Here is a 72089-nt window from a genome sequence, read left to right as displayed (position 1 = left end):
TGTGCTGCATAATGATGTTTTGGTCAATGATTGACCTCACATATGATGGTGGTCCCACAATTTATAAGAGAGCTGAAGAATTCCTATCATCTAGCAGCATTGTAAGTAAAAGGTTGTACAGCAATGCATTACCGTTTTGTGCTAGTCTCGGTCTAGGGATTCTATCAGCTAGAAATGTCTATAGGCACTCAGTTGGGACCAGGTGAGCTTCCCACACACACACATCTATCTTTTCTAAACCAATGTTACAACTAGATCAACCTTCATAAGTCTTATTCTTATTAAGATTGCAAGATGGCCTTTAGCATAATAAATGAATGAATGAATGAATGAATGAATGAATAAATAAATAAAATTTGAAGAAAATAACCTAGCTTTTTATCTCTTATGGCTGGTAATGTGTTTATTTGAGATAGCCTTCCTTCAAAAAGATACCTTTTAGAAGTTGATGCTTCCACAATGAAAGCTTAAGTCAAGCACTTAGATTACAAAAAGAGAAGTCAAAGGGCAGAGCTTCCACTAAGGTTACCTTTTTGTGGTGATGCTGGTGTAAGCAGACCTGCTGTGCTGTCAGTGCCATAAAAGTATAGCACATACATTTACAGTAGCAGACTGTACCTTCTGTGTTTGTGTAAGTGCACTCTGTGATTTCCCAAGACAAAACTGCCTAACGACGTATTTCACAGGACACATCACTATTGTTAAGCGGCACATGACTGTATAATTTCAGTCTTCAAAGCTGTTCTACAGAACGCAAATTATCATTTCTATATTTTTAAATAAAACAGGTTGTGATAATTGACTCATTGAATAGTATGTGAGTAAAAGATCTGTGAGGAACGTGGGTGTCCATTGATAGAGGAATGGATAAAGAAACTGTGATATAAGAATAAAATCTTGCCATTTGTAACAACATGGTTGGAACTAGAGGGCATTCCGCTAAGTGAAATAAGTCAGGCAGAGAAAGACAAACACCGTATGATTTCACTTAATATGGGAAATCTTAAAAAAAAATAAAATAAAACAAATGAACAAATAAAACAAAACAAAAACAGACTCATAGATACAGAAAACAAACTGATGGTTGCCAGAGGGGAGATGGTGGGGACACAGGTGAAAAAGATGATGGAAAGTAAGAGATACGAGCTTCCAGTTATAAAATAAATGCCACGGAGATGTAATGTACAGCATAATGAATAGAATAAAAATATAATAACATGTGTATGGCGACAGCTGAGTACTAGGCTTATCATGGTGCTCACATTGTAAGGTATATAAATGTCTAATCATTATGTTGTACACCTAAAACTAATTAATATAATATTGCATGTCAACTATAATTTATAAAAAAGATTCCAGTTACAAACCTGAGGCGATCCACCTCTTCCTGTTCTAGAATGACAATGTTAAAAGAGCAGTTCTATAGGATAGGCCCCAGCAGGGATCAAGGCCAGAGCCAGCCAGGGGAGGCTGGTCCCCTAAAAAGAGAAAGTGGGAGAGGAGCTGGTCAGCTATGCCAGCTTCTGTCTCTGGATCAGTAACTCTTACAATTAAACTTGATTTGTATAGTCAAGTTTTAGCAGTCAAGGTCTAGTAGGAGGTGAAACATAAAAATAATAAAATATGAACATGAACTCTGTAGAGTTTGTAAAAGGCAATGTTTAGGAGTGGGGGTGGGGAGGACAGTATGACCAAAGAAGTGCAATTTTAATTTTTAGCACTTTCTAATTAGATTCAGGGTTTATGACATACATGCAAAACATAACTCAGAACCAGAGAGGATTACTAAGTAAATAATCGTAAAGTTTCTTTTTTTTTTTTTTATCTCAAAATGAAAGAAACACATATAAAATATAAATGTAATGACACCGCAGTGGTCAAAATAGATGAGTTATTAAGGAAATGGATTATCACAAAAATAAAATCCCTGAGGAGAGTAATTCTAAGTACTATAAGTATGTATTTCATTTTCATCCATTTTATTGAAGCAAAAGGGGAAAGATGTACGGAGAGGAAAAATAAAGACTTATAGCTTTCACCCATATAAAAGGAAATATAAATCTGCAGAAAACATTTCATTATGTCACAGCTTCATGATACACAATGTGTTCTGCTTCTTATTAGAGATAGAAAATCAATGCCATATTTTTTTAATTAGATGTGTTCTAGTTTTAAAGGTTGCTTCATTTTTACAAACTGTATATAATAATTATGGTATACCCCCACAACAAGTGTCATATATTCATACCAATCTGTTTTTAACTCATGCATTTTAAAAATATGATTAAAAATTAAAGTTACTCATATTTTCCAAAGCATAAATCAGGAAAATCACATTTTACTATTTAGCTCCTTTTTTTCATTTTTTGTTTCCTTTCCTAGAATTTGCTTGAGAATATAATAAAATATAAAAATGAATTACGGGTTTTAAGTTTATTTTTGTAAATAAGCATTTGCTCAGCATTTTTTTTATCATATTATGTAAGAGTTGGACTGGTTAAAAGTTTAAATTTCTAGTTGCAAGCATATTTTGCTTAAATTAAAATATATCCAAATATTTAAGCAATATATTTTAAATATCTTCAAAAAGGAAGTTAGGAAAACAAATGACCTACAAGAACCAGCTACAAGGTTGGTAATCAAATCCGTAATATCATGTCTTAAAAAGAAATCATGGGGCTGCATACTAACTACCTGACATTATTTTTCCTATTCCCAAAGAGAATATGACTTTCCCCTGTAAAACATTCAAATTGTAGTTTGTATCCAATGCTCTCAGACTCTCAAATTGTTTAAGACTTTAAAATTTAATCAAGGGATTTCTTAATGGAAGCTAGGAAGAGAAACATCAGAAATACATTTGACAAAAGGGTAACAAATTTCTACTTAATTATTTACAATGGCCATATACAGCTACAGAGAGACAGAAAAGTAGTCAAACTCTTGTGCGTCAGACTCAGTTGTCTGAAAGAACAAGGGCATCATTTCGTCCTCACACTGTGCAAACAGTTCTTAAGATTGCATCTTGTTGATTTTGACGAAATTACAAGACTAGGATCCAAAGCTTCAAGCTGGTAATTTATGGCCACAGGTCACTCTGAATTGAATGTTTTCTGGGTGGAAAGAGACTATTTGGCCATTTCGTATGCATCTCATTTTGCCACTTAAAACATCTTTTTCATCATTGCTAAAAGCCACTACTTTTAACTTTGTTTTTCCTTTTCTCTCTCTGTCTCTCTTTTCTGTCTTTCCTTCTCTTTTTCTAGCTGCCTCTATCACTATCTCTAGGTTTCTTGCTAGAATAAAACAGGTATATTTTCCACTGAGCCCAATATTATAACAAACATCTACAAGAAAAGAGAGATTAAAGCAATTTACTTAACTTACTCAGTTTAGGTTAGAGGATTTTTTTTTGTTTTTGTTGTTGTTGCTGTTGTTTGTTTGTTTGTTTTTGCCATTTTTGTATAATTCAAATATTTCAGTTGTTTTATTCAAAAGGAAACCCCATAGAGTCCATACTTTAAATTATGAATTTATTAATTTTTCTCCCACAAATGATCACCTAGGTTTTCTGTTACTAAAACATAGAGATACATTTTCAGACTAATATTTGTTATCCTTTAGTATAAAATACATTTATTAGCCTTGACATTTTTAGGTTTGAAGTTGTAACATACATTAGATTATTTAAAAGTTTATCTTAAAAAATGAAATTAGATGTTCTTCAAGAAATGTCATAAAGAGATCCATATGGCTCTGAAAAACACTCTCTTGAAGAAGAGATGTCAGCTTACTTTTTGCAATAAAGAAAACAAAGATTGAGTAAATATATACATTTATGAGTTATAGACTCTATTTAGATGAGTTAAGTTTTCTGAAAACCAAAGTTCCTAAGAATCTATATAAAAATAAACATTAACTTCTGAAATGTCCGAGTATATCTTAAAACTTGCTTGATTTTCAGCACATGTAAAGAATGAAATGAAACTGGAAAATCTAATGTCACATTAAATGCAAAATGATTCCATTAATAGAATTAATCTAGTAATGTGTAAAATACAATTTCGCAATTAAATTGTTAAAAAAATAATTAGAAGGACTCGTGTGAATTTAAAAAAAAATTCTGAAAGTTGTAAAATCATCGAGTCTTAGAGTTAGTTGGAAGGAATCTTATGAATCATAATATGCCATCTAATAGGCAATTACTTTTATGACATCTTGAACAAGCATCCAGGCATTGAAAGGCCACATATGAAAATATAACTCATCTGGAAAGTCAAACCCTTTTTATTGCATATTAGATATCTTGGATTACTTACAATAGTTAAAAACTTTCAATGTTTCTTTTACTAAAGCAAAAGTAAGAGAGGTTTCCTTGGAATTTCCTTATCTCTTATTTAGGGTATATACATATATGAACTAGAAATCTCACATTTCCCATAATTAAATTTGGTATATTTTAGTATTTATCTTGGTGTGTTATTAACTTTCACATTAGATTCAGTATCCTATGAACAAAGAATATGTAAATAATAAATAATTACTTTTTAAAAATTTTATCTTAACATTAGTTTCAAGTATACAGTACATTGGTTAGAAATTTATGTAGTTTATGAAATGATCCCCTGAATAATTAACTATTTTTTCAACTTAAGTGAATTCTAAGTGGTCAGAATTATTTGTAATGTTGCACTTCTTTTTACACTAGTTATATCAGAAAATTCTACCCTTTGGTTTTAAAGATGTATTACAATAGCAAATTCAAAAGAGAATTGGTATAGGATAATAGAAATATTCACATTTAGGAAAAAATTTTCTCTAGTTTTACAAGAATTCCTAAGCCATTCTATTATTGGAGGAACCATCAAGAAGTTCCATATGAATGAGTGGTAGTAATAGACAAAAGTATAGATTTACCAAAAAATTACAGCGAAAGAAGCATCATTTTATATTTCAAGGGCTGTGCAGCATCCTAGATATTACCCTTTTTACAAACTAACATGTTACTAACCTACCACACCTTCACAGATGCTGACAGAGGGCATGAGACTCCCGGGTCAGAGACAAAGGACATCATTACTTTATCCCGTGCCATATAACAGACAGTGAATCAGTTCCCCTTGTCCGCCTTGTTCCACGCAGTTGAAGCAGAGCTTGGCTCAGGTGGATGTTACATCTTCTGGGCTACTGTCACAGCTGAAGAACCCTGAGCTTAGGAAACCCCTATCTTTTAAAAATGGCTATTAGCAAACCTATTCACACTTTTCCAAGGGTGACATTCTATCTTTTAAACTGCTCTGCAAACAAACCTGTATGCAATCCTGAAACAGGACACTGTTTCTATCTTTTAAGGTTTCTTGCTAGAAAAACATCCTTGAAATTTAGTCCAGGACAAAAGCTGATTAATACATGTGCAGAAATGTCATAAGGAATTGTTTCTCAACATTGATAATGTGAGTTAATTTTTAAAACTCTGTATATTACTTTATTAGGATTATAAGATTTGAAAACTAGTATAAGCAGCTAGAATTGACAAAACTGTTATGTGATCCAAAGAAACCTAAATACATACATGTATTTGTCACCAAAGATTGTAAAAAGCTTCCGTCGAATTTATCTACAAATTTGTAATTATAATATATAATCATTTTTCTGGTCTAATACTCTTGGGACAGTAACAGGATCAACATAACTGTTAGACAAATACTCTATTTGAAACATTGATTCATTTTGCATGAAATTCACCCTTGTTATAATTAAATTTGTCCTACCAGTTTTAGAAATTGATATTTTTAGTATTCAAATGTCTCCTGTCTTTTCTCTTTCTCCTGCTCTCTTCAACTGAAATAATTTGCCTGTCATCATCAAACCCATCTAAAGGTTCTCGCCCCTTCTGCTGCATCTCAGAAATAGATGTTATAAGTTCAGATCTTTGTGTCTGCCCCATTTTCGATGGTGCTCAAGTGATAGCTACAAAGTGGGGACAATGTGTTTCATATCCACATAATTCAAACTGTTTGTAATCTGCAGACTTGTGCTGCTTTGAACTGTCAAAGTCTTTCAGGAATTTTAAGGAAAACACACTTTCATTTAGTTAATTGCAGTCTATATGATCAGGGCTTATTTTAGAAGTGTGGCCACCATAAAGGAGAAAACATAATCTACAAAAATATTTGCTTTACATATAATCAACAAAGGATTAGTTGACATAAAAATTAAAGGATACTGAAATTTAATAATAAAAATTAAATCTAATAGAAAAATGGGCAAAGTTTATAAATAAGCATATCATAAGATAACGCAAACATTCAATACATATATGAAAATATGCTTAGCCTTAATATTTGGTACCACTAATTTGGCAAGAATAAAAATTTGTAAAACTATGAAATGCTGGCACACTTGTGTTCGAGAATGTTCTTCTACAGCCTGTGGGTGAAAACTGATATAATGATTCTAGAAAATAATTTAGTTACATCCTGCAAATGAGTAAAACCTTGTAGGTTTGTCTTAAGAAACATGGAAAAGAACACCATTGTAGCATTTTCTTTAATGTCATATAGTGAGAAACAACCTACTGTCCATTGAAAGAATGGTTAAATAACTTTTTATTGAATGAAGAGTATACAAAGATAAAAATAATTTTATTATAACAATGAGCATCAAAATTGTAAAAATGGAAAGTATATACATTATGAAAACATTTTTGTAAGAAAAAGCAAAAAACGAATTTAAAAAATGTAGTACATTTACAAGTAATACATACATTATAAAAATAAAGAGAATAATAAAACAAACCGATTTGGAAATTGTGTGTGTGTGTGTGTGTGTGTGTGTGTGTGTGTGTTCTTTCTGAGAGGAAGACAGACAAACTGGTTAAAAAAAAAAGATTTAGTAACGTTTCCTTTCATTAAATAGAGAGCGAGTTCACAGATCTTTAATTATTTACTGTTATAATTCATAATTTACACATGTATCTAACATGTGTACTATTTCAAAATAAAAAATGGGGATATAGAATGGCCTGAATATATAAACCTGGTAAAGGAATGAGTAGATATCTGACTACACACACACACACACACACACACACACACACACACGGGCGTGGGTTTAAGTTAAAAGGGTCGGGCGAGGCATTCCCTCTGCTGATGTCATAGAGTTTTTAGGCAAATCTTCCATATTTAACTTAGTCTTAATTATAAAAATCTATGGGGTTTTTAAGACTAACCAATCATCCTTGACTTTTGAGCTTAATTCTCTCTTAAATTTCTTAAGATGCATTCCCTCCCATCTCTATGAAATTGAAAATTTAGACTTTTAACCCTCTAAGTATTTTCTGAATTCTAAAGGGAATTAAATGTAAAATTAGAGTTGGCTTGTTGATTTCAATGATAACATCTTAGATATTGACTCTAGTGAAACAACTGGTAATCTGGAAAACGTGCTATGATTCCTTCTCCCAGGTGTTTTACTTGCATCATTGTATATTTACTTACTGAAAATGACTTATTGTTTTAAGTTCATTAAATATTTTCTTTAAAATTACAATATGTTTTTGTAATATTTATTTTTCTATAAGATGTTTTTAATAAGACAATGAGTAGAGACTTTAGGTTTCAGAATGTCATCGAAAAAGAAGAGTATTTTACCTGTTCTTCCCTTTTTGTAAAAAAAAAAAAAAAGGTAAGATTAGAACAAATTTAATTTTCAAGTAAATTTGGTACAGTGTTAATGCTGTTGTGCAATACATCTGTTTTATAGACTAATCAATTATTAATCACTGAATTTTAAAATGACTTAAAAAGTACATTAATATTTCATGAAACTTTGCTGAGTTGTGTGGTATCTCAATACATGCTTTAGACCTTTTATGGGTTCCATTGATGATTGCTTAAAAAAAAACCTCCATATGTTAATGTTTGTATGTATATTAATATTGGTTATCAGTACATTAGCAAATTTGGGGCTCAAACGTTCATGTTACTGGCGATTTTCTAAATTGTGGAATTCAATGCACCATCATTACAGGCTTCCTTAAAATCACTGAGAATATGTAAATTTTAATGTCTGCAAAAATGACATGCTTAGCATCATCATAAATAATACAAAATACATAGATTTTTATTCTAATTTACTCTTTTATCTTCAGATCTTAAAATAGAATGAAAAACTAGGTTTTTGATGAGAATGGATTCGACATTTAAAACTGTTTTATATCTGTAATTTGTGACTATACCATAAATTTTAAGTGAAATTATACTTTAGATTCCGTTGTACAGGATAGATATACATGTTTGCCAAAATATATTTAAAGAACCTTATAATAAAAATATAATTTTTGCTGATAATAACATTTGTAATATTTGTAGCTTCCAGGTAAAACATGTGTGTTTATTAACTATTCATTAAGTAGTAAAATTGTATTTATTTTCTTACATTTTTTTCCAGTAATTATACACACAAGGAGTACAAGTTAATGTAGGAAAAAAATATTGACTTTTTTTTTTTTTAACCCAGAGCATGAGGCAGTACTTGTGGTAAAAAGAAAATATAAATTATGTTTTTGTGCTCAAAAATGTGCATGTGTGTGTAATTATCTGCATGTTTTATATGTGCAGGAATATCTAAATGTATGCATGCACATGTATATATGTGTGAATATATGTTTATGTATGTGAATTGATAGATGATACCTATCTAGCTAGCTCAATAGAAACAATTATAAGCTTTGCTTATAATTAATGTAATTTAAAACAGAGATTTCTTAAAATAAATTACTGTTGCATAAAAACAAAAATTTTTATAATTAGTTAAACTCAACCACATAATTTTTAATTTTTGTAAGAATTCTGTAAAGATTAATATAAGTGTGAAATAAATAGGCTATTTTCTTATAACCCAATGATGAGAAAAATATAGAAAATAAAATGTGAAGATGTTGGCTTTATTATTATCATTCCTATTATTCAAACTTCTCATTCTCTCTCAATCATAACAAATCCTTTTTAAAAATCGCTCCTTGTATCTCTGTAATGGGATGGAATCCCTCAGTATTATGCTTTTTTTTTTTTTAATTATTAAACACATAGCTCCCTAGTTACTCACCCTGCAGTCCGCAACTTCAACTAAATCTACTTTGGTTTGGACAAGATGATTCTGAATTTTATCATAACTTTAAATTTCTATAAGTCTTTGTGACGACAGTCAGTTTAATCATTGTGTTTTCTATCAAGTTTCCCTTCAAATATGTAACTGTTCTTATATTGCATATATCTTTCATGTAGTATCACTTAATTTAATTCTGAAGGTCTATGTGGATTTTTTTTTCAAATTGAATTGGGGCTGCTTTTATATTTAACTAAGTTTATAGAATTGTAAATTTGTGAAGAGTTCTTCTTGTTCACCCCCATGATTATTGCAATCGTTCAAGCACCCACTTTTTGTGTCCTGAAGTATTATTAAATAGCTTTGACTTCCATTTTCATCATACTGTCACTTAATTGATTTTTTTCCTAAAATACAGATTTGATCATATTAGTCTTTTTAAAATCCTGTAATGGTTCCATTGCCTACAAGCTAATATCTATTTAAAGACACTTCATTGATCAGGTACATACCTCCCTGCACCTTCCTTTTCAATTATTTCCCAATTACACTCTTCACTTCTGAAACACATTAGACCTCTCCACATTTGTTCATGCCATTCCCTCTGAATAGAACACCTAACCCATTTCATTCCTCTTACTTCTCTTCCAAGCTTTAGCTCACGCCTTACTTCTACAAAACATCTCTCTGATCTACCTGAGAAGAGGCAGAGGCATCCTCCTTTTTGTTTTTCTTCAAAACCTCAAATTTACAACATTCACTAAGCTATCGCCATGCTGTGTTTACTTTTCCATTTGCTAACTTTAATATCAGTATTTGCTAAATGATATGTCTCTTTATTACATTCAAAGTTTCTGTAGGGAAAGGTCTTCATCTTTGTATTATGAGACTTAGCACAGGGCTGCAACATAGCAGTCTCTTGATTAATATCTATTGAAAAACAATAAAATGAAGCATTCACAGCAGAATATTAGCAATATAAGATGACTCCAAAACAAGATTATGCAAATGACTTTATAAATGTATGTTAATTTTTGTATTTATACATTTACATGAAAACTAGAGACAGTACAGTAAAGAACATCAAAATTTTCTGAAGTATTTATTATAAATACAGATTTCTGGGTCCCAAGACCAGAAATTTTGATTTCCTAGTTTTGTAGGACAAGAAATCTGTATTTTGGCTAACTCTTAAGTTGATTCTTTTATGTAATAAAGAATGAGAATAAATCTTTATAAAATATTGTAAGGAAAAAAGGGGTAATTTTTAATAGACTGATTGACATGTGAGGCAAAGTCTCATCTTTGTTTTCATAATGAGTAGAATTGAATTATGGAATTCTAAATCTCTGAATCTTGACCATGGTCAAGTTTCCTTATATGTCAATTCAGCTGTCTCCAAACATCTCAAGATGGAGTGTATACATTTTTTTCTTCTAAGAAAAAAGTTGTTTAACAGTTTTAGCAGTCAGAGTTGCTTGATGGTTTAAGCATTAAACATGTTCAGATGAAATGCCCCTTTTCTAAATTAAATCTTTGTTAGCAGAATTTATTGGGAGACAATCAAAGATTTACATAATATTTACAAATCTTTATCATTTATATATATATATAGTTTCATATATATATAGTTTCAGTAATCAGAAATTATGTGATGAAGCTAATATTTCTCTGAAATTTGGAATATAGTATATGAAATCTATAGTATACTTCTCCAGGCATATTTACGAAAATCTTTATATCCGATCCATGTTCTAAATATAATTATTATATAATTAATGGATGAAGAACATATGCACATCTAATTTTCTTCATTTATTTAGCCTTCTCTTCTCAGGGACATATATGACTTGCAAAGGAGTTTGAATTTTTGTATAGACACACACATGCACACACACACACTAACTCACATATTATTTCTTGTCTTAAGCGCCATATGGTCTCTTTTAAAATCTTTTGTCTTCCAGATTATACAGACTTTTACTATTGATTTGGCTTATCTAACTCATTTTCAGAAATGAAATGAGTTTTCTGATTAACTTGACTCATTCTTAAATGTATAGATTAAATGTCCCTTAATGTGTCTGCTCACATCTGGTATTCCAGATGTTTGCTATCATAATCACATAAAAATCGACACAGCATTTCCAGGGCCATGAAAAACACTGAAGAATGAATATAGGCAGAATTGTATCCCTTTCTGCACATGATTCCCTAGAAATTGGGTATTCTGTGCTGCACCACTCAAATCAATTCATCAAAACCCGAAAACCTAAACAGTTCTAATCCAGACTTAAATAGAGTTCTAAATAGCATGAAATTAATTTCCCATTCAAAGATTCTCCCGAGTACAGAAATATTCCCATAAGAAATCCCTAAAAGGAAGCATTTTTGAATTTTTTTTATCATCATGATCTTTTTTTTTTTTTTAATCAGAACCGGGATTTGATGGGGTCTGGTGCAGTCTGGGCCAGACAGCCTTGACCAAGAGGTAGACAGCCACCAAAAAGCATATTGTAAGGGAAGTTCCAAGTTGCAGGTATTAGAAGAGAGGGCAATGACACATAGGCGCCACTTCAGAGGCGGTTGTCATCAGACAATACATAGGGACACTGATGTATTAGGGCAATGCGAATATTAGGTTGAGTAGAGGAAGGTTAGATGTTTTAGAAAGTGAATGTGGTAGAAGGATTTATAATGCTTCCTTGTATTAAAAAAAATAAAAATAAAATAAAAAAGAGGAAGAAGAGAAAGCCGGGGCACAGAAATTTATTTTTTTAAACTTAACCTGAATTAATAATTGAGATTCTCAATATGAATGCTAGCAGGAATTTCTGAGTTCATGATTCTATATTGGGAGATTTTAATGAAAACTAGTAGGTAATTTTATATTTAGTCTTTATTCAATAATGGTCCTTTGCACAAAGTCAAACTAGAGAGTGTATATGCAAGTTAAAACTTTTAAATTTAAGTATGCTCTAATATATTGAAATGACGGGTATAAATAATCAAAATTAGGTGAATGAGTGATGCAGACTTTATTTATGGTTAAACATATTCAAGAAGATAAGTACAGAATGAAGGAGACACAATCTAATGAAAATATCTATGAAAATAATCTGATCTCCATATGAGCACATCATTTGAGTTCTCAAATTCTAATATAAAGAATAATCGATTAAAAGAATTCTGATTTTTAAACCAAGGGGAGCAATATTCCCCCATGTTCTACATACCTAGTCTGAGGTTCTGTCATCTATGTCACAGGAAAAACGTTAGCAAACAATTACATATTGAAGAAAGCAACAAGTTCAATTAGCAGCATATGGATAATTTGCCAAACATTTTGCTAGATAATATAAAAAGTTTAGAAAGTATTATAGAAAATACAATTTGTAGAACTGAGACTCTATTTACCTGGAAAAGAGAAGTCTTTGTATGAAGTGCAGTGAGTTTGGAAGGAACGTATCACATTGCACCTCTTTTGTATCAAAAAGACTGAGTGCCCAAGGGAATGACGGTCATAACAATAATGCCATAGAAAAGAAATGGAATGGACTATTTTATGAGGTGATAATTTTCCTATTAATTTACATGTTCAAGCAGATTGGTAACAATGTTTTGGCACCCCGAAAAAAATATGGGACTGCATCTTATGTGTGTTGAAAATCTCCTTGCAATTCTAAATTTTGTTTCTTCCCAGCTGTTTTATGGCATGTGCAGAAATAGAACCTAGGGATCCTGTCTAATTCTTTCCAATACACTCGAACTTATCTGGGTGATATGCACCAGCCTGCTTCATCTTCTTCAGCAGTGGATAACGCATGATAGTCGCCTCCTACCAGGGGAAGAAAATGATTAGTGCAATGTTGCCCCAACTATATGTAATGTGTACTAAAGAATAGCAATACAACAGCTTTTCTTTTCCAGAAGAATGGAAAATTACATATCGAATGTGAAGGACCATGAGGAATTTGGAAAAAGGGGTATTATCTGAAACTTAACTGAAAGAAACAACATTTCATTTACTATTTTGAAAAAAAATTCATGGTTATACCATTTCTTATGTCCTTAGACATAATAATTAGATTATACCTCTATTTTTTTTAACTTTTCTTATATTGTATTATAAACACTATTTTTTTTATCCATACTGTGATGGGATGATAATATGTGATGAGCATTTAATAAAATGTGTCCAATTTGCTTCTCAATTAGCTTTGAGAACAATGTAGTATATAAAAACATTATCAACCTATAATATACTCATTTCATTTTAATAATATGGGGGCTTAATATATGCCATACAAGATTGTTAATACATCATATAATTTTCTCATTTACTCAGGTTTCAATTACATAATGTAATAGTACTTTTTTCAATATTGAAAGAAAAGCTCATGTTCTCTTAATAAACATACCAAACTAATTGGCCATTGTTTACAGTCCCAGCAATGTGCAAGGTAATATAGCATTCAAAAATAATTTTAAGATTGTTCTTGACACAAGTACTTTAATATTTTCCCAAGAGATGTAAGTTATATCTACAAAATCACGTTAGCCTTAAGGTATCCTTGAAAGTGACCAAGATAAAGCAATCTTTCGCTAACTTTCATATGATTACAAAAGACAGTGTTTTACAAAAATAGGGATCATAAAAATCATTTTAAATGTGAAAAATTTCAACTTGTGCTTGAACAATGCAAATTCTTTACACGTCAGTTTTCTCTACTTCAACAGATGTTTTATATTAGAGTTTTTCCAACCTGTAATGTCTTTTGTCAGGAAAGATATCCTAGCTAGCATTGGTAACTATTTTGTTACAGTACACAGATGTGAAAATATATGGCTGCAAAAGAATTCCAAGTGATTCAAACCTGAGGGTACTAGTAACGAAACTCTGAAGAAATGCTCGTGTAGCAGAAGCAGTCTGAAAGTTTTGTGTCTCTGCCCACTATTCAGCATTTAGAATATAATCAGTTTTGTAGAAGGAAATGGTGTATTATTATAAGTGGCACACTGTTACTTGAGAGAGAAGTTCTCAAGCAAATTTTTTCTTTATTAAAGTCTACACAAATCGTGACTTGGATCTTTGATTATAAAGTGGAGAACTATCAAAATCCAACCTTAAAAAATAAAGATGATCAATTTGCAATCAGTTTAAGTCTTTGTAATATTTAAAATCATCCTCGAATATATTTTAGAAAACAAAGACTAAAATTGACTAATTAATTTCACTCTAGAATACATTCATTTTAAAATGGGTGAAAAATGTGGAAAAATATAAACTGTTGGGAATCAGCCAAACTGAGCTTCAAAGAATACATGGTTTTCGTTAGCCATTTATATATGATGACCACAATATGTAGTTTGGGAAATAATTCACACTGAGTGAATGTATATCTTCAAGTTATAGTGTGTGTTTTTCATTCTTTACATGAATATCATTAATTAGTTAAGATAATTATAACATTTTGTCCATCACTTAAATGAAGCAAGACAGAAAGGCAAATACAAAAATATGTCCGTGATATAAATGTAGAAGAATGACCACTTGACTTTAGTCAAAGATCTGAGTTTCAATCATTCAAGTTAAGTTTTTTAGATGTTATTATCTTCATCTATACAAAGTAGAAAATATCTAACTTCATAACTCACAGTGTTATTGCAGGTTAAAAAGTGATTATAAAATGAAAGTGTTAGAAACTAAGAAAGCATATAACTAAGCGATTAATAAATGAATAGAGAAAGGTTGAAAAAGTTAGTTTGCTTGAAGTCTATAAATTCACAGGCATCTTAATCCTATTTGAATGGTATGTGTTTCTTAAAGAAGGCAGATTCCAAAGAAAAAAGGTACAACCCTTAACAGACTCAGATGGTTAGGAGTGAGCAAGTGATCTAGGTTGCTTAATCTAGAGATGCTTAATCTCTTTCCTGAGACTTTGACTCTAGACCAAGTGACCCCTAGAGAAGGAAGAGATTGCAATTTGTGTTCCTACCCTCCACGTCTGGAGGCAGTAGTGGGAGCATTGACTGGTGCCAGTGTAGAGGCAAGGATGGCAGATGCATCAGTGAGGCAGGCTCACTGTGCCAGTCCCTCAGCCAAGGGTCCCTTGAGTTAGGCCCATTTTCTGAGTCAGATTCTCTTCTTGTGCTTTCTGGGACCAAACATTCTTCCAAATGTATTATTTTCTGCCTAAGAAAGACAGAGTTAGTTTTTGTTGCTTAGAATAAAAAATCTGACTGTGTCATGTAATGAATTCACAAAGAGTTTGTTTCGTTACAAAGATGGCGAAAGTAATATAGTTGATACTCTCCTTTAAGGATTCAAAATATGGTTATTGATTTCATGAGTTTCTCTTTGTTCTTAGAAAATACTTTTATGTTTCCGATCTTTTAGATATTTTAGTATGTTAATATTATCTTGCAGTGGTCTGAGACTTCTTCTATGATGCCTTACCTGAAATGGCCATACTTGAAGACAAACCATAATTCCTTTTATAGCACAACCCCCTATCAGAACTTAACTTATATTATGGTAATCACTGTCCTAAAAATAATAGAAGTGGCATGTACCAAAATAAGAGGGTTGCTATATTGGTAATGCATACGTTAGTGTCTACAGTTGTTCTACTTTTTACTGTAATACAGTGTTTCTTACCCTTCACTTGTGTAATGGAATTGATGGCCTATTTCTTAGGACTGATTTATTTGGCCCAGTTTGCATGAATTGACTTATTTTGGAACATTTGACAGAATAGTTGGTATCGAAATAATGCTATGTACAGAACACATAAATACATTATTGAATGAAGAATGAACTGAAAGATCATAAGTTCTCAAAGATGATACTCACAGCAAGAGCATTAAATTGCATAAAAATCAAGTCACCACTCTGAAATACACGGTATAATAAAGGCTTGAGAGAAAAATGTAAGACAAACTCAATTTCTCAGCTATTGCCATGAGTTTAGATGTGCATCCTGCTGTTATGTGAACAATTACCATGCCTGGAGGGAACTGAATGAATGCTGGCACCTATTGGTAGATGGAATAAAAACCTAAGCTTATTCTCCTATCATGAGGCTCACATGCCATATGCTACAAACTAATACATTAAATTGGCTTAACGAGGAAAATAACACATTTTACCATTGCTTGCTTACATTGCAAAACTGTAACACCATTGTATAAATTGCCTGTAATTCACTGAATTTATTTTTTCTTGCAATTCTTAGAAATTTAGGAGAACACAAACATGTAGAAAATATGCCAGTTGATTTGCTTAGGAGTGTAAGATACATTGAACTTTGACCTAAATATTATTCTCTCCACTTTCTCTTGAATCTCCCAAGCTCTATGCTATACATTTGCTATTGAATACTACGTTCTTTATGTATTTTTCATGAAATAGAAGACTGAATAGAAAATATGCAGATATGATACTGAATTCATTAGGTGGATTATTTTTATAATTATATTTTAATTGGGTAATTTTGACTTCCCTGTTAACTCTGTTGCTGTATTCCCTGTATAACAGATATGCAAAATGTCTAGCATAGTTTAGGTTTTGAGGCAAGGGGTCAGTATATGTTCAACTTTTGACTGACAATATATGGAATGCTTATAAACTTAGAAGACTGCATAACCAAATATCATTGTTTCTGACAAAGTAAAGAGAGGATGTATGAGTGGGAGCAGAGGGGATGAATAATTGCATCAGATAAAGAGGAAGTAAATTTAGTCCTCCTTTCTAATTACTCCTGGCAGAAATTCCACAGGTATATCTAACAGAAAAATGGTCAGGGTAGGATGAGGCCACTAGGAGTGAAAAAGAGTAAAGTGATTTTATATCCCTAGATCTCTCATCAAATTAGCTAGCCAACAATGTGTTCTGCATTTGGCCATGCATGGTGGAACATTCAAAGGAATATAGGACATACTCTTTCTTCTCAAGGAGCTTAAAATTCAAAGGGGTGTCAACACATATAAAGTTAAAGTATGAAAAATAACTCAGTAGAGAAGCATGAGATAGCATAAATGGGATGGAGCAAACTAGTGTGGGACTTCTGAAAAGCTGGACAGCTTTGTGCAGAACATTGGTGTTATTGGTTCATGAAAGATGTGAAGGATATAGACAGATAAGAAAAAGGTGTTAGAGAATGCCATGGAAAGAAAAGCCAGAATAAGCAAAAACATCATAGTAGCAACAAGCATGTTTGTCTTCAGGAGAAAGGAGCAGTGTTGCCTGATGAAATGTTACAGAATAATTTAATATATGTTTTGGTAGGAAGGGATAGATAGCTCAAGGAAAACACTAAAAACAAAACAAAACAAAACAAAAAAAAAACAGGGCAGATATTTGAATTTGCTCTGCTAGATCATAAAGAAATACTGAAGAAAACACAATTTCATTCAAAGCTAATACATATTAATGTAATTCTTAGCTACTGCCTGGCCGTTGTTCAGGATGTTATCTAGCTAAAATAATTTCCCTTGCTTTATAATTTCAAAGGAAGGAGAAGACTCCAGAAGCTGTATCATCTAGGATTGCCTAGCTATTATTAATGTTATATATTGGTAAGATATTTTAGGTATATCAGCTAGTAACAGTATGTGGTTTCTTCATTTTGAAAATTGTTTCTGCCTTGCTTAGGTGTTTATTTTTAGATTTAAAAAAAAGAGAAAAATAAAACATAGAATTTCTGGTGAAATTGGCACTTTTAAACTTTTATTTCTCTGACATCTTGCCTCCTACATTAAACTGTGTAGCAATGATAAATAAATACATAAAGAGGTATTTTAAAAGCCAAATAAAATAAGCATTCCCAAGTATTAGAAACAGAATATAAATGTAGAGCAATGAGTAGAGACTAAAACCACATGCACCCTGGGTTTCAGGCATCAGTGTAGGCTGCGGAAGCCTAACGTTTACTTTGTCTAAGTAATAAAGATAGAAACTGTACCGTATAAAGATGGGAAAACTGATACATGCTCACTTCTTCAAACCAGGGCTAAAGAGGAGTTTGTCTTCCTTGCCCACCGCAGTGCTTCTGTGATCATTGCCATCTTAGGGCTGAGAGAAACCCTGCACTGCATTGCCTCATACCAACGAACCAATTTTATGGCAGAAGAGGTATGACAATCAGCTCCTGATGCTAGAACCCACTGCTGCAATAATATATTGCATCACAAAGATATAACTTGCCTAATAGAATGATGGAATGTATAGAAAAGACATCATTAAGAAATAGCTCAGATTAATCTTTCTTGTGAGTGTGAGATTCTGTTTTCCAGTATTTGCATTGAATCACCTGCTTAGATATGGTGATAGGTCCTCAGACAGTAGGACTGATTTCTCTAAACTTTACTCCCAAAGACCTATTTGGGAAACAACCTTTGTAGATTTTGAAGAACAACTTTGGGAGGACTCACTAAACTAGATATTAAGACAGTGTGTATCATTAGTATAGATTTGCAAAATAGAGCAGCAACTGCACATTGTTAAATGACAGATTTGACTTTACAAAACAGTAAAGAATAAACTTTATATGTAGTAGAACTAGAATAATTGGTTGTTCATATGGAAAATATAAATTTATATTCTTTCCTCACATTGTATAACAGAAATGCATTCAGTTGACCAGCTAAGAAAGCAGCCACAGCCCCCAGCTTTCCTCCTTTTCCCCAAGTATTCCCCCACTAACATAAGATCCCATTGCCTCAGCCTTGATTTATAGGCTTTATCCTGAATACGAGACAGAACCAGGTTCACTGGGTGTGTGTCTGTGTGTGTGTATGTGTGAGAAAGAGAGGGGAGGCTTTCAAAAACATCTATATGAGGTAGATTAAAATTTGAAAGAGAAAAGCAAAATGTTCAAACTATATAAAAAAATATAAGATATGACCTTTTTTAGATTCCAAAATTAAGTGATATCATATAGTATTTGTCTTTTTCTGTCTGACTTATGTCCCCTAGAACAAATAAATAAAGACAATTTTTCAAAAAGAATGTAAGACCTCAGGGTGAGAGACATATCTTAAACAGGAAACAAGGAGCACAAAATGTATAGGAAAATATTTATAAATTTGATCATAATTAATTTAAATTTTGCCTAGAGATGCCATAAACAAAGTGGAACTCCCTCCCCGCCCCCCGCAATCTGAAAAAAATATATTGATTGGGCATATATAAAACGTAAAAATTGAATAATAAATCAGTAACAAAGTGACAAATAATGGGAAATTTTTCCAATTTTCAATGGGAAAATTGACAACCACAAGAACAATTTACAGAGGAGAAAATGAGCAATGAACACACCTTTAACACTAGTAACCACAGAAATGGAAATTAAAACACAATTAGATGTCATTCTCATTATTAATATTATTTGGGAAAGAACTTTAAATTACTCAGTGATGCCAAGAACTATCAAAGACGTGGAAAAATAAAATTAAGAATGGTCTCATGCTCCTGATAGAAGTATAAAATAACAGGAGTGTTTTGGGAAGTAACTTGGCAAAAGTTTCAGAGACACTGTATCATTGAGAATGATGTTCAGGTATAAGTAACGGTAAACCAGATTACAGTGGTTTAATCAAGCAAGGGGTTTGTCTCAGACATTAAAATAAAAATTATCTGGACAGGCATCCCAGGGCTGGAGCAGTGGCTAGCAATGCCCTCAAGGAACCAGACCTATTTTGTCACTCTGCTTTCCTTAATGTGTGGCTGCTGCACCTCCAGAATCACCGCAGTTCCAGGCAAGAGAAAGATTAGAGGTGATTGAGTTGGCATTAGCTATTTATACTTATATTGCATTGGCCAGAACTATTTGATAACTTAGCCATCTCTTGCAGCAAAGAAGTTTGGGATTCAGACTAGATTGCTTTTCAAACTCTAAAGTTGAGAAAGCCAAATGTAAAAGGAGTTGGGACAGTGTTGAATTAGATGGCTTTCAATACTCACATGATAGGCATACTTGAACTCTTGTGCGAATATATATCATCTATCTATACATTATATATATATCTGTGTGTATAGATAGATAGATAGATAGATAGATAGATAGATAGATAGATAGATAGATAGATAGAAATAGATATATTTAGAGATATATAAAATATATCCTGGTACCTTCCTACTCAATGTGATCTGTGCTCTGTGAACAAACAACAAACATATCACTTAGCAATTTTCTGGAAATGTATAATCTCAGGCTCCTCCCAGATCTAGTGAATCAGTATCTGCATTTTAGCAGGAGTCCCAGGTGGATCCACATGCAAATTAACTTTTGAGAAATATTATTCTAGAGAAACCCTTGCACATATAGCATTGTATCTTATAAGGGAAAATAGAAATAACATAAATGCCCATCAATAACAGGATATTGAATATATTCAAGTTTCAGAAAATTGAAATAAATATTGAATAAATATTTATTTATTCAATAGATAATTTATAGAGCAGTTGAAATGAATAACTAGATTGATTCATATGAATCGGGGCAAATACTGAAAGTATAATATTGATAAAAAAAAGAATGCAGAATTAAATCAACAGTATGGTATAAGTTGTTATATTTTTTAAAAGTAAATATCAATATTTCATATGGATACACATATGCTTATTTAAAATACTTTTTTAAATGGATAAAGGATGCTCATCAAATTCATGGTACTGATTAACTTGGGGTAAAGATGAAAGAAAATGTTATTAAAAAAAGTAGAAAGTGGTTTTAATTGCATCTCTTGTGTTTTATTTCTTAAAAAAATGAAGCAAACATTGCAAAATATTAAGAAATGTGTGTGTTTGCACTTGTATCTGCAAAATTATTCTCTAAAGTTTTTGATATGTTTAAAGTATTTCATAAAATATTTTTAAAGATAAAATGAATGCAGATAATTTTTTGAAAGGATAGTAATGGTGTAATTCTTTTCACGCTGGCAATTTGTTCTTAAATGATTTAACAATAGCTGGGTAAAATGAATACATTATTTATGAAGATTAAGTAAGTCAGCATTAGAGCAACATTTGTAACTGATTTTTATGATATGAGTGCAGAATATTTCAATGAATTTGCAGCTCTCTCCTGGTAATAATACAGTTAGGAAGCTCAAGACTATATCTAAATACATGCACACATATTTATAACAAGTATGCTTCAAAACTGCTAAAGATGAATGGAAAAAATATGGTGAATCTGAATATTATGCCTGTTTCTGAAAGGAATTTAAATACTCTTGGAACCTACACTCCATTCTCCCAGCCTTTCCTAGTCTACCTCTCCAACTGCTTTGACTACGACAGTGATGTTTATTATATGTTTGCACCTTTTCAAAATATTATATCTGCTTGAAAAGTTTGCATCCCTGTTCTTGTCATTATGTTTACTTCAGTTTTAGTACATAACTTTCTCTGTGTTTTTAGTGCTTAACATTAACACTAGAAATAGCATATATTTTTTTACACTGTGAAAACAATTTCTTAGCATGTAGCACTCCTAGATATAAAAAACCCTCATTAATAAATGGACTGTTCACTCACTCTCTCTGCAATGTGTACCACTTTCACATTTATAAGAGAGTAAACTAACGGGAAGAAAATGTAAATGACATGTGAGGACTCACAATAAAGAGGAGAAGGAACAGAGTTTGTGACAATTTCATGCTATTTCCACTCTGTTCTCTTTGAATCTTTCATTATCTTCACAATATCTTGAAATTAAAACCCAGAGACTTGTAGATTTCTACCAAGATATGATAGATTTTTAGTTTATTCTGATATTTACCGTAAGTACCATTCCTTGTCTTCTCCCCGTAATACATGTCAAGATAGTTGATTGTTATAAGAAGCTAATCCATGGCTACTTGACCGTATTTACCTGCATACACAGATGTCTGAAGCTAGAGCATCCAGAGGATAATTATAGAGAGAGAGCTGGCAAACTTTTAAATTGTTGAACCAAGAAGGAAAAACTAAATGTCATTAGTTGCACATAATATATTTCTGTCCCTAGTAAATGCAAAAGGACCACTTAAAAACTAATAAACCTAATGAGTATTCAGTGAAATAGCCAAACAAAGAAACATACCAAAATAATAGCTTTCCCAAATGCCTGCAATAATCAGTTAGGAACTCAATGCACGTGCACGCACGCACACACACTCACTCACACACACACACACACACACACACACACAATTTAAAACAACAAAAAAAACTACTAGATATTTAGAAATGAACTTCAGAAATTAGAGAATAGTGTAACTAAACAAAATAACAAAACAGTAAAGAAATGTTATTTTAAAAGGACTAATAAAAGACTATCCCTGAAAAGGAAGAATCGATAATACAAATATGTCAATTGTCCTAATATAAACATGCTATTTCAATGCAATATTCTTCAAAACTGTAATAAGAAGTAGATATACATGTGCTGACATGGAAATATGCTCAACATATATTATTAGTTGAGAAAAAGCAAGATGTAAAATAATATCTGATACTTTATCAGTCATCTATAGTTGTATATACACAGGATACATAGAATGTATATGTATTTTTCTTCTTCTGTGTGTGCATTTATGCAGAAATGGAGTAATCCACAAGAAACTCAATATTGGTCATTGCTGGGAAACAAATGGGAGGGTTGGGAACAGGAGAGCTTTTTATATATTATGTATGTCTATGTTGCTTGAAATTTTTATAATGACCATATTATATTTGAAAAAAATGAATAAAACAAAGAAACAAAATGGAGCTTTGTCATATTGGGGAACATAAAGGAATCATTTTTAGAAACCTCTGGTTTCTTTACAAATCCGTTTAAAGAAGGGCAACAAGGTATACCGAATAACGACCCCCCCGAATATGTCAACATCTGAATCTCTGGAACCTGTGACTATGTTACCTTACATGGTTCAAGGGACAGGCAAATGTGATGAAGGATTTTGAGATGGTAGGGGCGATTATCCTTGGTTGTCCAGGTGGGCCCAGTGTAATCGCAGGTCTCTATGCAGGAAGGAGGCAGAGGAAGATATGAGTACAGAGAAGAGAGGGAGATGTGAAGACAAAAGCAGACATAAGTGAAGCAGCCATGAGCTAATGCATGTCAGCAGTTTCTAAAAAACTGGAGAAATCAAAACTGGAGCCTGTTCTTTCCTGCAGGCACCGGAAAGAAGCAGTAGTGCCAACACTCCGATTTTAGCCTTTCAAGATTGATTTTGAACTTCTAGCCTCCGGAACTCAAAGAGAATAAATTTGTATTGTTTTAAGCCACTAAGGATATGGTAATTTTTTACAGCAACACCAAGAAAATGAATGTAGGCAGGAAAAGTGCAGAGACAAATGATAAGTAAAGGTAACCAGGTAACCTGCATGGCCAAAAACATAAGTTGATGCAATTGAGTAAGTTTGGCAGTGCCAAGCAAGAGGAAAAAGAGACTGAGAATTACCATGATATAGGTAGAGCCAACATTTAAATCACAAGCTGAAAATTTAAATGAAAACCTAGGATAAAACTGAGTAAAAAGCCAAAGACTAAGATGGTTGTGAGATCAGTTAGTTGGTGTTAAGTGTATGTATATTAAGCACAAAGCTTGAGATAGAAATGTAATGAAGAATAAACTGTACCTTCACAGAGTTTACAATCAGACAAAGACAAACCACTGTATAATTTTAGACAGATGTTTGTGATCACTTGCTATGTAAAATTATTACTCTGACGTCATTGATGGGGTTGGATTAAAAAGATAACATTAACCATAAGAAGTGAAGAAGCCTATGCTCGATGTAGAACCCACAGGAAAAGCCTAGCTCAAAAGTGAGAAAAGATCAGTCACAACAGCCATAAGGGTTAAAGGTCAAAGGAATGAACTATGCTCATTGTATAAACTCTGGAACCCAAAGGACTCTTAAGTGTTGACCTTGGGGAGAATGGTTTAGAGTTGCCGATGTCCCGAAAAAAAAGGAATACACTTTTATTCTCCTAAATAGAGCATTAATCTATATGAAAAAAAATTACATTGAACACATCAATGTCAAACAAGTATTCTTAGCCTAAATAATGTCACTTTGCTTCTAATTATTCCTAACAGTTCCATTAATCTACTTCTAACCCTCATAATGGAGAGATGGAGAAAAATGTACACACACACGCACACACAGATAGGCAGATTTGTTTTATACAACATTAAGAATTCTATTAAGGTTTTGGAAAGATCATCTATTTATTCAATATCTACATTTTTTTTCATCCTACAGTATTGGTTTTAAAAAATAAACCTTTGATAAGGGTGGGGTGGTCTCGTTGATCTGCTCTACATCCGTTTCAGTGTCAGGCACACATTATACACTAATTGGATTCCTGATGCATCTTTAAAAACTAATTTCAAAACACTAAGTAATCAAGGGCTTTGTCTTCAGTACAAGGCACTGCATCAGCAAAAAGTGTTTATTACTTGGCCACCTGTGTTCTGCACAAAGCAATTTAAGCAGACACAGTCCCTGCCCCGAGGAACTGTCTAAAGCCAGTGCCATTTTAACAGTCAAAGATAGTCAGACAACTATACTAATGACAAACACAAGCTACTAACATTATTAAAAAATAAAAGAACCCAATTCATAATGTTATCCAAACCCAAAATGAGCTCATATTTTATTTGGGGAAAAAATGACATGGAAACTTGTTAAATACTCAAATGTCAAGTTAAATAATGCATACGAAAATTCTGTTTAGATTCGAGAGATTGAAAAAAATAAAATACAAATGTGTTTCTTGATTAAAGTGTGTCATAATTGGCACATTTCATATAAAGTGGACTTTAGATAGTTTACTTATCTGAGAAACTGGTTCTTATACGTCTTTCTGCAAATTCCGTTAGATCGTGACCTACTTGATGGCATGACCAAGAGATACTACTATTTTTACATTAGTTTTACTATGGTGTCTGGCATATAATATCAACCTTACAAAAATGTTGAAAATGACTGAGAATTAACAGTATAAAATAATGTGGGAGCTGGTTTCCCATGATAAAAGTTCCTGTTCGTTCCTTCTTCCTAAGCCTGCTGTTTAATATTTGCGGAGGATTATGAATATACTAATGCCCTTCGGTGCAAAGGATAAGCTAGAACACCCTGAATTTTCTTTAAACATTTTCCCATAATACAGATTTTCTGTTTGCTTTATACACCCCACTATCAAATGTTTCTTCAGTTGCCAAAAGAGGGGTCAATTAATTTCTATTTGAGTCCATTTTGCAAGCCCATTAAATATGGACATACCACACAATTCCAGGGAGCACCATGTACACAGACATTGATATGTTGGGTATTGATACCCCTGGAGTTGTACATTATGATGGCCCTGAATGAGTTAGGGTAGCATATGTGATTTTCAGGATAGATACCGACTTTTCTCACTGATTGATGTGTGCAGACATCACACCCAATTAAATAAATCTCTTCACTAGAGGACTCAGTCTCCCTTCCACGATACAATTCTTCTCTTAAAATATCACTTTTGCCCCCCCTCCAATGGGAAGAAACAAATTAACAAATAAACTACAAAATTAGAATATTTATGGCATCAGCATACATTTGTTCTAGAGAAAAGGAATTTCTTCCATCAAGCCACAGAATAACTTTATCTAATAATAAAGTTTTGATACCAGAAGTCACTGAATTAACTGCAAGTGTTCAAATCTATTTAAAATTATTGATAATCTGTATTCAGGTTTGTGCCATTATACAAGGTTTAGAACAATATTCTAAGCATAGTTTCTGCCTCTAAAGAGTTATATGGGAAAATAAGAATTACAAAGTACATAGAGTGAGATCTGTTATCAGGTCTTTCACTATCAAGGCTCTTGGGGAAAATTCTCATAATACATATAAGGTTGAATTCTGGATAATCTACTACACTATTTTAAATTTGTATCTTATATAACTGTCAAAGGGTATTAGAGATAAATAGATGGATAAATGATAGATGATAGATAGATGGTAGGTAGATGATAGATAGCCAGCCAGCCAGACACACAGACACACACATACACTTTAAAGAATGGGAGGAAAACAGAATCAATAAAATAAGTAAATTAAAAAGAAATCAAAGCTTTTTTTCACATCTACTGTAGTAGGCTAAATAATGGTCCCCAATGACATCAGGTCATAATCTTCAGAACCTGTAAATGTTACCTTATTTGGAGAAAAGCATCTTTGCAGATGTGATTAAACTAAGGATTTTGCAATAGAGAGGTTATCGTGGATTATTAGGGTACACCATAAATGCAATCATATGCATCCTTATGAGAGGGAGGAATAAGGAAAGAGGGATGAAGGGAAAATGAGATGTGATGACAAAATAGGTATTTGAAGTCGCTATGCTGGTGAACTGAAAGATGGAGGAGGAGGCGATGAGCCAAGGATTGCAGCCCTAGAAGCAGGAAAAGGCAAGGGAACACTTTGTTCTCTAAAGTCTCCAGAGGTAGTAGGGCACTGCTGACACAGGTTTCAATCCAGTGGCACACACGTTGGACTTCTGACCTCCAGAACTGTAAAGGAATAAATGTGTGTTGTGTTAAGCCACTATGTTTGTAGCAATTTGTTATAGCAGCCACGGGAAACATATACATATTTTCAAATATAGAACTGAAGTCTTTAAACATTGGTCTTCTTCAAATGCTGTCTCTCTCTTCTTTAAAATAATTAACTAATTCCAGAAGCAAACACCTTCATAAAGGCTTTGTAAATAAAGCAAATAATACTTATCTATCTTTTCATTTATTGGATTTACTTTATTTCTATTTATTGGATTTTAAACTCCAAGCTTACACTTAGGTTCTAGTCCCATGTGATGTATACATTAGACACATCAAATCATCACATTGTACTCCTTACGCTGACACAATATTTATTATATGTTAATGGTATCTCAATAACACTGGAAAAAAATAAAAACTCTAGGCAAGTTTGGATGTACAGTCAAGTGAGAAGATACAGATGGTGCCTATCTTACGAAGACAGAATTGAAGCACAGAAGAGAAGTAGGGGTTCTCACCGTAAGGATGAGTTTACTTAAAACTTATCAGGCATTAATGACAGTTCCAAGGAGTCATCTGTACTTTTAGAAGCCTCCCTGCTGCTCAAACTTAATCGCTACAACATCCCTCAAAATGGCCAGATGCAAACGATGAGTTTTTTTGCCCTCCCTGTGCAAATGCAAATATAAGATCAGTATCCCCTCCAAAACAGATTGGTACCTTAAACAATTCCTGTTAGTTTCTTGAATTGCCAGTGAAGTCATATCATCTAGTTGCATGAAACTATCCGTGTTCCCTTTTTCTTCTTACATTCAAGCATTGATATTAAAATCACTTTTTTTTTTCACGTTCTAAACTACAATTTCTGGCATTTGTATGTGATTTATAATTGAGAAGTATGTCAGATGACAGATTCGGAGGTTGAGATTTACCAGCAATTTAGCTATCTGTTCAGGTGCAATCCTACCAATAGCTTGTATCTGTTCATGTTTTTGTCAATTTAGTTAATTTGCCTGTGCAACACAGCAGAGGTTTGAATTTTAACTTAAATTCAGATGCCTAAACATATCTTAAAATGTCTTTAAAATGATAACACTACAATCCAGCATCGAAAAAAAAATTATACACAGAAAATTGTCTGTCAAACACTAAGCAATGTAATCAAAGGTGGTAAAAATTTCCAAATTTTCAGTATAAGATAAAACTTTTTAAAATTAGGAGTTCATGGGAAATGGATTCATATGTGATGAAAAACAATGACAAAGATGCCAATAGCTATCAAAACAAAAGTGTTTTGGCAGACTTTAGAGAAGAACTATTTAATTTTCAACAATGTTTAATTTAATTATGACAAAAACAAAACAAGAATTTAGCTAAAAGGGCAATGCAGACAGAATCATGCTATTCTGTGATATTATTGGAAATCATATACGGAGTCCTAATGATGCTTATATTATAAATTAAGGCTTAAAAATCTTATTGTATATTAGAAGGGTTTCACAGTGTTATAATGATTGTCAATTAACTGAGTGATTCGCAAAAATTGTTGCACTCCGGAATTGAATTAGATATGGGCTTAAATCTAAGTGTGACATTTAAGAGTGAATATGGTTAGGAATTGAAAGGGTAAATTATTAATTTTTGATTCATTAAAAAGTTCTAGTTTTAACAGAGTTCATTATCCAAAAATTGACTATGTGTTTTGTACCTAGAAGGTTTGTTAGTTTCACAAAAATATGACAGTAAAATCATGATTAAATGCTATAGCTAGGTCTCAGTAGTGTTCCAAGGAACTAGAGTCACAGCTCCTTGGGATAAGTCTGGTGTTGTGTAGGAAAATTAGTGAGAATTTATCTGGAGAACGAAGGTCTCATGAAAAAGAGTCAAGAGTATGAGTTTGACCATCACTCTTCATGTTGGCATTCTTTAAAGATTAACTTTTAATTTTATTAAATAAAAAATAATGAGTTTTTTATTAGTTATCAATTGATAAGTGGTCATATGATTCCAAATCCCCCCTCTCAGTATCCTTGCAGATTTTGAAAATTTCTAGTTTAATTCTTTTTATACCATAGTTAAAGATACTCTGCTAGAAATTTTACTACGTCTAAAATATGTCTATTCTGGGTGGCTTTCAGAAAGGTACACTAGGCTGTGTACTTAATACTTATTGTTTCCCAATTCCCCCATTTCCGCTCTAGGCATCGAACAATTAAACATTGCCCTTAGATCATATCTACATTATTTGATTATTTATTTATGTATTTGGAAAGAACAATTTTTAAATTTTGGACTTTCTAAACACATAAAATATTTAGTGGAGAAAGACATAATTTACATTCGGAATGAGATCTATACAGGCCCATGCAGGACTATCTCAGATCATCTGCAATAGAGGTTTTATATTAATTACCACTAGCTCTTAAATGTAGACTTGTTAGAGCATTCAGGCAAATGTGACTAAGAACAAATGTTTCCATTGGCCTTTATTCATCATTGAGAACTGCTTTGCCCTTTGCTTGGCTATTGTGTGTCCCATGCTTTTTAGCAAGATTGTTTCTTGGAGGCTGTGTACTTAATACTTATTGTTTCCCAATTCCCCCATTGTCACCCAAAATAAGTACCGAAGGATGAGGCAACTGAGATAAGCATCGATGTTCACTTTGTTCTCAATCTGTCAACCTGAAGTTCAACTGAAGCTAAGTATATGGATAGCAGTTTTCAGCAGTGTTCCGCTGTGTAGCAAGAACACTGATTAAATGTTCAGTGTTATAGTTCAGGTTGATACCTCTTGCTCATGAGAAACTTGTCAACTCTCTTAGCTCCTATATGGGCTCCATCTTTTCTTTAAAAAATAAAAATAAAAAATTTTAACCTTTCTAAGTAGCTTGAAAAACATCTGTAATTGTCAGCAACCTGGCAATCTCATTTTTATTCGCCCTGATGCTGCGGAAGGCTCTGGCTTTTCTTGGTGTTGGACTCACCTACTCAAGACCACCCTGCACAGCCCTTATCTTTTCTTTCTTTTTTTTGTTTTCTTGTAAAACATGTTTTCTTTTTATCAAACATACACAGATTTAATATCAGAGATCTAGGAAACTTGTTATGAAAAATAATTTGTGGTTCACTCTCATATGTTATGCCTAGTCACCAGGGCCAGCAAATTTCATATCATATTTATTCTATGATTTTATCCACATTTCTTGATTTTCTTTGGTTTTAGATACTATTTACTTCATTTCTTGATTTTGAAAAAAATTTAGATATTATCTATTAAATTCTACCTATGGATGTTTGCGGTTTATCTCTTATATTCAAACACCACCATAATCCTCATCCTCCCAATATTACTGTAACAAAAATTTTGGTTATATTATATTCTATTATTTCCATTAGCATTACTATTTAATTATTTAGTATTATCCACAGCTGAGCTAAGTAATATATTAGTATTATATTTCTTTTCTTACACAATTTCTTTTGTTTTCTTCAAATTTATAGTGTAGTTATTTTTAATTGGGGGGATTTTGGGTACTTTTCCTTAGTTCATCCTTAAACTCTCCTACAGAAATAAATACCTCTTTTAATATAGTCAAACACACCAAAATTTGTATTAGTTCTTCCTTCCTTCCTTCCTTCCTTCTTTCCTTCCTTCCTTCCTTCCTTCTTCCTTCCTTCCTTCCTTCCTTCCTTCCTTCCTTCTTCCTTTTCTTTCTTTCTTTCTTTCTTCTTTCTTTCTTTCTTTCTTTCTTTCTTTCTTTCTTTCTTTCTTTCTTTCTTTCTTTCTTTCTTTCTTTCTTTCTCTCTCTCTCTCTCTCTCTCTCTCTCTCTCTCTTTCTTTCTTTCTTTCTTTCTTTCAACAACAACAACTTTCTCTCTCTCTCTCTCTCCTCTCTCTCTTTCTTTCTCTTCCTTCCTTCACTTCCTTCCTTCCTTCCTTCCTTCCTTCCTTCCTTCTTCTTCCTTGCTTCTTCTTCCTTCCTTCCTTCTTCCTTCCCCTTTCTTTCTTTCTTTCTTTCCTTTCTTTCTTTCTTTCTTTCTTTCTTTCTTTCTTTCTTTCTCTTTATTTCTTTCTCTTTCTTTCTTTCTTTTCTTGGAGGGAGTTTTACTTTCTTTTTCTTTCTTTCTTTTCTTGGAGGGAATCCATCTACCTGCTCTAATATGAATCACTGTCTGCAACATTGCTATCAACCTTAGGGGTTCATTTGTGCTGGTCTCCCTGCTGAAATTAACAGTTCTCCACAAATGTTTCTCATTCCTTGGCTTTTAATTCCTATTTAGGAATGAGTCATAAATATCCTAATGCATTGTAGTATATCAACTGGTGATCATTATCCCATAAAGATGAGGCACGAACCCATCAGCCTCGTTGAGAATATATAAATGTTCCCTCCTGAGTTTTTGCATTTTCTTACCTCAGGTAGAAATTATCCAGTCTCAAAATGACTGCCCCAATCTGGATGCATGTTCGAGAAGGAGGCCAGATGTTCCCTGTTAGGTCTGCAAACTTTCAGTTAATCTCGTTGTTTCTGTGCAGAGTCCTTTGTTTCGCCATCTCCAGGAAAGAAATTTACAGACTACTCACCAGTGTTGCCTGGCTCTGCAGGATAAAGGAGAAAACCTTTGATAACTACTCATATGAAACAGTCTTCAAATAATCTTCTAGCTTTTAACCACAGCAATGCTCCTCCGTTATAACTCTCTCCCATCGCTGAGATTTCCCATAACTAAGCTACTTCTTGACTGTCTAACTGAATGCTTAGGTGTTAGCTTTCTCAGCTCTGCTGAATTCCATCCACATTCCAACTTCAAAACTTCTGTTGACATATAGCTTTTATTTTCTTTTTAACTTTCTATTTTTGTGCTTATGTGTTTATGACTTTCTATAATGTATATTGTTATATTGACAGAGTTTCCAGGGAACATGGAGACAAAAGCATGTGTTCAACCCACCTGTTTAACTTACTCACTGCTGCTTCTGCAATCAATTTCTCATTAGTGAAAATTTACACCTAACTGTTGTCCTCAGTACAGTGCAATGCTCTTCATTTCTCTCTTATTATAAAGCCACGGAGATTTCATCTCCTAGGAGGTGGGCGGCACCTCTGTGCAATTTTACTGTCTTCAGCACCAATCACCTGGTTGACTATAAAGTAATCTGGGAGTAGCAGTATTTCTAACTGCAACCATCAAAACAGGAACTTTATCTAAGTAATACAGAAATCATCATTATAGGTGCATTAACCAAAAACAATTTTTCCTCTCAATTTGTAATGGCTTAAACTGAGTCTTTAAATATGTAGACTCCATGCACTATTTTTCTGTGGAACTTCTGCTTTTCTAAAATATGTTCTGTTGACTCTCTGTTGGCACTTACTTTCTAGCAATATGCACAAATTTACAACTCTTTTTATCTTTGAGAATCTTAGTGTTGCTGCTTTTTAGGTATAAGAAAATATTCATAGTACTATAATCAGCCACACAAACATATTAACCTAAGATGTGGCATTGGAATCCCTCCTAGAAAAGTAATGATTATTGTTCAGCAAATTATACCACTGACACTATATGAGGAAGTAGAGATTTCAAGCTCAAGGTTGTTAAAAAAAAAGAAAAAAAGATATAAGCTAAACTGCATGAGTCAAAGAGAAGGATTTCTTTTGCATCTGAGCAGTTAAGGGATTGGAGTCATAGGAGATAGGGAGAGTTTGAGAAGGAAGCCAGGAAAGTTTAGATATTTTGCATTAATTTGACTGAATTCTTGAGAATGGAAACAGAAATGACATCAAGGAAATGTACAAATAGGACTTTAATTCTTTCATTAGTGTTTTATTTCTTAAAAAGAAATCTGAACTAAATATGGCAAAATGGTAAGCTATATTAGACTACATGGTAGGCACATAGATTCCATGATGTTTCTTTCTGTACCTTTATATATGTTTGAAATACTTCATAATTTAAGAACATGCAACAACAGAAGAATATGGACTGGTGCCCCTGAATTGGAAAATCATATCTATATTAAACTTAGAGAACGAGGCCTGTGGTTGGAAGTTTATGAATATCAGCCTTATCAGAATTTTCCTAAATCATAAGACTTAGGCCTTGGACTCATCTCAACATCTGTCCAAAGTTTATCTTTTATCTAAGAGGTAAGTTAAGGAGAGAAAGAAACTATGAATGTAGGAAAGAAGTGACAATGATCTTCCATTAGAAAAAAGCAGAATTATAAAGATATCAGCAGATATTAGAGAACTGCCCAAACTGTAATATTTTTTCCATTGTACCATGCTACTCTACGCAGGCAGATTCCCAGACTCTGCTGCCCTGCCCCCACCTCCCAACCTGTGCCTCTATTTTTTATTTTGTTTTCTATGTCATGTCTTATTTTCTCATCTATTTATTTGCATGTCTTATTCCCTATTGTCTATAGTTAATTTATACCTATCAATAATTATCAAATAAGAGTTGATATTGTTATCATTTAATATTTCTGATTTGTCATTGCTAATACAGAATTTCCTAAACTTAATTGAGGATTGAAGGAACTTTTATTTTTCAAACATGACATCCCTGTTATCGTCTGCAATACTAGTATCTCATGGATATACCTTGAAAATGATAGAGTAGATGATTCTCTAAGGTGCATTCAAGGACTAATATTAGATGTTTCCATCATTTCCTTGAAATATTGCCCCTTCCTGTGCTGGTGGTAGATGTTCTGCTCTAGCTTATTAAACAACAGATGCTTAGGTATCCTGCTGTCATCCAGGGAGCAGGTTTATTTTGTAGCAAGTGACACTTCCAGATGGTGAACTGGATGCAGTCTAGCAAGCTGTTGATGAAACGGCTCAGGAAATGGTGTAAGGCATTTGCGGGCAGTCCAAATTTCATTCAAAATTAGATATTAACACCATGTTTTACACATTCAAATAGTTTGGAGCTTAACGCCAGGGTTCAGCTTTGTCCGTTAAGCTCATAAAGGTCATGCTTCATCATTAAACTTCATATACTTTCTCAATTAGAGTGTTATCTTAGTAACAATTTTTATAAAGTGTTGTCATTTCTGTCTTACAAATAAAAACTGCCATATCTAGTATACTAATAGTTATATGATCTGTTTTAACCTATCCAAATGCAGCATTTTATGTACTCCAGTAAGTTAAATATTTTTTGTATCTCTAATTTTTCATTTTTATTTTTAAATGAAATGAAGTATTTATTCACTTTTTTAAACTGATTTTTTACTTTAAAATTAGTTTTTCAAGAATAATATCAAGCACATGTTAAATTATGTAATTTAGGTGTATTAAGGTATAATCTTAAAATAATAGATAACAAGAAGTATAAAAACTCCTAAACTGATGAAAATTTTGAATAGAGATCACTACATCATACATAAGAGTTTATAAAAACCTAATTTTAGAATCTATTTGAGTTATTTTGAAATAAATACTATGGCATTAGCATCATTTTCTACTTTCTCCCTACTTGCCTCACAGGCATAGTGTTCTATAATTATCTCATGGCAATCACTTCCCTAAGTAAGGTATATCAGAATAATATGATACAAATTCCCATGTCACTGATGATATTGTTATAGTTTTTATAAATCTAGCAAGATTCATATAAAAGAAAGGAACTAATTTGATCTGAGAATTCAGCTTAATAATTTACCTTTGTAAATGTTGTGATCCAGTATTGTGTAAATATTGTGATACAGTATCATCCACACACAACGTGGCCTGTTTCCAGATAAATAAGCCTCGAGAAAACAAGCTCCACCTCTACATATAAGTAAAAGAAAAAATGTTCAAAACTTACTAAAACATCTGTATTGGTTATATATAATCACATAACAGATTACTCCGCATATGGCAACTTAAATGAACATACATTTTATTACTTCACAGTTTCTGTGGGTCAGGATTCAGACCATGGGCTAGCTTGATCTTCTTATTTAGAGTTTTAACAGGATAAAATAAAACTGTTGGCAGGGCCTGCGACCTCATCTTAAGGCTGTTGTCGAGGCTTGGTTCTTCTCTATGAAACTGTCTTGAGACATGGCAGCTGACTCCTCCTCTACGGTTAATGATTCGAGAAAGAGCAAGAGAGAGTACCCAATAGAAAAGCCATAGTTCTTGTATAACCTAATCTTGAAAACAATATCCCAACACTCTCACCATATTCAAATTCTCAGAAGGGAGTCTACGAGTTTTCCCACACTCAAGAAAAATGAATTACACAAAAGCATGGATACCAAAAGGCAGTGAATGGCTAATATGTTTCATATCTTAAGTGATTAAATATTATTTGGAATGCTTTTAAGTGTTTTTAACACATAAAATCAGTAGGATATAATTGAGGTAATCAGGTCTTAAGAACATGAAATTAATACCCAAGAAAGCCTAAAAAAAACAAAAGTCTCTTGAGGTAATTTTTCATCTTTTATATAAATATACCTAGCTGTAATGCTAATAAAAAAATTAACTTCACATAAGTCTACACCAAGAAGAATACATTGTTCCACCTGTGAAGAGGTTACCTTACTCTGAAGAGAAACATTTATGCATATGGACATTACATGTGAACAAATATCTTTATGGTAAGTTATAAAAAACTTCATTTGATAAAGTACTTTTGTAATTATTCACTACTTTTAATGCTGTGAACAGAACAAAACAAAATTATTATAACACTGTAAGTAGTTAAAGCCTTTTAAACAGGTGTATTATATTTTCTTATAAAATATATTTTTGTAACAATTTAAAGATTCACATCAGATTATATATTTATTATATTTATAATTTTATTTACTGAAGAAAACATTTTTGTTTCTATGAACAAGGGAGAATGACAAAATAGGAGACTTTAACTAATGTCTGATACATAAAATGTCAATGATAAGCTGACAATCACAAAGATTCCTAACTTTATCTCATTCAATCATCACTTTTTCTCTATTAGGTTTAAGGTTTTGATTAAAACTATAATTTACGTTTTATACCATTCAAAGGGACTAATGTAAAGCTACTCACATGCAAGAGAATCTTCAGGTAATTTATTAATTATTATAATTTCAGTTGGTAAAATCTATTCTGTGAAAGAATTAAAAAGATTTAATTTGTAAGAAATGTATAGAAAATATTTGTTGCTTTACAAAGCTATTTTCCAAAATCAATACAGTCTTCCACATTACAGATTGACACTTTCCCTTTTTCAAATAATCCTAATTACCATTTCATATCTAAACATTGAAAAACTAACCTATTTCAGATCAATATTTCATGATAGATACTTTTAATGATAACTATCCATATCGCACAGCTTTTGTTTGTTAAGCTGACAACAGAAAATTAGCTCTGCGTTTTTCTTGCTTATGATTTGCACTTGCACATGAACCAGATGGCAGTAAGAATCAGATAAAAGAATAATAAACTTAAGCTGGAAAAATTGAGATTGTTTGAAACAACATATCATTTTAAAGATATAAAAACCTTGATGGTTAAATCCTTTTCCTTTTGCTCCTTGCATGCACTGTCTAATGCATTTATTTCGGTCTACTTTTATTGGAGAATCTGTCCATTAAATTAAACCACGGAAATGCAGGGCAGATGAGTCTTCGTTCAGGGAACTTATAAGCCCACTAAGTCATGAACAGTACATCAGATGAGCTGTGGTTTTTCACCTTTCTTACACACCTGGGAGGCATTATACAATTTTTCCTCTGAAGGGGACTTTTTTCCTTGTCCAGAGGAAATACTTTTCTTACACAGGCTCTAAATAATGAGCCACTTTAAGGTAACTCCGTGTAGAGGGACTTGTGTAGCAGAAGTACATTACAGGATGCGTGCTGCTAGAAACCTAAGCTTATTACTTTGATATACCAAATGATGCCACAACTCAAAAATTTCTAAAGCTCTATCTATTTGGCATGCAATGAGGTAAGTGACAAATAAAGACATTGTAATATAGCCTTGCTGTCTCCATATCAAGGCCTGTATGAAACAGAAACTTGCCTCTCATAAAAAATTCTTGTGAGATACTTCCATGAGCATGGATCCTGGGCAGATTATAAATATGTCCTTATTGCATGAGAGGTTACCTTTAATAGCACGTTAAATATAGTTAATAAGAAAGTTATTCTGACAATGAATAAAAAGAACATAGGAGGTCGAACCGGTGAATGGAGAGGAGCAAGAGATGAAAATTTAGAGAACACCAGTTATTTAAAATTAAATAATAATTAAATAAGTAGAGATAGGTAAATATACATGAAATAACCTATATATTTATGTAATAAAAATGGAAGCAATATGTAAAGATCTTTTAAAATAATTTCTTATTATTTTCAAATTGTTCTAATGTACGTTTTGATAAATTAGCCATTTTGAACAAGATATCATCCCACAATTCTGTGAGTCTGAGGAAATATGTGTGTGCATTAAAAACATAAACGTTTTCAGCTAAGAACTAGGAAATTAGAATGGCTAAAATGCCATTTGCTAATGAAACCTGATTTTTGTAATACTATTTGAATTGATGGCTTCACATAATTATGTGAAATAATTCTAACATTTTTCAATAAATAAAACAAGTTGAGACAACAAAAGGGATGAGAAAAACTATTCATGAATATGTTATTAGCTACTGTCTGATGTTTTTGTATGAATCATAGGTTAAATTCTATCAAGATTGGATAAAGAAAGCCGTTAGGAAATCAAACCTATGTGACTTCGGTCTGTATATTTCCAATTTCAGGTAACATTTCTTGTAATAACTGACTACATTTTTAACAATAATCATTTTGAATAAGGCATTTATAAACAGATCGTATTGATGAATACCATCCTGAATTGAGAGAAAAGGGTTGAATTAAGTCAATATACGTTTGATAGAATTAAAGATCTGGATTTTTCTAAAAATAAGTTATATTTTTAAAATCACATTTTACAATTCTGTAAATGGAAATAGATTTAGAAAATGAAATTTGTTCACCAGAAACAAACTGAATTCAATGGTCCTTAGAACCCCTAAGAGTACAGTGCAATGTAAGTGAAAATAAAAACCTCATTGTTCATCTTTAATGTTTTTAAATACAGTTTAAATAATGAAAAATTTAAAAGTGTAATTATACCTACCAGTTAATGAGGTAAAATTAAACAGTTTGGATTAAACATTCTTGCCCTAGTCTCACATAATAATTCATTCATCTCCTGGACAATTACAAAGCACTTTGTAAACTTTGATCAATATAACAAATAGGTGCAATGTCCCTCGGAAAATGGCACCTAAATGAAGAAGAAGGAACTACATGAATGGCATGCCAGGACTCTCAGTAAATTACCACGTGTAGCAAAACAGACTGTATTATGGAAGTTTAATCACTGGCTGCTAAGGAATGAGTAATATATTTATGTATTCATCAATTCTGCTTACAAAGAACATTTGGAGTATGTTTTGGAGCATATATCACTTGTGAGTGTGCTCCAGATAAACTATTGATGAGTTTATGTGCTTAAATCAGAACAAAGAACACATCTAACCAACTACTTTAATTAAGTTTATCTTTTTCCATTTCAATTAAAATATTTTGAATTTCTTAAGTTCACTATCTCACTTAATAGGATTTTTATTTTTTACTTAAAAAAAAAAAAAAAACCTGAGGTAGTCACCTGGCCATAATTCTGAAGGACTCACAGATAAATTCAATAAATGAGAGAGAGGAATTGATTGTCAATTTGTATTCATGGAAATTCCAAAATCATTCAGAAGAGAATTTAGCATTTGCAGGAAAGTCTATTTGAATTTCAAAACTTCTACACGACCAATATTTTTTTCCTCTGATGATGTTTGTATGTGTTAACTATATCGTATAGAATTGCATTTCATTGAAAATTACTTCATATTATTTTCAAATTTTTTTCTCCTGCAATGAGAGAAAACAATTCTTTAAAAAATTAATTCTTTGAGAAGTAGAAATCATAGTCATTACATCCTAATAAAAATCATGACAAAGTATGCCAAATATAGCCTCTTACTATCAAAAATAAAAAAAGGTAAATAAAATTTATACAAAAATTAAACTTCTGGCTTATATTCATTACAGTATAGGCTTAGGTATTGTAAAAAAATTAAATTAAAAAATCCAAAATACAGTGGTTTAAATAATAAATAGAATCTAGTTTTTGCTCTCATCACATTCTGGAAAGGAATGGCAAGTCAGAGACTCTGCTCCAGGAAATAGATAGGGTCCCAGGTTCATTTCACATTTTGCTTTGCTGTTGCTGAAGCATCATTCTCACCTGCATTGTTGAATGTAAGTCAATACTTCTCTATGCTGTAACCTGTAGAAAGAGAGAAGGCAATTCAAATGAATTTCGCTTAACAGGAAGGCTGGGCCCAGCAAAATTCTACTGAAATGGAAGAATAGATTTAGAGCAACAGAAAACAAATGAACCCAAATGTCCTTCCTTATGTAAACTCATTCCACAATTTGTTGCATCTAGCTCAGTATAGAATCTCTTAGTGAAGCATAGTTCTCTCCATCAAGCCTAAATATGTATGACTCTTTGCAGTCTGATCATTTACATACTAATAGGTAATTTATATGGCCATCTCTCACCAAAAATGCAATAGAATAATATCTCAGTCTGTCATAGGCAAATAACGAGTGAGGTAGGCATTTTGTTTGTGTTTACTTGGCAATAAAATTATCTCAAAAAAGCAGATTTTTACCTTATTGTATCCCAGTCAGTATTTATTAAAAACAAACAAACAAAAAAACAATGCCCTAAAATTTTCTTTAGACATATATCTCAAGTATCTCAAGTCTGCCAATTCTATTTTCTGGTTCTGGGCTAGACACATCTACTCTCGATGACGTAAAGGCAGCTAATTTGAAGATACCCTGAAACAATACAGTTGAATGATAAGGCAACGCCTTTAATCTGAGCTTTATTGTAGACTGGCTTCCTATTCTACCTAAAAAATTTAATTTGAAAGCCATGGAGATAGGTTAAAAGTAACAATCTCATCTTCTGCTATTTAGGATAAAAAAGCAGTGAGATTTTAATGCTTTGGGGGCCAAGATTACTAGTTGCACAGTCAATACGATTGCTGATTGCAGGCAGAGTTTGCCTCTCTTAGCAGTGCTATATTTTCTTCTTTATAAGATTGCAAAAATTGTTATTTCTTCCTGTTCTTGGCTCTCTTTACTGTAACTTTGCTTAAAAAAAAAGAAGAGCACCTAAACACATAATTTGTCTGAATTTTTCTAACAAGTTCCAGTAAAGCTATAAATTTGGTAAGCACGTGGTCTGCCATTGAAATTATCACAGGTGATAGCTTTTCAAGTGTTTTGCTGTGTCATAACATGGCTCATCATCTGTCCAGCCAGAACACTCATGCCATCCCTTTTCACTTTTTTGTAGCAATGCCACTGACACATGACTTGGGGTTTTGTTCAGTAGCACCTCACTTCCAGGAATTATTTTTTCTACTAATGAAAGACTAAGATGATCACAAAGAAACCAGAGAATATATTAGTCTACATAAGATTTGATTCTCTCACACATGCAGTTTGGGAGTGGTTCAGACTGAAAAGCATCATGCCTCTGTAAAGTTCTTTTAATGAAGGAGCCCAATCAAGTTCTTTCCATTTTGTTGCCATTTCTTTCTCTAGAGTGTTGATTTCATCTATACTTTCAAAAGAAGTCATTTTCAAGCCATGTTCCTATTTCAGCCTATGGAAATAGGAGCATCTAATTGAGGATGAGCAACTTCCTTTTGAGCAAGACACTCAGATGTTATACAGATTACATCTACTATCCGTATCCCATTAGAGAGAACTTTGTCACTTGGCCAAACTTAGCCACAGAAAACCCTCCAGACATTCCTCTTCAATGAGGGACTTGATGAGCTGGCTTCTTTGGAGTGCTGTCAATAGACATATTTCAGTTGTCAGTACTTTCAGGTATTGCCTGAGTTTCAAAGAGTCATTTTGTTTAAAGACAAGCCCCATCTAGGGCAACCTATATGCAATAACTACCTATGTGGGGAAATTGAGGACAGCTCTGAAAGCCTATTTTATTTCCAAAGCCACCGATGGCCTCAGTCCAAGTGGGGCTGGAGCATGACTTCTCTCTCTAACCACTCTTATTTTCTTCTGTTTCCATAGATTAGATATTATTTCCTAAAATCCTCCTTAATAAATAGCTTACAGTCTAAACTCCACCTCAGAGTCAGCTTCTCGAGGAACCCAATAACCAACAATAATAAGATATTTCATTAGTTAGCATGACGTAATTTATCTTTCTATAATTTAGCCATACCAAGGAAAATATAATAGATGTTCCTATACATACCTTCTACCCAATTCAAACTTGCCATCAATATAGAAATTTTCCCCAAATAATGAAGCTATCTTCTACTCTTGTCCTTATCACTACAGTATCAACAGCATAATGAGAATGGGAAAAATATGTGGCTTTAATGATTTTAGTGTATATTCCCATGCTTCTTTGACAATACATTTATTATATTTGTATCTAAAAGCTACTGATAGGAGTAACCAGACTGCCTTTCATCACTTCATTACAAATTCATGTCAATTTAGCAGGCAATGGTAATACTCCAACCATCTCTGCTTCTATTTGTCAGGACTAGCTTTTGTTTAAATGGCTCATGCCAAAGCCAATACATCATTTATCACTAGAGACTAAATAAAGAAGCCTTTGTCAGCCTAATAAGCCGTGCTTGTAAAACTAAGAAATGTACAGAGGAAGAAACATGAAGTCTATGGTGGTTTCATAGGACTAAGGGAATGTAGCCGCTCCTGCCCCTTCTTAAGGACAAATGAGGATGGTAAGACTAGAGGGGGGTTGCCAGCGGGCACAGGAGTGACTTTCCTTCTGAAATGGGGGAGAGATGCTCCCAGAGTAGGGGAACAAACAAAGGTTATAAATTCCTGCCAGTCAGAAGATAAGACTTCACTCTGAATAGCCCGTGCCATTTCCATCAAGCCATTACATTTTTTTTAAGTCAAATGAAGGCCAAAAATTTAATACATTCTACATTACATAAATTACCATAGTGTGTTTTGCTGTTTTGACCTTTTCAGCATTTCTTCTATAATTTGATTGGGTGGCTATTATACTTGCTTTCTGTTTACAACATTTAACCTGAAAGGAAGGGAAATATTGAGCCAAACAAGCAAAATACTAAAATAACACAGAGACTTAATTAGAGCTATAATGTGCTGCAAGTCAGGGGACCAAAATGCCAGTAAGTCTGGAATTGCCTTATGATTTTCTTGATTGACAGAGGCAGCAAGAGAAGTGAAAGTGATGAGTAAAGTGAGGACAACGACAACCAATTATTGGTATTATTTAAAGGTCATTTACCTTAAAATATTCTCTAATGTATTAGATGCGATAATAAAAATGTTTTAAAAATAAATTCACAGTTGAGAAAAGTGAAAAGTACTGAATTTACAGTAGAATAGTTTTGAATACATAAGATTTTGCTGGACAGATCTTATCCATCAGAATTTCTTGAGAGCCTAAAAAGATAAACTCATTGGATTAGTAACTGAGTACAAGTAAACATACTACATATTTCAAACATTTTGCAATCTCCAGCTGAAGTTGCAGACAATGAATGTGTACTGACACAAATCCATGCAATCGAGTGATTTTCTCCATGAGCATTTAACGACCTGAATGAAGAAGTTGTGATGACGGATGGTTGGACTGAGGGAGGCATGAACTTTGCCAGTCCACATAGCAGACAGATTAAGAGGCAAACAATTTGAGGTTGTTTGTAAGATGGTGGTTTTAGTGAGTTCTAGGAGCAGGATGGATAGAATATAGTATGTAAAGAAGAGAAAGAAAAACACAATGGACAGTGAAAAGAATATATAATGTTGAAAAAGATGAAGTAGAGATTAGTTGGGAAATCAGTGTAATAGAAATGTTATAAAGCTATAAATTCCTATGACAATACCAAATTGTTTTGAATATTGAATTTTTACAGTAAATATTGAAATAATGTAGCGTGATTGCATGAGTCTTTTAGCTTTTTTTTTAAGTCAACATTGTTTGCTTTTCCAGGCTCTTTGCATTTTCATATAAATTTTAAAGCCCACTTGTCAATTTCTACAACAGGGATTTTAATTGAAACTGTGTTGATTTAAGAATTATTTTGTATAATATTCATATATTAACAATATTGTTTTCCAATCCATAAATATTGTATTTTTTTTTTACTTACTTAGTTCTTAATTTCTCTCAGCAGTTTTTGTTTTTGTTTTTGTTTTAAATTTTTGTTGTAGTGCCCCTGAAAATTTTTGTTGTTCTCCTAATTTTTTAAGGTTTATGATTCTGTTGTGTTTTGTCAGTCATTAAAATAATAACTACATCAACTCAAGAACAATAATAATAAACAAAATACTTAATACACATTGAGTTTGGTATTTGCTGTAGAAATATTTGTTGAAAATGGATTATTCTATGTTTTACCATCTATTAGGATGGATTAGTATGAAATATTAAGAACACAACAATTGTATTTGTAAATAATACAATTGAATTGACCAGGATAAATATTTCTATGAGAATGTTGCTTTAGAAAGCAAAAAAATAATAAAATTTATAACAACAGACAAAATTATATTATTAAAAAAAAACTAGTCCATTTAATAGTTAGAAGACTAAGGTCCTGATCCATGTGTTCCACTATTTAGCTATAAGACCTTGGTCAAGTTATATAATCTCTTTTGTCTCTTGATTTCAGATTTCCTCACCTGTAGGATAAAAGGGACAAACTAAATGGTCTCTAAGTTCCTCACAATTCTGAAGGTATTCTGTTTTCAAGATCACTCAATGATTTCTCAACCAAAATGTGAATATTGCCATTTAAAAGTTCATTGAAATTTTTCTACACATTTCTTCTGTAGAGGTAGTGTGGCATAGTAGAAATATTTATACTTTGGAAACATGGTTTATGGTTTAAATTATCTTTTCTCCATAAAAGATGTATTGAAGTCCTGGCCTCCAGTAACTCAGAATATCACCTTACTTGGAAATAGGGTCATTCATATGCAACTTGTTTAGTTAAGATGAGGTAATACTGGAGTAGTATAGGCTCATGATCCAATGAGACTTATTCCTATAAAAAGACAGTCATGTGTCCATAGAGACTCACAGGACTAACGAGATTACAATTACATAACTGCAAGTCAAGTAACAGCAAAAATCATCAGTAAACGATCAAAATCTAGGAAGAGGGAAGGAAGAAGGCTACAGATTTCAGAGGGACCATGGCCCTACTGACACACCGATTTTGGATGTCTAGTCTCCAGAACTTTGAGCAAATTAAGCCACCCAGTTTGTATTACATTGTCATGGCAGCCCTAGGAAATAATACTTATGTGATACAAATTTTTATCCAAACTCTGTTGTTTCCAGTATATATAACCATGGTATTTAACCTGAATGAGCTTTGGTTTCTTTTGATGTAAATTTTAGGTAGTGAAATCTACTTCATAATATTGTTTTGTGAATTAAGTTCGAGCCCATATATTAAACTGATAAGAACGAAGATTACACTTGACCTTAACCAAAATGCTGAGAAGCGACCAATTAGAGAACATATAAAAAAGCTCAAATACTCTTTCAATATAGTAGACATTTGACAATTTCATACTTTATAATTTATATCACTGGTGCTCAAATTTAAACTTTTGGAGGTTTTGTAAAATGTAGATTCTTTAGCCCCACCTTAATTTTATGAGTTAAAATTTCCTCAAGTGTTTCTTATAAATTTATATTTTTAACTTGTTTATGGAGGTGATCATTTATCTACTTAAGCTCATCTACTATCACCCTAGAGATCTATTTTGGGGAGTCACTTATTTAATGATCGGTTTCATTGTTGATCTAAAAAATCTTTTTACATTTATAAAATGAAATTATTGCTTTCAAGTTTGAAGCACTCTTAAGAACTGTAACTGGTTTCATGAATTTTTTTCTTATCTCTTTAAAAGGATATCTATCGTCCCCTATGGAAAGTAGTTTGTCTGCACATTTTGTAAATTAGGATTTTCAACCAAAATTCTAAAGTTCGCATACCAAATAATAATCTTAAAAATGTATTTCTTGACCGTCTGTCAAGAAATTCACAAGTAGTTTATTTGAAAAGACGTATTTAACATTCATTATCAATTTAATAAATAGTTTCAGCTTAAGTAGGATGGAGGCAATCAGGACATTGTGTATGTTACAAATCACATATAGAGAGCACAGAGTCAGAAGCAATTCTTGAAAAGATAATAGTTATGAAAATAGTCATGTAAATATTGCAATCTAGATGGTCATAGATAACTAGTGAGATAGATGCCCATATTAATATAGATTATGAATCTGTGTGAGCTGGAGAAAATAAAACTGAGTGTGATAATTTTACACAGATAGATTAAAATGAATTGAAAGTCATAGGTTTGGAAAGTGGATTATGTTGAACTAAAAATTCATTACCTCAAGTTTTCAGTATATCATTTATGAAAATTTGTAATTTTCAAAGCAATTTTCTGTTTGGTAAACCACTCACATTTTTTTTTTTCCTAGAACAAGTGCTCAATTCCAGTATAAATCTGACAAATCTGTCACAATTTAGATATCAAAATTATGAACATAACAAAGTTTTATTCTTTTAGGAAATCATAAATAATCATATGTAAGACACACTATTTCAGGGAATTAATCATAAATATTACCTGACATCCACACTCTCAGCTGAGATGGTACAGTCACAGCTCTGACTTCTAGAGTCCATTCTCATATAGAGATAACCTGATGATGGAGATAGTAAGGGTTAGTGGAGTGAAATGCAAGAAGCTCCAGCTCTGAGATGAGGATCAAATCCTAATTTTGGCACACGTTAGTGGGGCAGCCTCAGGCAAGTCACTTAACACTTAGGAATCTCATTCCCTCTTTTGCAAAGTAAAGAAAATAGAATCTACCAGGATGAATTGTTTTGGGGATTTAAGATTATAATTTATGTGAGTTTTGAGTTTAGTATATCTATATGCACATAGTATCCCTAGGGCAATGGTTTAGTATTTGTGAATTTGGTCTTTGACAACTTAATAAAATATAATTACCATGCATAATGAGAATCAACTGCATATTGTCTGTCACTACAAAGCTTTATTAGCATGAAAAAACATTTACATTTGTATTATTTTGTGATCAATTAAGTATACTGTAAAGGTGTGTCATCTTGAGCCAGTATCTTCCAATTTAATATGGAAGGTTGAATATGTAAATTTTTACTTGCTGCCCAAACCCACTAAAATAGTATTTAAGAAATAAATAGTAGATACGCAGAAGAAAAAAGAGAAGGAGAGCGGAGACAAGATATGTGAACAAAATTTTGGGAGATTTGATTTTTGTAACAAAATGCATGATTTAAAGAAAAGAAAGATGAACTCATCAGAAGAAGTACAGGCAAACGGTCTCTTTCTTCCTTTCAGTAATAGGTCACTTCTCTTTTAGCTGGAAACGTGACTGCCTAGGTCTTACTGCATTTCTCAGCACTTTTTTCAGCTATATATATTCATTACATATAGTGATTAGAATGTAAGTAAAGTTACTTGTGTGAATCCCAGATCACGTTCTTTGAGAAGAAAGCTATTTACCCTTTAATTATGTTTTCACCATCCTTCTGTCTATCATTTGGATGATGTGCTGGTGGTGCAACATTCACCTGCAAGTGGATGCAGAGATGATGCAAAGAAAGAAGATAGAAGGAACCTGGATGACCTCTGGGAGTAGAGCTACTATTGGTTTTGAACAGCTTTCCTGTTCTCTGGCTTTCTATGAAGGAGAGGTGATGGATGAGGCCAAAACGAATTGGATCTCCAGACCTCATTCGCCATTCCAGCAGAAAACACAAAGTTTATGCCTTTGAGAACCCGAATCAGAAATACAGTAAGTTCTCACTTAACGTTGTAGATGAGTGCTGTGAATTTAAGGGAAACGAGGTATGATAAAACCAGTTTTACCATAGGCTAATTGATATAAACAAAGTTTAAGTTTCTACCACATCAATGTTATAATGAAACAACGTTATGAAACAAAGTTATTCAAGGGCCTGCTATACTCTAAATAAGAAAAACCAGGGCTTAGCTGAGGGCAGGGGTAAAGCGAAACAGCAGATGTTAACTGAAAGTTTCAAACTTAAAATTGTATAACTTCAGTCCCTTTACCTAGCTCTGCAGCAGGCTTGGGAAGACTCCTCTCTGAGGAAAATGATAAGCTGAAGAATAATGTCTACAAAGATTGATAGGTAGGTGTCTCTCAAAAAAAAAAAAAAAGATAATGTCTACAGTTGTATAAGAAACCTATGAACATCAAGTTTTTAATTTTTTAGTATCTCATGTCTAAATATACAGTGGCAGTCAAGAAAAAGAACACCACAAACATAGGGAGGATAACAAAACAAAGAAAACAGAAAGAGGAACTCATAAAATACTAGAAAAACATAAAGAAAAAAACGATATTTTAAATCTGAAATTAATAGCATCTGTATTAATGATTTAGTGCTGATTAATAATCTCAAGATTTAGTGGCTTAAAGCAACAATAAATATGTGTTATTTCCCACAATTTGTGTGGGTTAGGAGTTTGAGAGTAGCTTAGCAATGTGGTTATGGTTCAGGATTCCTCATTGTGTTAGTCAAGATGTCTAAAACTTCATTCATCTGATGGCTTCACTGAGGCTGTAGGACTCCTTTACATGGTTGGCTGGTTGCTGCCAATTGTTAACATGAGGCTTTAATTTCTCCTCCTATGGGCCCTTTCCGTTACTTGAATGTCCTCATGACTCTGGTGGCTGGTGTCCCCAGGTAGTCCAAGAGAAGCCAATATAGAAACTACAGTGTCTCCTATGGCTTAGCCTCAGAAGTCCGACAGTCACTCCCTCGGTATTCTACTGGTCATACTGGTTAATCATTCTTCTTTGTGAGAGGGGTCTACACAGGTACAGATATGAGGAAACAAGAATCATCAGAGTTCATTTTGGAAAATGCCTACTGAATCATCTGTAGGAGATGGAGAAAAGGTGGAGAAAAAATAAGTTGGAGGGAAAAAAAAAAAAGGATAGCATATCCCAAAAAAGAAACTTTCTAAAAATAAAAATAAATTTTTGAAAATTTAAATTTTGATGTTAAATAGTAAAAATTCAATGGAAATATTTTTAAAACTCCAGATATTAGAATTTTAAAGAATGTCTACATATTAGAACTAAAAGACAAAGAATTGGAAAATTTGAAGGAATGAGCTGATGATAAATTTTCTAGAAAGTTTCCTGTCAAGAATTTCTTCCATCCCTTTAATGTAGAAAACTACTCCTGTCACAAGATAGAGTCTATTTCTACTCCCTTTGAAGCTGGGCTGGCTCTGGGATTCCCTTTGATCAATAGAATTTCGGAGCAGGAAGATCAAGTACTTATCTGCTAACTCTTCCCCTTTCTTATCTTTCAGTGCTCCAGGCATTGAATTTATGAAGTGACTTTACAGTTCTAGGTTGTTATTGACACTCTGGCCATTTACTGGGGAAGTTAGATTCCCCTCCACCACCACCACCCAGAAAAGAGATGCTTTAATTTTTATTTTTTATTTTATTTTTTTTTAATTTTTTTTTAGGCGAGGCAGCCCTTCGTTGACCTCACAGATTGCAAGGACCTTGTCGGTTTACAATCCCTTATTTTTTATTTGTTACGCCTACAGCACCTGGTCTTCCTAGGGGGTCTCCCATCCAAGTACTAGCCAGGCCCAACCCTGCTTAGTTTCCGAGATCAGACGGGATCGGGCTTGTTCAGGGTGGCATGGCCGTAGACTTAGAGGTGCTTTATACGAGTCTGGAAATGGAAGGATGTGAGAATTTCTGTGGGTTCACTAAAGCAAGACTTGGCTGCTGTAGATGCTCTGCTCTCTCTACAGTAGGTGCAGCGGAGGCCAGTTATCACTCCAAGGACTTCTGAGACAGATAGTTCTGTAAGGAGATTAGTGGATGATAGTGGCTGCTAAGAATCTTCATCTTGTAAGCATCCCAATTTAGGAAGCAGATGGAACTGAAAAAAATCTCTTGGAGAACACATAAATATTTCATGCAGTCCATCCTTGCACCACTTAAATCTGCTCACCTAGGCCATTCCACTATTCGATGAGAACAATCATTTCAGATAATAGAAAATATTGTAAGATCAGAAAATCCCATGACCATCTACCCATTATCATAAGTCACTCCCATTATATAGTTTCCTTTGTAAGAGGCAATGCTGTGTTGGGATATTATGTTGTTGGATTTGTTATGCTAATGGTCATGAGCATCAAACAGTGGAACTGGCAGAAGTAGGGAAGGCAAACCCATATCCACACTTCATTTTGATTTTTGTGACAGTAATTTCTGTTTTATCTAAAGTGCCTGATGTAATATACCTGGTTGCCTTGAGTAATAACGAAGAGCCAGCCTTGTTCTCGACTTCAGTGGTGGGACATTCTGCAGCAGGTAATTCAGCCTTTGCAATAGGCAACCCACATTTTTTGACAAATACACAGTTTCCAGCCAGGCCACCATGGCTTATTTTGCAGGTAATGGGATAGCCAAGGCAAGAGACTTGGTAACATGCACAGTACAAATCATTCATTACATACTTTTTAGGAACTTGCTTTTTGGTAAAATTACACACAAAAAGGTCTTCACACTTAGTGCTCTCTCCCATAAGACCATCCATGTAACCCTTTTCCAAACATCCTTAACCCCAGTCTTCCATTCTTATTTCTTCCCAGTCATTATTCAGTACACAGCATTTCATGTACATCCATATAGGCAATATTTCAACTCTGTACGACATGGATGACTAAATATTTCACTCACAACTTTGTCCCTTGACATGTTTTAATTTGACTCCTATCTTTCAGGGCCACCTATGAATAGGGTATAACATAGATAGCAGCAGCCTTTTCCTGATAATGTCAACGTATTATGGAGTCCATCTGTGAGCCAGGCTTAAATGTCTTCTTCCCCTCTCAATTGGTCAAAAGTTACCCTCCTTAAGGACAGAGTTGTGAGTTGAAGGATAAACATCAGATAAACAGAAGTAAGTGACAAGGGAGTCTGGGCCATCTGTTCATTTAATTTACTTACACTTTCAGAATCTGCTTCAGCCTACACCTCAATGTGTCACTTCCATTAAGTATTTAATTGCTATAGCACCTGCTTAAACTTAGAACTAGCTGAATTCAAAATAACTTAGTTCATGGTAGAAAGTTTTGATTTCATAATCTGGTAGTGTTTCGTGGTCATGTGACCAGACAGAAGCAGTTGCTCAGATAAAAGTAGTTGTTGGCATATGCATATAAAACTTTACTTTACAAACAGAGGGTAATTCTCTGCTGTGGTAGGCATGGCTTTGCTCCAGGACACTGTGATTGTCCCAGATCTAGAGACTCAATACAGCATCCTTGTCTACCACCAATTCCTCTAGCATAAATTGGTCAATGCATAACATGACTACAACAGCAGGGTAACCTGCTCTAAACATAGGATTTTTAAACCTCATTTAATCTTGACAGTATTAAGAATCTCCTGATCAATGATTTAGAGCTGTAGTCTCCAGCAATGTGCATATTGCATCCATAATGCAAAGAAACTTATCAAGTACAGTGGCTCTTTCTTAGTGTCATATCGTTTTATAAGCAATAACTTGTCTTTATTTTAAAGCAAGATATCCGAGAATGCACTGGATCTCTGAACCACTAAAATTTATTTAATATAGCAGGCCTCTAATTTATATGGATTTATTACCACCTTCTGGTGCTATTTCACTGTCATGACTCTCACTTAGATATAAGATACCTGTTGTGGCTACAGTAACAACGACAAACTCTCTTGCAATTCTACGAATCCTATAATCAGATTTTTGGTCTGATTTTCAACAGAATCTGGGGAATAAAAAAAAATTAAAAGTATTAAAATCTATCACAGAGGTTTTTTGGATTTGACAGCCTACCTTAAAGTGACAATTGGCTTTTTATAAGATCTCCAAAGCCATTAAAAAAATCATACTATGTTAGAAATGTTTATTGGCCTTATACTGACCAATTGCACTCGCTTACACTTACACCTCAAGTGAAAACATGACTAACTGACGTAATTGAATGCATAGGGTCATTGATACCTTACTTTCCGTAAGTCTTATTTCATTCAGTGTCAAGAGCACTCTAAAATCCATCCTGCAGATTGACTTTCCAGGGCCATTCCTGGTCAACTGTTTCAGCCCAAGTTCCCTTGAAGATGTGGCTTTTGCCAAGATTTGCCTGCTAATGCTTTGTTGGTGGATGAAATTCCAGTCACGAAATGAAGGTAAAAGTGAAAATGTAGCATGGGTGAAGAGAAAGCATATACAAGATTTGTTACTAAATGGTCCCAGCTTCCGAAGGTATCACGTGCAGGCTTGGGGTTAGGAGCTACTACAACTCCCAGGTTGGAGAAATAACAGAGGCTGGCTAATCTTTAATCCAGAAGAGGTGAGACAGCCAGTAGTGTCCAGAGGTTAGTGATGAGTCAGAGGAAGTTGCTGTGGTCACACCCTCTATTGGTCAAAGGACAGAGAAGGAAAGTGAAACTTAGTGAATCTAAGTAGGTGCATAAACTGGGCTCAATAACATAAATTATAAAGACTAAATATAAATTCTGAACATTGCTCATGGAATTATATATACATATTTTTTTTTATTGTTAGATTACTCCACTCATATGCGGATTAATGGTAGCTATTGGTACCACTTTCTTCAAATATTCTGTATACCAGAAATTTAAATACATTTTCTTTAATCTTTACTTCAACTATAATACAAATATCATTATTTCCAGTTTAGAGACACCGCAACTGAAACTAAGAGAGATGAAATGACATGCTGTTCTCAGATAATTAGTGTTTGTGATTCTAACCTAAGTCTGTCTGAGTTCAAATCGCATGCTTTTTCTCCTACTCAGTGACAACTCAAAACAAACTGTTGCTGGTTCATTGTTTTGTAGTATTAAAAATAAGTCGTGAAAATCTATTTTATGCTGATAAAACTTATAGAATGAGCATGGCATAAGTTATTGTTCTTATTTTACAAGTAAGAAAGCTGGACCAGAGTGGCTGAGCATCGTAGTCACGTACACACTCCCAGGGAGCACAAGTTAAGGACATACTTCTGTCACCCATCTGAAAATTTAGCAAATCGCCACAAGGACTCCAGGAACACAGAAACAATTTTAAAATGTGGCTCTACTTTATACTATGCACCACATTTGCCAAAGCTCATTCCTCAGTTCTGCCTGCTAATTTGATTATTTTAATTTGATTTTTTTTTTCAAAGAAGATGGAATTCTATGAATAAATGCCATAAAATCGGCTTTATTTAGAAAGCATTCTTATTAACGGAAACATACACAATAAATATAGTAACTCTGTAAATTCTTTTGCAATAATTACTAAATTAGTTTTCTCTCGTTGCATTAACAGAAAGTTCTAGATGTAACAAGGTGGTCTGTGGTAATAATATAATTGATTTAGGGGTTGGTAGTTGAGGTATGCAAGTATAAATGTGTGCTCTAGAGGCAGACAGACCTAGGTTCTAAACCCTGTACTGTCATTTAATAACTATGAGACTTAGTTGAAATTAATTAGCCTTTTCCAATCTCAGTTTTCAAATACACAAAATGGAGATTTTTAACTGTCATGTGAAATGGAAATGTTCAACTAGAGTCAACCAACGGTGACATTTGCAATGGGATTAGTCAGTGCTTTAGTTCCAGATTCCTCCGCACCTGGCAGTCCTATGATTTGATTTCAATATTTTAAATTCCTATTTTATTGTTTATATATCTTAGAAAGGACAAGTGTTTATTCATTTTACTATCACTCCTCTTATAGTCCCACAAAATCGGACATTAGTAAGGTTAACTTTGAGTTGCTAACTAATTAATCTGAAAATGCCGAATACCCACATGAATTAAACCCTGTTTTCATCATGAGTCACTTACTAAAACTAAAGAGCTGCTTAAGGTTGTAGAAAACATTAATTAATTATCTATCAAAAGTGAGAGTCCAGGGGTATTTAAACTCTTGGCATTTCAATAGCAGACGGTGTTTAACTCAAATCATTAAACTGAGTTGTTTTATGATTGAGAATGCAAAAAAAAAAAATGAGCTCTTGACTATGAGAAAGAAGTAACATGACACAGGAGAATGACCCTATTCCCCATTTTTGTGGCAGCATGTGAAGTGTGTTGCTGTGAAGTGAATAAACAAAATCACATGTGGGGAAAGGCAACAGCTGTCTCCATAAAGTCTTTGGCCTCCTGCTGCCCTCCATCCTAGAGGCAGACGTGGTGGGTGATGGCTGCTCACCATGCTATACTTTATTGCTTCATTGACTGTGTTGCAAATGCTGACAACAGTTTACCAGCCGCAAAGAAATTATTTGATTTACTCAAGTTCTTTTGCTACCATTCCAGAGTCTTGCATGTCCTTGGTTAAATGGTGCCCTTATAAAACTGCAAGGCAAAAAATAAACTGTTTCCCCCTTAACCAAATAGATATAGTGCTGTGATGTGAAATTACTGAAAAAAAAATGTGATTTGGGGAAATTACAGTTCCTTGTTTAGTATGTATTGTGCATGCCCTACAGCCTTCCCTAACCAGTAGCTCCCAATTTCATTTAAATTGTAATGATTTTCTTTAAGGACAATTAAGTTGCCTAAGAGCAGTGCATGCATACTAATGCTACAGAGGCAAGGCTCAGTGTAGAAGAGAGTAATAACTGTTTATTAATATGATAATTAAGTGTTAATGCTTAGCAACCTAATGATATCTGTTAAATAACTTACATTTTGGAGCCAAATCCTGGCAAATGGAATTCTATTAAAAATAACAAAATGCAGCGAATATAAAAATAAATGATGCTAATCTGCCATTAAATCACATATATTTTCTGATTTGCATCTCATATGAGAGAAAGTCTCCTATTCTCTCTTTTCTACCAAATACGTGAAACCAGTATAATTATCTATGCTTATTTCTGAGTATTTTATGTTTGTGGATGTTTATATATATATATTCAAAAGGAAGGAGAAGTAATAAAACCTAGAGATAAAGATGAATTTCATTTTAGAATGTTTTTTTAAAACTATCTTTTTAAAAGTATGCATTTTCTAGATTTTAAAAAAATTCTAAAATAAGAAAATAAAACATCCAAAATTTTAACATTTTCTATGAGTCCTCATTCTCCAGCCTTAAATTATCTTTCAATTCTTTCTAGACTATTCCATAATGACTATTTCCAATTTCCCTAGTATTATCTGAATTTTTTCTTTTTGTAAAACTCACTTTAAAATTTTAAAATCTATATTCTTAAATCTGTCCATTCTGAATATAACAGAGTTCTAGCCAATGCTAATTTTTGGGAGAACAAATAGAAATTGTCATTGTACTCATAAAATGAATAACGGGGAATATTTGTTCTGCAAGCGTGAGGTCATGCTTCTATAAATGTAATAAACAAAACGTTCGTGTGTTGCTTTCTTTGGAAAGTTGGCAACTCCCTAAATTGAAATGAGTCATCACAGTATCTTATTTATTCATTGAGTGATATTTGGTCTCTGATCTACAATCTGAACCCAGCAATCAAAGGAAAATATCCCAAAGCCCCATTTCTGAAATCCTGTTTTTCTTGCATTCTCTCAGACATCTCTTTTCACTGTTTTCCTGTCCATGTGGTAAAATGTGCCCAAATCGACAATTCGACTGAGTAGAGTTTTTAGAAAGAAGACAGGATGCCTGGTGAAGTTCTTTCCAGAGAGTGTGGCATGTATGAATGTTGGTAGAAGTAAAGGAGAAATCAAATACCTAGTGAATCAAATAAAAATGAGGACTAGGGACATTCATTGGATTTAATCACAAAGAACTTCCTAATGGCCTTTAAAAGGGAAATATTCTTAGAATATATTATGATCTAAGTCAAACTGCAATGGACTGAAGTGTGGATTGGAGTAAATTAAATCATAAAGAAATTAAAATTAAAAAAAATAATTAATTTTCATGAAGCTTGGCTATAAAGAGAGGAAGAGATTTATGGCATTAGCTAAAGAAAATATAGAAACAAGGACTGTTTTAAAGATAAGAGTATGTGTTTACTTAAATATGTTTAGATGATTAAAGAAATGCTCAGGAGAGATGGGTTGAAGGTTAGCAGGAAAGGAGGAAGAAGTGATGAAACAAAATCCCTGAAGAAGTAGGAGATGAGACTTAGAACAAATAGAAATATTGGCCTTGAATCCTATAGGAGTACTTCTGTCTCCGAAACTGAGGGAAAGGGGGTGAGGTGTTGTATTTGTGTTGCGAAGGCAGGAATCTCACGCTGAATCACCTCAAATTTCTCAGTGAAATAAAATAAATAAAATAAGAGCACTCTTGTCCAACCTTTTCTTTACCACAAGGAGTTTTTGTTTGGTATATTTCTCCTCAATATTCTAAGCAATGGAGATTTTAAAATACAGACTTTCGCACGGCACACCTGTCATTATTCTCCTTCAGTCTGCAGACCTCTCAACCTCAAAGTTGTAGCTGGTTCAGTTAGTCTTTCCCATTTCCAACTTCTGGCTCAAGTTATTGTCTGGTGTCTTCCTTTTGGATCTCTAGGGTAGCGAGAGATTCTTTTCTCTTTGGCCCCAGGTTCATCTTTTTGGCCTCTGATCAAAATTATACTGATGTACTGTCTATCTCCTTGCAAACTTGGCTTATATCCATAATGCTAACTAGAGAAGGCTTCTGTCTCTTGGCTAACTTTTCTATTCGGAAAGGAGCACAAGCCCTGTTCCCTCTATTAAAGCATGCCAGATATTCTATTTTTGAACTTTTTCTGCCTGACTTTGGCTCTTCGCGTCTTATCTTTTATAAAGTGTAATAAAGATGAAAAAATGAAGATAGAGAAGATTGCTTTCGTAAATGCTAGTTAGCTATTTATGTTGAGGAGTTTGGACTTTTATTAATATTCTTAGAGCTTAGAAGTCTTTTGTTCCATGAGGCATGCTTCCTGAGCAACAAGTGAAAAGATAGGATCAGAGCTATAGAAAGAAAGATTGAGAGTTTGATTAATTTGGAGTTTAAATGACTTCTGTTTTGATTTTATGATTGAGTAGATTAGACTTTGTGTGCAAGGGCAGCCATGTGAGAATGGTAAGGACAACACATTCCAATAGAAAGGTTTTGAAGGTCATTGGCGGGGGCAGACGTAGGTCAGGAAAAGCTAGAGCATCAAGAGGTTTGAATGAAGATACAGCACATAATCAAAAGATTTCCTTGTAAGCCTAATTAGTAAACTCTTGTGTCAGTGTTCAGGATAGGTAGATTGATATCTAATAGGTAAGTTTACTAAGAGACTAAGTGTACACACAAATTTATCCTTCAGTGCCAGATGTTCATGTTGCATTTATTGTATTTTTAGCTTAATAAGATTACCTAATATAATTTCATGCCAGCATAGTTATAAGAAATCACATGCACTGCCTAGTCCAAGGAGGTAAATGACTCTAAGTGAACCATAGTATGAAGGAGGTCTAAGACACAAAACCAGGAAGCTTCACACCAGTGGAGGCATTATGATCGCTTTTATTTCATAAGAAAACAGACTATAAACTATTGATTTCAAGATATCAGATTGAGCCCACATAGTTACATTTCTCTCTTTTAGGTATCATTGAAATTATCAACTAAATATGATAAATTTTATAACAGGTCTGACAAAAAAAAAAACAGTGCTATCACTGGAACAAAACTTGGATTAATCTTTGTAATGGAGAAACCAAATGGGACTAGAGCAAGGAAAAAGCCAATTGGTTTCAAAGAACAGTTGATTAAACATATCAGAAGAGGGACAAATGAAACAAATGGACTTATTTCCCCCTCCGAAAAAAATCACCAGTTTGAACTTAGGAGGCATCAGTATTACCTGTGAGTATGTGCCTCTTCACACATCTTTATGTGTGTGCTTGTGTGCCTGTGTGTGGGGAGATTAAAGAAGTCTGAAAATGTCACCAGGGCTACAACTGACTTACATTCTTGAAGGTTATTTGGTGAGTTAAGTGAACAGTCCAAGATGGAGCATCCAGTACAAAAGAGTAGGGAAGCAGTTTTCCAATTAAGCATTGGATTGTGATTACCTCAATAAATACAGAAGAAAAACCATCGATAAAGTAGTGAAATCTCCAAATCAGACAAGTATCCACATTACCCGCTTTCCTATGTTCTCTCATAACTGCATTTAGACTGAAAGGTATCCTCAATATCTCACAGACAGAAGATGAAAGACTACTGAGATTATTGAGCAGTAGACAGAGGTTAGATCAAAGATGGAACCCCGTTAGCATTGTTCACCGAGTGCAGACAGATACTTAAGGAAAGTGCAGAAGTGGCTCTGCCCACCCACTTCTGTCATCAGAGAAGGACCCACCCCAGGACTCATTTGGAGAAATCTTCAAGCATAGGAAGAGAATTCAACTGATAAGGAGCCAAAAAATTTCCCTATGCTGCTCATGTTCTCAATAATAAAAATAAATAAATAAAATTAAAAAAAAATCTTAATATAGTGCAATAGTCCAAACTCATAAATGCCACATTCTCTCAACCCACCATTATAAAACTAGAAATTAACAACAGAAGCCAAACAAAGCAAAACAATTAACCACTCAGAAAGTTAAGAGCACTTCTTAAAAATCTGGGATCAAAAACTAATTTGAAATTAAACTACAAAACTACACTACAAGGGGACTTTGCAGAATGAAAACTAGCGTGCCCTTCAAAATCCCAGAGAGGCCCTGAGCTGAAAGTCAGCACCTGCCATGGAGGGCCAAAGTAAGAAGCAGAGCTGAAAACCAGAGGACTAATTGAAGGACCATGAAAAGGAGCAACTGTGCCAAATGCCTGTCACCATTCCACCGGTACGCACATACACACACACATGCACACACACTCACTCACACATAGTAACTTCTGATGAAAGAAAAAGTGATTCTTTAAAGAAATTGGAATAATAATCATGTGAGAGCAAAGTGAGAGTAAGGTTTCTAATAGTATTAGAGCCTCAGAAAGAGCCCTCTCCACTCTGGGAATCCTAGAGCCCCCTCCTGAAAGAGCTAACTGTCTGTTCACCATAAATCGAAGATTGCTAGTTAATCTCAACTTTCCGCATATATCAGGGTCCCTGCAGATTTGCCAATTAGGGGTGTTGAGAAATTCTGAACATATAACAGAATAAGAAACGCATACCACCCTCCCAGTACTTAATTATTGAATAAAAATGGACAACCGGAAATTACCAGATAGATATATTAAAAAAACACTGGTAGCATGAAAGGTAATAACCAAGATCAAAACAACAAAAGCTGATTCCCGAGAAATCTGTAATTGAAATGACAGTATTTAAAAGTATCTAATTAGTATCTCCAGAGAGATTAGGGCAAAAAAAAAAAAAATGTTATGTCTTCAACACAAACATAGAATGCCAAGGAGGAGAAAAAAGGTTCAGAGAACAAACTATGTAAGAATATGCATTTGTGTGCAAAACATGAGAGATTTATTGTTTTATCCATTCGACAATTACTTATGGGATGTCTACTACATTTCATTGTGTCCTGCAACTTCTCCCCACGCTCTCTGACAGCTGAAAATTGTTTAACTGAAGACCCATGCTGAGAATTCATGTTTAAAATGCCAATATGACTGAGACATGAAAGAACATTTCTAAAATGCCCAATAATGTACAAATGATAAAAATCAAAATATTAGATGAGAGAAGCTGGGCACTAGAGGGAGTACATACAGTGAAATCATGAGTCAAATAATAGAAATGAAGTAAAGAATATATATACTGAAGAAATTTGCTTCCACCAAGCTGTCTTTGGCCCAGCTGTGGGCGTGGTGAGTGGCGCAAGCTCTGTCTCACACCTGGATAGGTTTCTAAACACCGCATCCGGGCTTCCATCCCATGTGTACTGAACCAGAATCTCCAGGGGGCGGGGCCCTAGCAAAAAAAACCTTGGTCCAATCAGGAACAGAAGAAAGGAATGGAAAGGAAAGGAAGAGGAAGTGGGTGGGTGGATTTGTAGGCACTCAGATCAACACCCGGATTTTACAAAGGGAAACCAGCTGCAAGAATGCTTAGCTCACCCAGACCTCCAGGATTCAAGGCTTCAGTGCTTCCTCGGTGCGGGTGAGTCCCTCTGTTTTTGCTGTACTTCTTCCGCCCTCTTTTATAGTATTCTGAAATGCAAATTCTGAAAGGAGGGAACTGATTGGTATTATGTTGGAGCACTTACCTTGTTTTTCTGGCCTTCAGTCTGTTTGAAATGGAGACATTGATTCCTATCACACATAGTGCTGCCGTGAGTATTTGGTAAAATTGCAATATAAGAATATCTAGCATAGTGCATCCCGCTGGGAACTGAAAAGGAACTATTAATACTGGTGAATTTGTAGCTGTTGTTGACAAATATTATAGCCATTTTTATGACTTTTATCTTCAAATATTAATCACATTGCCTTTCCTCTGAAAATATTTAAGAATGCCATATCAATACAACTACTATGGCTGCTATTTTTTTTTTTTTTGTCATTACTCTAGAACTCTTTAGTTGATTATCAACACGGATAAATTGTATAGGACAATATGCTTAAGATAATATATAATCATAATTGAGGACTTTTTTTTTTAATCAGGAGAAATTATAAGGAATTGCTGACAGATGTTAGAGTGTATAAAAACCACCAGTAAGACTTTTAAAGAACACAGGTGCCCCTCCTTGATTTTCTGATTTGGGCCTTGGAGTAATTCGTGAGGAACCCACATTTACTGATTTCACACTTGGGGAATCACTTCTTGCATATGAATTGTTGAGGAATTAAAATATCTTGGTGTGTCTCTGAGTCAGCTATTTCTGGTTGAACCATTTATTACATCTTAAACTATTAATAGAATTTAATATCCCCATCTTTACTCTTATTTTAATTCAGAAGGAAGAAAGTTCTGCTGTAGGGAAGTCAATTAAACTACTCATTACTATAAGTATGATGAAGGTAGAAAAATTTTATATTACCATAATTCTGTAAGGTACTTGTAGGCAGATTTAAGAGAAAGTTTAGCAGAATATTTATGGTGTGTACAACTTCTCAGGTGTAACTGTGAGTAAATCTGCAGTTGGGTGTACTTGATTAGTGCTTGTGCTGTGGCTGTGATGGCTCAATACACAAAAATGGGCTGAAATGAGATGGGAAAGGGTTGAATGTAAGTCATTTCAGGTTTTTGTTTGGGGTTCTATAAAAGCAAAGTCATTTACTTCAACTTTCAATTGGTTTTGCTACCCAGAAACCATTAGTTCATTTATTTATTCAGTAAATAGCTACTAAGTACCTACCATGTGCCAAAGAATATATGAGATTAATCTTATTTACACAGAGGCTTTTCAGTGAAAATTTACAGAGTTCAATTCTGTCCCAACCTGAGAATAACATCACTATTAGAAGGCAAAACTCAGTACAACTACTTGCATTTGAAAACTACTTCAAATTCTCTTTGCAATTCTGTCCCCCAAGAAAGCACCAGTGATTGGACTGGTTCTAGAATTTTGCATTTATGAACTTCAGCCAGTTACATTCAAATTATCAGTTCGTCAACACATACAGCCCCACACGTGATTTCATTCTAATCTTTAGTTTGATTTACTTATCAAAGGATTCACTCCATTTTAAAGCTTCTTTTACTTTTCCATAGGTCATTTTACAGAGGGCTCCAGAAGAAGCCTACAAATCTTTCCTAACATGTTCATTATTTTTTCTTACCAAAAAAAAAAAGCATTTCAGAGCACTTTGACATAAGAATAATATTTACTTTTTCCTAATAATTCCAGACATATTTATTTTGGAAAAATAGAGATAAGATTTAACTATGATAAAATATAATAACTAAGTCAATACTAAGTAATATAGTAAATTAAATTATGTATGACTGGTAAGGTTGTTCCACAAAAAAATTTGAAAAGATTTAGTATTCTGATTTTTAAAAATTATTCATAGTTTTAAATATAAAATATATGTGCTTTCCTTTAAAAAATTCAGTGTTATGCATCTGTCAGAAATATTTTACCATTATTTCTATAGAAAAATCAGATTTGATTTATATCATTCTGATTTAAATTACTTTTTATGGGTCTGTGACACACCTTATGTGTCAAAACTATTCTTGCCTCAATTTTTCCTTCTTTTTCTTTCTTTTTTTCTTTTTTTGGCAAACCCAACTCGGCTTGTTAGTTTTTCAAGGATATCCACATTATAAGACTTGTATCATCTGAGGAAAACAGAAAGTAAACTTTGAAATGACCTGAAAAGATTACAATGGCTGTCTGAATGCAGTGAGGTACAAGTAATAAAACCAGTGGAAGGAAATAAAACTGATTAGATAGATAGATAGTAATCTATTAATGAAAAAATAAATCAGTTCAAAGAAGATCTAGAATAGATAATGGGAAGTAGAGTGAATAAAGGCTTTCCAGACAGAAAGTCATTTTGGTGATAAGTTGATTCTAGTAATTAGAAATTTTGATACTGAAAAAAAAAAAGCAACAATCAAATATAAACAAGGAAATGATGGTGGCTCGAGGGTTATGACTGGCTTGCAGAATAAAAACTGTGCCCCACCAAAAGTCACCTTCTTGGTTATAGAATAGTCTAAATAACTACCCTATTTCAGTGAGTCAAGGCTTAAAAATGTGAAAGGATTCATGAGAAAAGTCAATTTGAGGAATGAAAAAAGTTCACAGGTACCCAAATGGGTAAGAACTGTTCCAAAAAGAGAAATTATTCAAACCAAGAGAATACATGATGGAAAGGCATAATGAAAATGCTGTAATATGTATAGCAGTTTAGAGAGCTCTACCTTTTTCAACTTCTTTCATTTGATCTCTACATCTACTAAGCAGGAGTCATGAAGAAGATAAAATCCCTTCAACACATGAAAAGGCTTACTCTCACAGAGGCTAAATTTTCCAGACTGTCTTTATATTTTTCTAAGATGCACTTATAATCCAGCATCTTGTTTTGTTCCTCTCCTTTTGATTTCTTCTTCTATGACTTTTTTTTCTCAGAAAACAAATATGACAATATAACGATATTATTCTCCTGGATATCTTATGCCTTCCTTCCAGCAGAGTAAAATTGAATGGCATCAGCGGGTGTTGTCTTCTACTGACACATGATGCAGAGGGGCTTCCAAGCTAGAGTTATATGCCATGTCTTTGTGTCCGAGTTGCTTTCTTTCTGTACTCCAGCCTCTTCCTAAATTTTGAGGTGAAGATTTTTTCCTTTAAACATCTGTTATGTGTTGAGATTGCTAATAAATTACTTTCCTCTCTTTTCTACCTTCTAAATTAATAGACAGACATAAAATGGTGGTGTTCAAAGTGAACATGTCATAAACAGAAATGCTGAAGAAAGCAGCTCACCTCGCCCACAGTCTTGACACAGCCCACTTGAGGATAAATTTGAATCTATAGAGCAGAAATATTTGCACAAATCACTGTCTCTCTCTGCCATGGATAGAGAGGGAAGGAAAACAGAGCCTTTCTAATTGAAGTCCTCCCACATCAAGAATGAGATTACTTTCAGCTTTGAATAAATCCAAGTAAGTGGCTAAAACATAATAGACGTTTAAATTCTTTATCACTAAATTCTAGGTAGTACGAGTTTGTTAGGACAGCTCTAAGATCCTGAGGGATCCAGTACTTTCTAACTTGAGTCTCTTTCATTTTTTGTACCTGAATTTCACTTCATGTTTGGAGAAAACTCTTTCTTGAGCCACTCCATCCACCAGCAAACAAATGGGAAAGACGAGGGGAGGATATGTTCCCTTCAAGGAAACCTACCTACAGTTGCACACACCACTTTATTCTATAGCATGCTGGTCAAAACTAAGTCACTTTTAGAACTTATTTGTAAGAAGACAAGAAAATGGAGTCCGTCCTGTGCATTCATGCTCCAAGTTGAAATTTAGGGTTTTATTACAGAGAAAGACAGGGAGAACTCATGGAAAGCCAAACTCATAGAAACAGACTGGAATGGTGGTTATCAGAATGGTTGAGGATGGAGAAATTAGGGGATGTTGGTCAAAGGGTACAAACTTGTAGTTAGAAAATGAGTAAGGTCTGGGGATCTAATGTACACCACCTGATTACAGTTAATAATATTGTATTATATGTACTTGAAAGTTGCTGCTAAGAGTAGATCTTAAATGTTCTCACCACAGAAAAAGAAATGGTAATTATGTGACATTATTCAGATGTCAGCTAATGCTATGGTGGTAATAATTTTGCAATATGTAAGTGTATTAATCAACACATAGTGTACCTTATACACAATTAAATGTTAATTGCAATTCAATAAAGCTGTACCAAAAGGCTTAGGAAACATTTTGCTTCTATAATACACATTGGCCTTGCAAAGCTATGTATTACCATTTGTTGTTGATTTTAAATAATTATTTAGCATGCACTCTTTTGTCCGGAAGGGTAGTTCTTTTCATTCCCACCAGCAAAACAACATAGTCGTTGTGTACATCTTTAGGTCTACCACAAACGTGGTAACACTCATGAATTAGAACAGGTAGGGGTATAGAGGGGCCAGACAGGTATAGTGGGTAATAGTTATTTGCCTGCCAATTAGCCAATACCCTTATTATTGTGTTAACAGCACCTCAATATTTCTTCACCTGCCCCCCCCACCAGTTCATATACTTTAGATTTCCGCTCTTGTCACTTTATCCCAGATTCCAGGAGAGGGAAGGAACGTAGGACCGGTTGAATGTGGAGTTCCATTCCCCCTGGCCATAGGGATGGGCATGGAGCACAAGACAGATCAATAGAATCCATTCAGAAATATTTAGAAAGCAGAATTATGTGTCAGGTACAACAGAATCCTGCTGGATCTACAGCCAGGACACCCCTGAGACTTTGAGACTTTTATGTTACATAAACAAATTGCATTTTTATTTTGGCTAAGTTTCATTCTGTTTGCTTGTTTGTTTTTTGACTAAGTTTAAGCCAGATTGAATTAGTTTTTTTGTAACTTTTTCCTTAAAAAGTCTGGACAAGGTGGAGGTCAGATGGTTAGAATCTTATTTTAATTTACTATAACTGAACAATAACATTTGATATGAATGTGGGCTGACCTAGTGACAGTCTTCTAAGGTAAGAGTGAACAGAGGTAAGAGTGATGGGTTGTCCCTTAATTTATGCAGAGTTGTAGCTTTTGTCATGCATACTTTTTCACACACTCATGCTCGCTTGTTCTGAGAGAAACCACTAGCCATGTTTGACCTGCCCAATGGAGAGGCACGAGTAGGAAAAACCGATAGCCAACAAGGACCTAAAGTCACGTGAGTGAGCTTGGAAGGGGCTTTTCCCCTAGTCCAGCCTTGAGGTGACTGTAGCCCCAGCCCACACCTTCATCTCAGAGTTGAAAGACACAATGAACTTGAAGACCCAGCTAAGTTGCACCAACATTTCTGAACTGCAGAAACTGCTAGAATAATGTTTTGTTGTTTTAAGCTGCTAAATTTAGGGGTAATTTGTCATGCAGCAATTGACAACTAATAAAATTGAATAAATTCCAAATAGATTAACCAGAAAATACACATTTATTTAAAAAAAAGAAAAAACTTTAATTGGAATGATTATATTTATCAAGAATAATTTATTAGCGAAATTTAAAGTATTCATGCATGGTTTCTGGTGTTATACAAACACCTTGAATAGTACAAGTTTTCAAAAAAGAAAAGAAAGGAAAGAAAGAGAAACTGGTTCAGACAACCAGCAATTTCTACTACTCTCACCATCAACTTCTTACCAACATGCTCCTGGAGGGGTCGAGCAGCATTCACGTATTTATTCTTGATTTTTCCTTTCTCTGGCCAGTAAATTTTGAACTGAGTTTTTACTCTTGCTTAGTTTAATTAATGCAAGTGTATTTTTTTTCCCTGCTTTTACTTTTCATTTCTTTGCTTCATTAGGTGTGGAGAATAGGAATGTTATGGCATTGTGTTTACTCTGCTGTCTTCGTCAGCTTTCTTTGATTTATGCCACTCTGCTCACTCAGGATGCTATCTCGTCTTTCAGGCATGTGAAATCTTCTCTCACTCTATAAATTTAAGGAAAGAAGTATACATGTAATATGTTCATATATATATATATAAATGATAATTAAATTATCATTTTAACTGTGGTGGCAGTTACAAAAAGAATACATAATTTCCAGATTATTGATTTGTCGATTGTCAATGAACTTTTAAAGTGCATGCATCTTCTTTTCTCATACTGAATTAAAAGCTGCTTGTGGTCTGAGATCATGTATCTTTCTTAAACCCCAAATGTTCTCAGCTATGTAAAGATAGGGATTCAACAAATATTCGTATAAATATAAGTAAATAACAACAGACGAGATGAGAAAATGGGTTCAGGTAAAAAGGAGACTAGGAAAGGGGAAGGAAACATGGATGAATAATATATCTTAAATTTCATGAAATACAAATATTTGCTGTACAAGTAAAAATAGGCTAGACCACCATGGAAATCAGCTGGGTTAAAAATGACACTCAATTTAAAATACCTATCTACATTACGTGTTAGTTCAACATTATTCAAAATATGTCACTGAAAACTGTACTAAAGATGTAAATTACAGTCAAAATAGGAAAACAGTAATAACAATCCATTTTTATTAATCCTAACAGTAATCAGTTGATATATAAAATAATCGAATAATTGCCCTTGCAGGTCAATTTCTTTTGTTTTAGGTAATGTAAATAAATCCAACTCTAATGCTTTCATGAAATGAGTGAAAAAATGCTACTGAAAAGAATCTTACGCCTTAATACCAAAAGGCAAACCTTTGGCCAATATTAAGAGCAGGCATACCAAGCATTGATTTATCAAATTGTTTTGATAAATCTGTGTTTGTTATTTTGGGTATGTTTAGTTTGATGAAAAAGATCACACATGCAACATTTGATCATTGAGCCTTAGAGTTAATTAAACCACATGTATCTGTCATAAATAATGTGTGCCTTCTATTTTGACTGTAATTTACAAGTAGACTACATTTTCTTCATAAAATTAAGAACATTATGTAAAAAGCTCTTGCTCTTTTATGGTGTATAAGTCAGGAAAGGTTTCAGGAAGGTCAAGCTTGTCCTTGCATTTAACTGAATTTTTCACTAGGGTTATAGCTAAATTTATGAAATAGCATAAAGAATGTTAATTAATAATTCCTTTGGAAAGTGGTATCAGACGAATAAGTTTTACTCAAACTATTCTCCATCTTCTTATTCTAAACTAATGAATTTCCATTTTTTTTTCACATAAATTTAATTCCCCACCCTATGTGCTAGGTACCTGTGTTATCTATCAGTCAGTACAATCCTCACATTTGAGTGCTACTTGACAAAAGGTAGCTTAGATTCCTTCCTTGGTCTCCAGGGTCTTTTTGCTTGAAGGGAATAATATAGTCTTTACAGGTACAGTAGATAAAACTATCACTGTTAAACTATACAAAGTTAGTATATGTCCATATATGTATAAACACACACACATCAAAAAGCAGGCCATACAGTATTACATTTTCACTTTTTTTTTTTTTTAATACCCTCTACCATAGCTGCAGTGAAGTTTCCAGAGTCACTGAAGTAGGCTAGAGTATCAGGGTACATTTTTAATTCTACTTGGGCATCTTTGTGCCCAAGATTTGGTGAGCTTTCTAAGACACAAGCAAGGTAATTAATAGGCTAACAAAAGATAATGGTGTTTTCACTGGTATCTTATATAGAAAATTCAAACTCAAGTTGCAATTGCCCACTTAGAATTAAAATTTTCTGTAAAATGTATCTGGTCATGAAATACACTGAGAAAACAGAGTTATCTGTAAAGACTAGTTCCAGATGACAACACACAAGTGAAATATTCAGGGTTCAGATACCCATTGAAGGCAGAACGCCGATGCTATAGGATTGTTGAGTAGAGAAAAAGCTTTAGCCAAACAACCAACTTCAGGACTAGTCTCCCATCTTAGAGTGAAATTAGAATTCTGTGACACAATCCAGTCCCACCATAAAGGAAGTAGAAAACTGTGACTTGGGAGCAAATGGACTCCTACATGTTCATCTGTGGGGTTCCAATTTAAGTCTATGTATGAGCCAAAAAGACTAAAGAATCTGAGGAACGTATCAGTCAAGTCTTCAGTGGCAGAGCATAAGTAGTCCCAAATGGGGCAGAATGAGGAAGGCATGGCTAGACAAAGTAAGGTAAAAAAGCTGAGAAGTGAGAGAAGATGATCAATACCCATCATTTGTTTTTGCTTAGAATAAGGATAGCAAGCATAAGAATAAAGAGCTGAAAACAAGAGAAATGGAGGAAGTTTCCAGATTTAATAATGTTAAGGGAGAAATATTATATAGAACCACTACTTTAAATAACTTCCAATTACTGTATATGAAATTTGACATATTTAAACCAAGAATAAATTTAAAGTTGAGTAAATAAAACTGGAATTTTGTACTTTGTATGTATTACAGACTTGGAAAGAACGTGCTAATTGTGATTTCAGGGCAGGGGTGTGTGATGTGCAAAAGGAGATACCATGGCATGACCATGTCAGCAAATTTAAGGCTGTCTTTAACAATTAAGTTGCAATTAGAAACAAGATAGATAAAGGTTTAGTATAGAGATATGAGACTAGTTTATAAGCTGGGCTAGAACTATTTAGCAACTGTATGTTTTATTTTAATTTTCATTACAAATTAGCCATCTAAATAGCTCTTCCTACCACAATAAGAAGGCTAATCTTCAATATTTATCATTAATATCCAGCCTTGCTCATCTTCTTTAGCTATATTCAGACTTTCTGAACTGAGGAAATCTCAGCTTTGTAGTCATTAGTGATCATTATCCTTAAATGAAAATGTACTGGAAATAACTTTTATATCATTCTTATTGGGTAATTTAAGGGAGAAAATGGGAATATTAATGTCGACAAAGTACAGTGTAATAGCCAAAAAGCCTGTTGAAGAGAATATCAAGTTACAAGGATCACTGGGAAAGAAGTTTCCTTGTCTGATGCTTCATGTAAGGTCTCTACCATTCTATTTCTTTTACTGGGGCTGGGGAGGGGGGGGGGCCGGGGGACAAAAAAGTAAAAGCCCATCCTTGCCTTCGAAAGCAAAGACAAGAAATGCCAGCCAATACTACTTGACAGTAAAGTGGAGCTCTTAGCTCAGTGACTCGAAATACCAGCATTCTGTAATGGCCAGAAAAAATTATGCATTAAAACTTTAATTCATGCTTGAATTCTATATCTTTTAATCCGATAATTTAACATATTTTTTACTCTCGGTCTGGACCAACCTTTCATAAGCATGCAGCCCCATTTGCCAGGTGCTGCCTTCACTCTTCAGCGAAAACAGGGGAAGTGTCGTCACCTCATACTAACAGTGAGACCTCAGCTTAACGACCCATGGGGCCCAGCAAGTCTAGGCTCAAACAGTGATGGAAACAACACACTGACCGGTTCTGGAGATAAGGAAGCAGGACAAGACACTCTTTTTTACATACACTTCTGTTCTGATTATGCCACATGCTAATTCAAGCTACCCCCAGATCAGCTCACCATCACCTCCTTTGTCACAGGCACTGATGTTCCACTGTGCCAGCCCATATATATGGGCAGATTCCATCCACATATCACTTATTGCTGCAATTTCTGAGGCTCGTATAACTTTCCTGGTGAACTTCAGATCACAATGTAACCTTGCCAACACATATTGAAAAATATCTACCTGATTGAAAGAAAGAAGTCTTTTAAAGAGATTTAGTAGCATTCAGATTGTTATATTTACTTAATAGTAAATTGGCATTCTGTCCTAACTTATTGAAAGAAAACTAGTATAATTGTCTAACTTCCCAGTGAAAGCTTTTGAATATTATCATCTTAACCCAAATGTCCTTATTATATATTTTCCTCAGGTGTTTAGCTATTTTGTTACATTTTACAGAAGCAATAATTCTCTATTCCATAAAAAATGGAATTTTACAAGCAGGGCAAACAGTTCCATAAATTAAGAGGAATATCTGCCTATGCTGAAACAATGCATTTCTTTCTTGTTCACACTTTTGTAATGTATTTGTCTTGAAATCACACTCTCATTTGTTCTGAAATTTACAGCTCCTTTTTATGGGCTGAAAATCTGGTGAAAAATTGGTTGTATCAGAATATCAAGAAGCAAGGGATTTATAAGTAAAGTGCATATATCAGATATAAGTGTTTCTCAAAACATATATCTCATCCTAAAATGTTACTGAATGTATCCGTTAACTAAGATTTTTTTCTCGACACACTTTTAATGGTTAAGGTGTGTGTGAAAACACATGTATACACACACATATAGTTACCCATGTAGTAGAGAATATAAAACTGTTCTTCCTGAACAAAATAATCTCATTGGCATATTCTTTTTTTTTCTTTAGAGAAAATTTACTGGTATTAATCCAAATCTATACATAACAATTGCTAAAGGAAACTAATCTGTAGAAACAATTCTATAGCAACAATAACGCACACTTTGCATTTTAATTAATTTATTGCACCTGATTATTTTCAGATACTACAGAGCTAGAACTGCAGAGAACTTGTAGAATGTCCTTCCTGTACTGGAGAATGAAGAGTTCTCTTCAAATATTTCTAAATGTCCACTGAAAACTATGCTAGGTGTTTAGGTGCTTATGTAGACACAAGAATGAAAAAGGCATGCTGTAACCTCCAACATTTAAAAGTTAGCAGGCAAAAAACAATTATAGTACAAAGCAAAATGAAAGGTGGAATATGTTTATTACAGAAGTTTTCAAAGAAGAGGGCAGGAAGAGGAAGGGAGAGAAGTGGGGAGGGAGAGAGAAGGAATGTTTTCTTTGGAACATCCGGAAAGTGCTTGTATTTTATCCTCATGACAGACTTGCAAATGTCAACATTCTAATTCCTATTTTATTGATGAGAAAATGTAGAGAGATGAAATAATTTGTAGGGTCTGCATCAATCTGTGGCTCTGAGAAACTCTGGGCAGCAAAGTACTTCCCTTGCATACTTTCCCCTCCCAAACACCCTCTGCACAGGTATTTTCATAATGAGTTAGCAAGAAATAAACTTTTGTTGGGTCGTGATACTTAGATTTGGAGCTGTTTGTTACTGCGAAGTAACCTATAACATACTCTCAATCAAAGGCATTCTAACTAGAGGAAGCAGTAAATATAAATGTTTAAATCAAGATTGTAAAATGGGAGAAATTTAGTTTGGCTACAGTAGACCACAAGGTGATAATTTGGGATGACATTGTAAGGACCAGTCGGTCTGTGCTATGTAGGTCCTTTAGTTAAAGGTGGAAAGCAACTATCCTCTGCTCAGTTGGTGTAATTCAGTACTTAGGCGGTGGGCTCAACACCTCATATGAAGACTAATCATCAGTAAGCAATGTGCAGAATCAAAGTGCTTTTTAAACTAATGGATCTGTTCTCCTATATTGTGAAATCATTCCCTGTATTCTCAAGCAGATATAAACAATCTTCTATAATGGTTTTTATCAAAGAATGCAATGAGATAAATGAAAACAGTCATTTTTAGAAAATATTATTTATACTAAACATGTGAGCTATGTTTATTAGAAAACTAATAGATGACAAAGATGATAAATATCATTAGGAATATAAATATTATACTAAGTCAGGCATAGTATCTATTTAACTAACAGATGATTTGAAGAAATACCAAAAGCTGTTTTGGTAAAGATATGATTTTCCTTAAATCATTATTAATATACTGCAGAATTATTAATATACTGCAGAATTATTCTTTGTGGTAGGTGCAGTTATATGCATTGTGGGATATTTAGTAGGATCCCTGGCCTCCACCCTAGTTGTAACTATAAAAAGTATCTCCAGATTTTGCCAAATAGCCACTGTGGAAAAGAATCGCCCCTGATTAAGAACCACTGGTTAAAACCCTATCCTATTATCATGAAACTCAGTACAAAATAAAAACATAGTCATTTTTTTTAAGTTCAGTAAAATATGGATTTTATTAATACAGTTTTATTAATAACTTGGTGCTGATTTTAAAGCACATTTGCTAGTCAATAAAAGTATAATTGACATTTTACCCATATTAAACCACAGCATTGGTTTAGCTTTGCCAGTATCTAAGATAAATCCCGGTTTTAAAAACTTTGGCAAGGAGTTAGTGGTAACTTGGACTCTACCTAAAGAAATTGGACTCTACTTAAAATATTCAGATTACTCATTAATAAAAGTCATAGCTTGGAGCATATTGACCTTGAAGTTCTAGTTTCTCTTCCGTCTGTTATGACCTGCCACCTATGAAATTTTCTCTCCCTTCTTCAGATTTATATCTTCAGCATGGGAAATTTTCAGGATTTTAAGTTCCACAGTTTTACAACTATCTCTGTAAAATGGAGGTATCTTTTATTAGTTCTAAAATGTCATTTGTGAGTTTCTGTGAGCCTCTTCAGCTGTTCTCAGATTGCTAAAAACTTTCATGTTCATTCTCTCATAATATTTTTGAATTTATGGATTTTATAACATCTCTTCTTGACTTTTATTTCTCTAGGTTGAATAATTTGACTTTTTTTTTTTTTAATTCTACTTACCTAACAGCACTTTTTGGCTCTATAATTCATGACACCTCAAGTTTTGTGATGAGGTTGCTTTTTCAAAGCCTTGCTGCCAGAGAATACACTAACTAGTTGTTTGATTTTAGACAATTTAAATTTGGGTCCCCTTTGTCATCATGGTAATCTAGATATTATGTCACATATCTTTTAGAATTGTTAAAATAAAAGTTGTAACCTATGCAAGGACCTAATATAGTTACTTAGATCATAGATGTCAGTTGTAAATTTATTCATTCATTTAAAAAATATGCGTTGAAAACTAGTCTGTGGTAATGCTGAGTATTTAGGAGTTGAAAATATACTCACAAAATACCTGGCCCTGGTTTTCATTGGTCTAATAATTTTTATGCTCACATGAAGTTGAGGAAGAGGAGAACAAAGATGTTAATTGTGATGTTCTTACACCACTAGTAAGAAAATTGAGACTTTGGAAGCCACAGCACAGGACTGGATACTAATGACAATTCTCAATTGTTCTGTCTTTTAAAACTTTCACAAGAACTACTTGCAAGCAATAGACTGGCAGTTGATATCCTGACTGTAGATTTTATACTTA

General features: G+C 33.6%; 1 non-coding gene across 1 annotated transcript; it reads right to left on the bottom strand.

The window, feature by feature from the left end:
- Window positions 1-48433: 48433 nt before the first annotated feature.
- LOC120622154 (5S ribosomal RNA) lies at window positions 48434-48552 on the bottom strand. The gene has a single exon (XR_005658432.1). It is a non-coding gene; the product is annotated as a 5S ribosomal RNA (ribosomal RNA).
- Window positions 48553-72089: the final 23537 nt, after the last annotated feature.

Source organism: Pteropus medius, unplaced genomic scaffold (genome assembly GCF_902729225.1).
Source record: "Pteropus medius unplaced genomic scaffold, Ma_sr-lr_union100, whole genome shotgun sequence".
NCBI lineage: Eukaryota > Metazoa > Chordata > Mammalia > Chiroptera > Pteropodidae > Pteropus > Pteropus medius.
Note: the sequence above shows the minus strand (reverse complement) of the source record. Positions and strands in the feature narration are given on the sequence as shown.